Source organism: Amblyomma americanum, chromosome 4 (genome assembly GCF_052857255.1).
Source record: "Amblyomma americanum isolate KBUSLIRL-KWMA chromosome 4, ASM5285725v1, whole genome shotgun sequence".
NCBI lineage: Eukaryota > Metazoa > Arthropoda > Arachnida > Ixodida > Ixodidae > Amblyomma > Amblyomma americanum.
The window spans coordinates 96,821,435-96,892,371 of record NC_135500.1 but is presented as its reverse complement, the minus strand read 5'-3'; the positions used below and the strand labels follow the sequence as shown (position 1 = coordinate 96,892,371).

The window sequence follows — 70,937 nt, the reverse complement described above, 5'->3', positions numbered from 1 at the left end:
CGCAAACACAGCAAGTGGCGTTGCGTTTTCAACATTTTGTACCTCAACTGCAGGCAGTCCGGCCGAATCAGAACAGCTTCTGTACTCTCTCCGTTTTTAAAGTGCGCTTACGTCGCACAGAACACGCGCTTTTTAGTATTTTGCGGTCGCCGCGGATACGGTCGCCGCGGCCGGGATGGAACCCGCGACGTTGGGACCAGCAGCCGAATGCCAAAGGCTCTCAGCCACCGTGGCGGGTTTGTTGAACTATAGGATCCATGTTTGCACCCTGAAAATGAATTTTTAGAAGTCATTTATTTTCTTAGGATGTAAACCATGCAGGCGCGTGTCATCGATTCGTTAACGTGCAATATCCTAATTGTTGCAGGCTTCACCGGAGCTGAACCACAGACATCATCTCTGCGCGTACGAGCGTAAGTATTTTGTGCTTGATTGGTTGGTTTATATGGGTTTAGCGTCCCAAAGCAACTCAGGCTATGAGAGACGCCGTAGTGAAGGGCTCCAGAAATTTCCACCACCTGGGTTTTTTTAACGTGCACTCACATCGCACAGTGCACGGGCCTCTAGAATTTCGCCTCCATCGAAATTCGACCGCCGCGGCCGGGATCGAACCCGCGTCTTTCGGGCCGGCAGCCGAGCGCCATAACCACTCAGCCACCGCGGCGGCTGTTTTGTGCTTGAATGACGGTCGCTAAGAAAAGACGTGGAGAGGGCGTTAGTCCTGGCCAGGTCTCTTCTTTGATGCCCTCGTTCGCGCTATAATTTGGTCGTGAATTTCGAGTACGTTCACATAACCAGCTTTCATGCCCTCTAGTCAACCTTGTTATGTTGGGTTTATTTTCGTCATCTGTGGCTTGCCACGCGTTAACGGGTCCCGTCCAATCTTTGCAGCCTCACGATGGCAGCGCGCCCGGCGTTCATTGCCGGTGCCGCCTACACGGCCATATTCGGGAACGTCGCCAGCTTGAGCACCGTGCCCGCGCGCAACACGGTCCTCGTCACCCTTGGCTGGTAATGGACTATACCACTTGCTTTACATGGATGCGAAAGCGAGAGAGAATATTTTGGAAGAGCTCAAAAGGGTAAAATTCTAGCTCCACTGCTGGTTGGTGGTGGTTGTCGACTAAGTGGAATAAGATCGGTTGTAAGCATTGCATAAATCTGGCAGAGCTTTAGTAGCGCGACAGGAAGACACACTGCATGCCTCCGCGGCGACTGCGTACAAGCACTGTGCGGCCTGTAAACAAGAAAATCACACTTGATGCCAGCAGCGCAGAAGAAATAGTGCGAACAAAATAATTCTGTCGGTGTCTCACCACACGAGAAATCCTGCAGGGAATCGGAGCTGCAAAAAAATAATAATAAAAGCAGCAGGAAATATGTGCCCAACCATGCAGTCTAAAGAGAGACTGTTTATGCGTTATTTCTAGTCATAACATTAAAAAATGAAAATACTAAAAAGGGAATAGCAACTGCCCGTTTCATGGCACAAGCCACAAATTTTAGGTGAGTCTGGTCATAGTGCTTCTCTGAACCACTGAAGTTCTCAAGCGGCGGTGAGAAATATTTTTTGCCGGCGGGTTAGCATTGCTAAGCACTGAATAGTCTGCGAAAGCACGCTTTTTGTTGTTGTCGTCGTTGTTGTGACTGAAAGAAGAATGAAAAGGAAAGAGCACAGGGCTCTCCACTGGCTCAAGCTGAGCCACAATCGCTGCCACGTGGAGACAGATACGAGAGTTGAAAGAGATGTGTGAGGAAATATTTAAAGAAAGGACGCTTGTCGCAACAACCGCGCCATCTGAAAAGATCACGGTTTAGCAACAGATACACCCGGTGACAAGGAGCCCTCGCCACATTGGTGAGAGCTCCTAGATCCCAGACCCGGGTCAGGAAGCCACCCATCACACCTCTCCCAACCACGCTTTTTTAATCTGTACAACACCGCCACGTACCTGAAAACGTGATTAACATGTCCACTGACTGCGCCTTTAGTTTACTTAAAATCATCGAAGCCTGTACCATTCTCCTGCAACTTCTGTACTGCATAAGACAGTATTTTGATTTGTATAGTAATTCGCAATGGTGCGCATATTTGTAACGTGCGACGAGAATGCCAGCGGGCTATTGTTAAATGCCGCGTTTGCGCAAGAATGTTGTCAACGCCAACGTGTTTAGCTCCAGTGCTGTGATTGTGACAACGCATGCAGCACACATTTCTGTCACTACCGCCACATACAGCTCAAAGTGCGAATCGGGTCCACTGCCCCAGGGAGTCAGTTATGCGCGTTTCCTTTGCTTTCGCTACTGTCTCACAGGCTTCACGTCCACCTGTGCATTTTGCAGGCTAGGAGGCAAATAGCGCTTTCTGCGCATGTATGGAAGTTTATCAATACGACGACGTGTAATGCACAGCACGAAAGTGTGGCAGTTTAACACGAAACGTTATCGGCTGCGGCGGTAGCATAGTGCTCTCGCGCAGTGGCCAGCGAAGCAGATCTGTTTGTGCCTCCGCGCGTTCGAAACTCAGTCGTGGCAATATTTATTTAATTTCTGCAGGTATCTGAGAGGCTTCTGACAAATATCGCCTCTTTCAGGACTGCTAGTGAAGTAGTGCTTTCGCACCGAAAGACGCGGCCCCCATACATCAGCGAATCGTTAGAGTGAGAGGAATGGACTGAAATGAGCGTAGTTAAGCGCGAAGAGACGAAGTATCCCTGCAAGCGAAATACAGACGGCACTACAATATGAATGAACGCGGCGTTCATGCATGCATTTTGCATGCATGCCTTAGGTTAGATTTGGCTAGGCGAAGTCGCATATAATGAGAGTAAAGGCCGCGGTTGCTGCCTCAACCATGGGGTGGATCGATGAACCAAGTTGCGAAGGAACAGGTGTAGGCAGTCGAAAGAGGACGTTGGGAAGAGCAGGTACCACCAGCCACATTAAAAAAAAGTATGTCTTAAAAGCGCGGTCGGCTATGCATACCGAGTCCATATATGTAAAGCGTAGGTGAGATAAACTCGTAAGGATCAACTGGGGAGCCGCATACTTTATCCACGTCCACAGCCGTGACAAAGACTGCCCGGTGAACTGGTGGAGCTGGTTCTTGGTTTCCTTGCCCGTGGCTCTGGTCTGCTGCATCGTGTGTTGGACTTCTATCTACTGCGCCAGCCTCGTCAGCTGGTGAGCGCCTGCTTCAGTTTCATCCTGAGTCCGGCAGAACTACGGCCCCTCATAGTACCGTATGTACATGGGCAACTACCTCGCAATTTATTGGGTACAGTTATACGTGATACCTATGGACTACTACTCCGAGGTAAAACAGGCAGCATGTCGATGTACTGAACCGTTATTAAAAGCTGTGGCATCGCATATGTGGGAAAGTGTGGCAAAAGTGTTGTATGGCAATGCACACTGTGAGTCGCCTACTTTGGAACGAAATAGTCTTGCGCACTGTGTTGCATGCGGGACAGTGACTCGCCTCCCAGCCGGCACCTGTCATTGTGGTAACATGTCAACATCTTTCTGTAGCCAGTGAGAACCGTAGGATTAGGTAAAAGAAATCTGGCTGCTGTCAGTTTGGTATATCCCAGTCTTCGGAAGGGCTTAGCATTTTAGCCTTCCAATGGTCGCACGCATAAGAGGCATAGGCATTTCGAACACCAGGAGAAATTTAGTTAACGCTTTGAGTTATCGGAGATTAATTCGTTACATCACCATAATCGAAGAAAATCCTGGGTCCGCACCACAGGCAGTCCCAGATCGAGCAAGCTTCGCGTTCTTATGGTACCCCACCCTATACTATATAGTATTTATTTATTTATTGGAAATACCTGCAGCGCCCGAAGGCATTATTGCAGGGGGGATGAGGATACATAACAGAAGAACAGGCCAGAAAAAAAAGAGGAAGAAAAAAAAAGCAATACAACAAGGCATGACACAGCAAGTACAAAATGAATGAAATATGAAACAACAAAAAGACATGACGAAAAAAAAGCCAACTGACCAAATGATGCTGGACCAACAAGAACGAAGACCGCGTGATTAAGAAAGCCAAAAGAAAGCCAACTGCGCACTCATACATCCGACAGTAACGCGCGGAACATAGACTCGGAACGGCACTCAACAATTTCATGGGGCAGGCGATTCCAGTCATGAATGCTAGATGGGAAAAATGCGTTTTGATAAGTGTTAGTTTTGCATTTAATTTCTCTAATCTTCCACCCATGGTCAAGTCTGTTTGACCTGAAATGCGGTGGAAGCAAATAATTTTCTTTATCTATTTTTATTTTTTGGTGAAAGATTCTGTACAGCATTTCTAACCGGGAGTTGGTACGGCGTTTCCGTTACAGCTCCCATCCCAGCTTTAGTTTAATGTTAGTAACACTGCTGTTAAAATCATAATTACTTGAGACAAACCGAGCGGCAAAGTTCTGAATACGCTCAAGCATGTCTGTTAAATTTAAAATAGGCGGGTGCCAAACAACACAAGCATACTCCAATATTGGCCGAATATAGGTGGAATATAGAAGCTCTTTAACTTTTACTGGTGCCATTTTAAAATTTCTTCTTAGAAAATTTAGCATGCCATAAGCGTTAGCAGAAACGTGCTCGACGTGCTCATTCCAGGTGAGATTAGACGAAAAGCAAACGCCGAGGTATTTATAGTGAGTAACTCTAGAAAGTCGGGTAGAATCTAGTTTGTATTCAGCCAAGAAAGGATGATGCCTGCGCGTGAAAGAAATAAACTGACATTTTATTGGGTTCAGAAACATCTGCCACTTCAAACACCATTGCGGTACCCCTGAAGATACAGGAACATAATCAGACTGGGACCCATTAATCAATACACGTTGTTTGCGTCCCTGCAGGTAACATTGAAGCCAGTTTAGAAGGGAAGTTGGAATCTTGATCAAAGATAATTTACACAGTAGCAAATCATGAGGTACCAAATCAAACGCTTTCTTGAAATCTAAAAAAATGCAATCCGTTTGTAGACCCTTGTCAAATGATGAAAAAATATCATGGCCGTTTACCGTTGTACTACTCGTTGCACTGCTTGCGCTGTTTACCTAAGTGCCTTATCGAGTCGGTCATACAGAAAATTGCATAATGCTAGTCGCCAGCACATGCATTCTTGAGGCCTCGGCGATTATACCAGATGTTTCAGGGAAGACAAAGTAATTTTCAAAAATAAGCTTTTAGGGATAAAAATATGACTTTTGCGGTATAGTACTACCAGTGTTCGTGGACACTGGAAAGCCGGTTCATTATCTTAAGTAAAAAGCTGGTTAACGAACTTCTGATAATTATCTTTTAAACCATCACAGCTAGGCAACTGGCCGCAATTACTACTGAGATTTGTTTTTAGGATTTTTTTTAGAGTTTTTAGAAAATTTTGAAAATGCGAGTATCCTCGGCGCTGTGGCGCGACAAAATCTGAAAACATCGTGCCAAAATACATCCGCTTTCGAAAAGCATGCAGGCAAAACTACCTTTCCAGACACGTAACTGGTCAAAAAATCCTAATTTTGTCGGACCACAGCGCCAAGGGTAATCGCGTTTTCAAAATTCTAAAAACTGATATGCCTATTACTAACGCCCGGCTACAAACCTGTAATTGCAACCCGGCGTCTAATTTTTCTGGTTAAAAGTTAATTATTAAAAATTAGTTAACCAGCTTACTAAAGACGATTCACCGGGTTTCTTATCTATCTCTACCAACACTGGTAATACTGTGCTGAAAAAAAATTATTGTTAATCAAAAAACCTATTTTTGAGTATTACATAGTCTTCCCTGAAATACCTAGTGTATACCGTATACACTCGACTAAAGGCCACGGTCTAATATGGGCCGCTCTCCTAAACTTGGAAGCCGATGATTTGGGGACAAAAAAAAAATCTTCAAAGAGCAACGGTGTTTCGCATAGGCTTACATTTGCTCGCCTGGCACACTCCGCGGGGAGCTGCGATAGGACGATGGTTGCCCGCTGCATGCATCTTCTAGCATCCATTCGCTGTGCGGCTGTGTGCCGATTGAAACAGAATCCAGACGCCTGTGCTATAGGAGTGAATGGCAACTGCCAACCTCGAAGTGACGCCGACAAGATTGCTCAGAAAAGCACCACTTCAGCTCGGCTGCTCGTGGATTTTGAATTCATTGCGTGCGGCGTTAAAATTTTTTTAAAATCCCAGAAGTTTGGAATCCAGTGAACATAAACGAAGATTACTTCATTTGCGAGGAATGTAAGGAGCCGCACCCAGCAGTTTCGACAGCGATAACGACGACGAAACTTAAGCTATAGCACCAGATGGATGGTACATTAAAATAGTTTTCCCGAAATATATTTGCGAAATAGAACCGACAATTGCTGCTTTCTTGCAAAGGCCGCACCACGTCAAAATCGGGAGAAAAAAAAACTGCGGCCCATGGTGGAGTGTAGGTGCATAAATAAGAATTAGCATTCACCATTGATTGCGCTGACCGGATCGACCTTTTTAACGGAATCGAATACACAAAAGCACCCCGCATATCCTAAGAATAAATTGGGAATCGATAAACCACGGCTATAAGTACAGTTCTAAGAATTGGTTCTATCAATGCTTGGTATTTAAAACAAAACCTCGTAGAGCGAGCTTTACAATTGGTTGATCCTTTAAGAACAGCCTAATTGTTCAAGCTTTGCGCGACAATTTATGCACATATTCTGTATTCAGAATCAATGTGCAAACTTGCTACGTGCGCCACCAACCTTCTCCTTTCCTTTATATCCAGTGATGACGATGTCGACGAGCAAACACACGAAGACATGTCCAAGAGCGCCCGGGTTCGTCACCGCAACATGAAGAGGCACTCGTGAGTTTACTATACTATGACAACTCAAGAACGAAGCAGCAAATGCTCCTCAAAGGAGCCCCCCCCCCTCCCCCGCCAATGGAATCGACCGATTCTCATGATGTTATGGTTAATCCCTTCGTACCTGCTAGCGTGGCATCGCAGGGGGCGGCAGATGAAAGGGGATCATCATCATCTTTTTTTTTTACCAGCCTGACTAAACCCTCTGCAGGGCAATTAAAGGCCTCTCCCATGTCTATCCAGTTAACCCTGTCCTTTGCCAGCTGCGGCCACCGTATGCCCCCAAACTTCTTAATCGCATCCGCCCACCTAACTTTCTGCCGCCCCCTACTACACCTGCCTTCTCTTGGAATCCACTCCGTTACCCTTAAGGAACAGCGGTTATCTTGCCTTCGCATTACATGCCTTGCCCAAGCCCATTTCATTCTTTCTATTTCGACTATAGATGTCACTAACCCGTGTTTGTTTCCTCACCCACTCTGCCCGCTTCCTATCTCTTAACGTTACACCTATCAATTTTCTTTCCATAGCTCGCTGCATTGTCCTTAATTTAAGCTGAACCCTTCTCGTTAGCCTCCACGTTTCCGCCCCATTGATGAGTACCGGTAAGATACAGCTGTTGTATACTTTTCTGTTAAAGGATCAACCATGGCTAAATGAAATTAGCCACAGCGTTAGGAAAATAGGTTGACGCTATTGGCTGGAGGGACTCTTTTCAGGGAGATCTGCCTCTTGGTTTTTGAGTTGTATCCGACTTTGGTTCTTTATTACCATGTACACAATAAAACTGAAAGCCGAACTGAAATGCGCAGTGTCCGCGAGGCCCTGGCGTTCTACTGGCTGATGGGGATCCCTGTCGCTTCCAGTGCTTACAGCGCACAGCATCCTGGATGGTGGGTACATTCAATGAGTCTTGCATCAAACATCTGCCCAGACGAGAAATAGCTTGGTGGGCACCGGTACCAGCGGCCGATGCTAGTATGGTATAAAGATTAAAATGTGGATGCCATGAGGTCTGCAGAGCTGACATGTTTTCCAGGTAAGCGCACCGCTGCGTTAACTAGATGCCTTCGCGTTCGCATGCGCGCAGGCGCCTGGAGGTCCCCCTGTTAAGCCTCGCTGTGCTGGTTCTGAGCGTCGCGCCCGGGTCTCTGCGGCGACGTTGCTGGTCGCATCGCATGCTTAACTGGCAGTCCCTCTGCTCGCGCATGCCGTGGAGCATCATCCTGATGCTGGGCTCCGTCTTGGCTCTCTCGAGGACAGTGGAGGTACGTGTCTTTTGGCTAAAGTAGACCTGGTTACTGCTGACGTATAGTAGAGAGGTAGATCCCACTCTGACAACGGGACTGTACAGAAGAGGAGGCCGCTTTCGCCGAGAGTGAAGGACTTTTCATTAAAAGTCATTTTACCTCCATTTTTCCAAGTAAAAAAAGTTGATATGCATTGCAAATACATCTCATAAATGCACTTCGTAGAGGTGTTCATAAATAGTTCGTATTACTGGCATGAATCAACAGACAGTCTAATGTGACTTGTGTGAGAGTTTAATTCAGGGGTAGGAAACCAGTTAGTTTCGGTTTCAGCCACTTGAGAGCATCTGGTTACAGGAGGAGAACTGTTTAAATAGGAATAATTCCTGCACATGCATGCAGAGAGAGATGCTTTCTCTATGTTTTCACATAGTACATGCACTTAAAACATTGCATCACTGTAATAAATGCCATGTAAAATAAAAAGCGGTGATGACCTAATTATCTCAATTATCTCAGGCACTGCGAAGCGAAGCTGCTCTGTTTTCGCCGGCGGCTGTTCGAATCCCTCTCGGGGGTGAAGTTTTCTGTGGCGGATACCGTTGCCATGACAACGATATGACGCTCTAATTGGCTTTCCTCCGGCCACTATGAAACTAATTGGCGCTGACATCTTGATTAGCTGGAAAATTGTACATATATAGGAAGTTTCCAACCCCTGTTTATAATGGACGTGGATCTGGTTAAAGCAGGAGTGACGCGATAGCCACAACTGACCGAGCTGAACTAGCTCAGTCGAACTGCAAAGTCAGTCTTTCGCCGCTCCGTTTCGCTGGGCGTTCCTTCTTCATCGTCGTCGCGCTTGACATGGCGCATGCACACAGCTGGTTGTTGTAGCTGTTGCGCGCCGCGCCGCCAGCAGCAGCAGCTGCCCCGCACCACGTGATCAACCCACGTGACCAACCACGTGATTAACAGCGCCGCCATGGAGCTGCAATATTTTTCTACATAATCTCTTCCCATGACCTCGCTCCTCTGCCAGCGATGGACGAGCTGCCGCAGAGCATCCCTGCAAAAATTCCTCATTTTGAGAATTCAGCAAGAGCTCCACTTAAGTTATCACCTGCTCATCGTTCCAGAAATTTTTCCCACGCAGTCAGCTTTTCATGCGATCGAATAGGAAGAAGTCACTTGGTGCGAGGTCAGGAGAATACAGGGATGGGGTAAAATTTCATAGGCTAAGGAGGCCTCGTTTATCACCGTCACCGGTTTTGAGTGATCCGGTGCATTGTCATCGAGAACACGGACACATTTCGTGAGCGCGCGGCTACCTTCGTCATGTGCTGTTGTTGTTGTGAACGGTGTTGTGCACTGAGCCTCCGAAATTTCAACAGTTATCCGCCTGCCAGCGAGCACTAGAGCCTCCACCCTCCACTTGCGCTGCAATTCGAGGTTCACCATCCAGCGTCGCTCGGCCACTCCATTCTTCGTCGTCCAGGCGTGTATGACGGCATTGAAGCCAGTGTCATAAGCTGGGGAATTGTTACGGTACACCGCCACAGGCCCACGGCATGAATCTTCTTGGCATCGCGTCCCTTCAAATACAGAAACCTTATCACTGCATGTGTTTCAACTTTCCGGATGGATTGTGCCATTTTTGTTTTGATGCCCTAGCGATGTTGGGTCGTACTATATAAAACACAAGTTCCGCTAAAACTAGAGACGTGCGCTCGGTATGATACCTATCGTGTACGCCTGTTATAAATTATTTCTACCCATAATACGAAATTAATAAGTTGCCCTCGTATTTCACCTCACTAGCACACAGATATCTGAGCATGAAACACTTACTGTTAGGGATCGGGAGCCCGTGCAAGTGTGAGTTGGTGGCCTAAAAATAAATTCTTCAGTGAGTGAACCACGTAGGTATACCTTCTAAGGTAGTACTTTCTAAGATACGTGGCACCAATAAATGCAATCTCCTCGAACTTGCACTCGGCGCGCGTACTGGCGGAGTAGGACTACCGACTAGTGGAGCATGGCCTGGCCAAGCTGGACGACCAGTTCTGGGCGCAGCGGTCCACCAAGTCCAGCCAGTTCATCCTGGTCAGCGTGGCGGCTGTCCTCTCAGAGCTGCTTGTCGGCGAATCCGTCGCTCGATCCATGGCGACCACAGCGGTTCGTGTGGTAAGCCTACCACTGCTCCACTCTGTTTTGTGCTCGTCGAAATGCAGCGTTTATGCCGTGTAACTAAACTCCGCGGCACTGAGGCTGCAGCATAATCCGCGCTAACGCACTGCGGCTAACGGCTCAACGGCTGGCTTCACAGAACGACTCCCACTTTCACGAGGAGGACCGGGCAGCGGTCAATGCTGTCGCTTGTACGAATAGTCCTTGCCATGCAATTGTCTTCGTCACCCATGCTTTATGTTACGCGAGAGAAAAGAACAATGCGAATAAGTGTGTGAGCGCTCCTGGAGTGGATGGCCGCACACGTGACGGAAGCTCGGCAAGAGTACTTCGCTTGCAGATGACAATGGCTCCCTCTGTTTTCTTGTTATATTGTACCGTGCTGCGAGAGGACATGTAAATATTGGGAATTTATTGGCAAAGACCGGTCCTGTAAACGACCAGAGTAAAACCATCCATTTGGCCGATTATCTGTGCTGCTTGGGTAGCTGTCGGCAGTGCAGTCGCTCCCTTGCGGCTTGTGTTCCTCATGCGAATAGATGTGTTAAAATGGTCTTTTCTACACTACCACTGACACAACGGCATCTCTTGCAGATATTGTAAAGGAGATCAAACCGAATATGCGGCCACTTTTTGGAACGTTAGGAGCACATCTAATGGGCCCAATATTTAAAATGTATTGGCAAAGGCCGGTCCTACGAAGGAGGAGAGTGAAACCATGCTATTCCAATACTGGGCCGATTACCTGCGCAGCTTGGGCTATGGCAACTAGTTGTCACTTTAATCTGGCATCTCTTCGTCCTATTCGATCTCTTTTCCCATCTGTGTCTTCACTGTCGTCGTTGCTCGCCTATCAACGCTCCATTGCCATACACTGTGCTGTGTGTTAGGCCTTATGTGCTGCAAATGATGACTTCATGATATGTCCGGTGAAGCATCGCGCATGCTTCTTTCATTTTCTTTGCTTTATGATGCTTTATGAGGCTCTCTTCAGGTGTTTTTTTTTAACACATTTAGCCTGGACGTCTTCAATTTTGTATTTCATACAACGAACTAAAGAAAAAAAATTATATGTTCTGGAGTTCTATGTTCTGGAACAAGTGAGGTAAAAACATACGAAATGTGTGAAATTGCCATAGGAATGATTAAAGGGAGAACCATATAGGCGTTGGAGCCCGCGTTCAAAGGCGACAGTGTCAGACCCGGCGACAGTCATACGTTGTCCGCGTAGCATTTTTGAGAAAGCAAGTTTTGCGAACCCAGCAAAACACCTTGTCATTGTTGAAGAAGCTTAAAAGCGAAATGTCGAATTTTACCGTGAAATGCTGTTTTTAACATCAAATGTTACCAATTTTCTGGGATTCACTGCTGTTTACGCGTTTCCTTCTTTCTATGCTTAAAATATGCACTATAGTGTGTGCTTTGCTGTACAGTCTCGGGTCGAAATATGGACAGCTGTAGGTTCCAACTTCTCCCTAGCAACTTTCGTCCTTTCCCTTCGTTATTTTTCGGCTACTTGTTAAATGTGTGGCACAGAACAAACATTCTCATTTTACACTGCAACCGCAATACTAGGCACGCAGGAATAAGTGAGTGCAAGCAATATTTGTGCCCCCGGAACGAAAGAAGCTTTTGGCGCGTTCGAATTACGCAGGCCGTGGTGACAGAGACCCCGGTGTCGTTCTACGTGGTGCCGGTCAGCCTCGCAGCGTCCATCAACGTCATACTGCCTGTGTCCCTGCCACTGATCGTCATGCGAGAGTACGCCCATGCCAATAGTGCCCAGATGGTGAGTATGCGCCGAGGACAGCACGAGAGAAGTGCTTTCTTTTCCCAGGTGGCAACCGTTGCGCTTCTTTTTCACTGCGACAATTTTGTGTGTTCGATTCACGGAAAGAGTATGGTTTGGCGTCATACGCTGCTTATAGCAGAGATTGAGGCACAAGTTTCCTCTCTTTCTGCCCAAGCCACAGACTATGCGTGTCTGCGTTAGGGGTTACAATTAGCTCAGATTCAGATTCACGGTTTACGGGGCTTAAGGTTACAAAGTTACTCAAGCTGTGAAGGACGCCGGAAACTTTCGACCTCCTGGAGTTCTTTAACGTGCACTGACATCGCACAGCACACTGGTCTCTAGCGTTTCGCCTCAATCGAAATGGGACAGCCGTAGCCAGGATCGAAACCCTAGTCTTTCAGGTCAGCAGCCGAGCACCATAACCGCTGAGCCACTGCGGCGGCGGATTCAGATTAAGTTATACGTAAAGAAAAGGCGAGGTTGTGAAGCGTCACTGTGGGTTATTGACTCCTCAAGCACGCCGCGGTGGAAGGGATTAAGAAAGAGGTGAAAAATGAAAAGTTTTTTTTTTTTTAATTCACACTGTAAGCGCTGACTATCTCTGAATTTCGAGATTTGAGCCACAATGGTAAATGTTGTAAGCTTTTATTTTTCATGGTGGGTGAACAGCGCAACAAAGGCGGGACAAAGGCAAGGCAAGCGCTGACTAGCAACTGAGTTTATTGAAGAACGAAAAGCGGTAATATATAGTGAACGTAAACAATAAGATGTAAAAAAACATAACATAAGATAACATAAAATAAGAGAAAACCAGAAAAAGATGGGCCGGCTCCTGGGACAGTTTCGCTGCAAAAAATGCAAATGCGAACCACTGTACAAGAAGACAGCAGTGCTGTTCTACCATAAGAACAAGGTGACCCGAGAAATCATAGAAGCATATCACATTCATAATCTAGGAGAAAAGTGCATCAGCAATCCTTCTGTGACGTAAGTGACAAGGAAATTCATTATCTGGACTTGCACACGACATAGGTTGTTTACCCTCTTTTGTCGTTTTTTTTACATTTTATTGTTTACGTTCACTATATATTACCAATTTTCGTTCTTCATTAAACTCAGTTGCTAGTCAGCGCTTGTCTTGCCTTTGTCCCGCTTTTGTTGCGCTGTTCACCCACCATGAATGCTTACCAACTCGCCCAAATCTCAGTTTTATTTTTCACCCATATTTCTTTTTCAAACGCATTCGTTGCGGCCCCACGCCTTAATCGAGAATGTGTAATCAATGGGGTGAGCGGAAAATAAGATGTCCGAATAATCGTTTTCTCGTGCTTTAGAGCGCTCGGATGACTGCCTGCACACGTTTAAAGTCGGTAAGGGACACGCTTTCATGTTGCGCTGATTATTCTAGAGATTTTATAGATATAATTCGTCACGGTCCGAGATACTGTCACTCAGAAATGAGAGCACACTCGAGACCTTTCGAGGATTTATCACACGATGCCTGCCACTTCTGCTGGCGGTCGCACTCACCCCCTTCAATCAGCATTCATAAGAGTGTTTGACGGTGGCGGTATAGTGTCAAGCGCAGCTGGAAGTTATCCGTCAATATCCGTTTTCTGCGCTCTCGTCCCTCTGCCTATGCGATGGGTGTTAGACTGAGGCGTTATTCCGGCGATTTAACTCGCGAGCGGCTAAGAATTTGGGCGCGTTTTCAGTTGCACATTTTATTTTTTACTTGACAAGTAAAAGAACTTGGAAAACTTGGAAAAGAACTTGGGGAGGACGGGCACTATCAAGTTCTTTCCGTGTCCTCGTAGTAAAAGTGTAGCGCTGGATTACATTTAAAGTAAAAAAAATGCATAACCAACTATCCCCACAACGTGTTTTGTTTAGCGAATTTTCAGTTACGCACAGCACAGCGTCCCCAAGGCTCGAAACTAGGAGAAGATCCCGTCCACAACTATTGTCCTAAGAAAAAGCAAGGCGGATAGCTTCAGTCCCTGGGCCTCAGCCAGTGTAACAGTTAGTGCTCCAGCTAATACTTCGTTCCCCCGAAGATGAGAGCAAGGCACTGTTTTCATTTGCCATATAGCGTAATGACAACCACTACCTTTACTAAACCTGACTCTGCCTTGCGCCTTGTTCGCCAGGTGGCGTACGGCGTCTTCATCAAGTGCGTCGCCGTGACGGCCATATTCCTCTCCATGAACACCATCGGCCTCGTCGTCTTCCAAGGAGAGCAGCTGCCAAAGCAACCGGCAATGGGAACCTTACACAATACCACAGACATGGACAGCGCAGGACTTTGACCCCCCCTTGGGTGTTACCTGCATTGTATATTTCCTTCATATTTTTTTTACCTCATTTCTTGATAGCTTCAGCTTACCGCTTTCACGTTTGAAGATGTGAACTTCGGTGAACTCAGTTAGGCGAAAGATAATGTATCAATAAGTGCAAGTTTGGTTTCTGTTACCGAATGTTCGCAGTCGTTTCAAAGCCGCGTTGCTATAGTGCATAACATATTCTCTTAGTGCGTAGCTGCTGCTACAGACTGTTTTGTTGTCCTACAATGTCTGATTATCACATCTGCGCTTGGATGCTAGTGCTTTTCGGCGCTCTCTTCGCGTTTGTAAATTGGGAAATATGCCATGCGCAGGTACGAAGAGTGCGACGATTGCAGACCTTCTGCGCTGTTATTCTGAAGCTTTTGCTGACTGTTATTTGGTGTGCATTTTATGGACGGCTAACAGCTAGTGCACAGGACTGTCTTGCACCCAACGATCACAAGATGGTGGAGTGCATAGCACATGCTACCGGCATGTACTTTTTGGAGCACTCCTTTAATGCAGTGTCTCGACAGATTTTTATTTGCTATGTAAGATGTCGTGTTGCGTATTGTCAGTGTTACGCATGAAGCAACAGCCTCGCAATCTGCTGCGCCAAGATAATTCATGTAGTCACGCCAAGTTGGTGCTGCTATCTGCACCGGCCTCTGTGATGGCTCCTGGCTGCTTTTTCTTATCTCACTACCGAAGCTGTTGACTTTTTCTCAGGGGCGAATCACTAGCTTTTCTTGAGGTTACAGTTGTGTTTTCCTTTGGGCACTGCTGCAAGTCACTCGCCAAAGCGCTCGTGCAAGCAACGTGATGATCAATTCAGAGGCCTAAATTTTATTCTCAAGAAGAGAGCCTTCGTGGAATTACGATTCATTCGTGATAGCCGCTCGCATCTGGACGTTCCGAGCAAACTTATACACTGTACACCTTTGTACATCTCAGAGGCGGCTGCGTCATTTTCATAACTAAAATGTAAACCCGACATTAAGAGTAAAACACCAGAGCCGTAGCAATAAATGTGGCTATCGATCGAAGTTCCGTTTTCTGCGGCAAATCGCGCAGGTAAAGGCACATGACACCAAGTGGGCTAAGATTATATTTGCTGGTTTTCTCGCAGTACGTAACAAACTGTTTCTTATATTCTGGGCCGTTATGCCAATACACAACGGCTTTCTTGCTAAGCGTTATGGTGCACCCCGACACACTAAACACGAATATGCCTATATGGGAGTAAAAAAGGGGACTAAGCTGTCCTATAGCGGATCTCCTTTTATAAAAAAGGAGTGCGCTAGTGGACAGCTTACTCCCTTTTTTACTTCTTTTTGTTTAGAGTGGACGGCACTCCAAGCCCGCTTTCCAGATTTGTCCGTGCGCCTCTGACGAAGCACGCAGGACCACGACCACATCGGTCTGCTGTCGCTGCGTTGGGTGCTCTCGAAACGGCTGATCAAGAACGGCGTAGCACAGTGGGGAGTGCAGCAAAGTTCCGCGACCTGTTCAGAGCTTTCTAGTGCTCTGAATGTGACAGCGCGTGGAGTTCTAAGGCCTCCGACACTGCGCATCGAACATCGCTGTCATGCGCACACAGTTTTCCTGCATAACACCCGTATTTCTGACATCACTTAGCTGGTGCTCTAAGGATAGACTCACATGCGAGAGCGCATAATGTCTGAATGTTAATCTCGACGTTATTTCCTTTGCTCTGCACGGAAGTGAAAATCGCTCGATAGGTTTCACGCAGGACTTTCTCATGTTTGGAAGAGAAATGAACACGCCGACAGACATGATTCTGATCATGGGGTCGGATGGCAACCTCGTAGTCACCGAAGATGACTACACCCAGCGATTGCGCGAACGTTTGGCGAATGTGATTAAGGAGGCGAACCGCAGCCGCGAGAAGTCTAGGGCAGGTGAGAATGCTAGCTATGGCTACGCGCACAGGGACGTGGACTTTCAGGTGGGAGCCACGGTTTTAAGCGCAATCACGCATTCAACAACGCAAGCGCGGCATTTGGGGCCGGTCTTACGCACGAATGGATGGTACCCTTTGAGTTTGCTGAGCCGAGGTCTGGCATAATCAGTGGACCCGTTCACGTGGAAGAGCTGAAACAATACTTTAAAATGCAAATTGTTGCGGAAGCGGTAACTACGCACGCGCATGATAGTGTAGAGGCGAGTGAATCTGGTTTGGTGTGGTTTATGGGTGTTTAACATCCCAAAGCGACTCAGGCTATGAGGGACGCCGTAGTGAAGGGCTCCGGAAATATCGACCACGTGGGGTTCTTTAACATGCACTAGCATCACCTCTAGAATTTCGCCCGCCGCGGTCGGGATCGAGCCCGCGTTTTTCGGGCTAACAGTTGAGCGCCATAACCACTCAGCCACCGCGGCGGCTCGCGAGTGAATCTCTGAGGAGTGCGCATATAGGCATCGCTGTAATACACGCGGCAAGTAAATCGCTGAAAGAAAAATACCGCCCATATGAGATCACGCAAACCACGGCTTCGGAGACATCGCGGCGGCTGCGTATTTATGGAGGAAAAACGCTAAGGCGCCCGTGTGCTGTGCGATGTCAGTGCACGTTAAAGATCCCCAGGTGGTCGAAATTACTCCGGAATCCTCCACTACGCACCTCTTTTTTCCTTTCTTCTTTTTCTCCCTCCTTTATCCCTTCCCTTACGGTGTGGTTCAAGTGTTCAACGATACATGAGACAGATACTGCGCCATTTCCTTTCCCCCAAAAACCAATTATTATCGCTGGATTATGGCAATAGGTGGTTTCCCAATGTAGGGGAACTCTCGTAGGACCATGACAGCGCAGCTCTTATCAGGCACTTAGCCTGCGTTTAAAAAATGAATATTTGCCTGTGTAGTTACGAGCCACGCTGTTTGTTAAAAAAAAAACATCGCGTGAGCACACGTGACTAACCGTCATAATTCAAGCAGGAAGAGTTTTTTTTCTTCTGTCTCTGATTTCATGCGTGTACGGTGATATAGCTTCTCTATATGTTCTCTATGGAGAGGGAGAGAGAGGACAGTTCCATTCGAAATTCATTTCATTCTTATGGCCTTCAATGTTTTACGCTTCAGAGGCACATGTGGAATTTGAATCAAACCTGCTTGCTAAGATATATAAACAACTCACAAACTACTATTCTAAATTACTTTAATGGAATACTATAAGACACCAGAGAAATTAAGGACTAATAATTCTACAGAGACTAGTCCTTTGGGGAATTGCTGCGTCCCCACAATCACTGCTCAGAGGTGAATTTAAATGGGATCATTAGCAGTAGTTTGTCATTCCAAGTACAACAGTTCGTAGCAAGTATCAAGAGCTGCAGTTTGTCCCATTTTGTAGATCAGTGTGTGGGATGTACGGCCATGTGTTGATTGGGACAAGGCCTGCAGAAAAATAAGACGTGCCCCTTGCGTTGGCACGTGACAGTAAGACGGACGGAGAACAGCATCCCTCGAGCGTCGTCCTCGCGGGTATGGGACATGTGTGAAGGGACAAACATCAACGTGTCCTTTAGCGAGTTTCCCGCGGTCGCAGCGGTCGCATTTCGATGTGGGCTGAATAAAAAAAAGAGCGCACGTATGCTGTGCGACATCAATACCAATATGGTGGAAATTAATCCGGAGCCCTATACTTTGGTGCCTCTCAGAGACCTTGCGCAGCTTCATGACGTGAAACCCTATGTACCATACCATACTATACCATACCATACCACACCACACCGTACCGTACCACACCACACCGTACCGTACCATACCATACCGTAGCGTACCACACTGTACCGTACCATACCATACCATAGCGTACCACACCGTACCACACCATACCGTACCATACCGTAGCGTACCACACTGTACCATACCAAACCAAACCATACCGTAGCGTACCACACCGTACCACACCATACCGTACTATACCATACCATACCGTAGTGTACCGTACCACACCATACCATACCGTACCGTGCCACACCGTATCGTTCCATACCATACCATACCGTAGCGTACCACACCACACCATACCATACCGTACCATACCGTATCATACCATACCGTAGCGTACCACACCGTACCATACCATACCGTAGCGTACCACACCGTACCGTACTGTACCACACCATACCATACCATTACAATACCTTATTATTCCATATGCTGCCATGCAGCAGAGAGTTCTCTCTATTGCTGGCACCAGAAAACTCAAGCAGTGAGAATGCAGGATGCACTACAAAACATCAGAAGAAATTTGTCGAATGCAAAGAAAGTGTTGTCTGTAGTATACCGGGTGCCTAGCCGTGACATGCTTGAAATGCTACATCGGCCAAAATGGCCGACGCTATAATGAGCAGCAGGGAGAACATGGTCGCAAGGAACGCCAATGCACTGAAGGATCCATCTCATCTCATTGTATTGCCGTTCTGGCAGCAAAGGGTGTAGGCGAGAATTTGGTCGTTGCAGAACTTTGTATTCGCACAGGAGAATATCTCACATGTGAGATTACTGAATTAAAGAGAGATTCATCGTTATGCCCATGATTGCATGAGCGGTCCATAGCATATAACAAAGACTTGAATATCTTGGGAGTCGATGTTGTATGACGAAGGGCGCGTTTGGTCAGCGCAACGTGTGGTTTTTGTTTTTCCGTACCGTTCTCCTGATTGCGAGTGCAGGCATGTAACACGCGATCAGAATAAAGTTCAGTTGAAGTAGCGCCTGTGTGGGTGTTATTGTCGTCATGCAGTGTCGAAAGCACATTGTCGGCGCGCATAAAACAGCTCATAAACGTCGATACCAGCCACGTGTCGTAAGACGCCCTGGTGACTAGCGGTCCACTAATTCGATGGAGCGACAATTTGCAGTGCACCTGGCACATGACGAAAGTGCACACCAATGCTGGAGATAGGTTCTTACAACCTTAGGTAACACGGCGATAGTTTCTTTAAACAACAGAATGCGATTACTGTACCGCATGGCTCGAATACACCGAAGTAAACGTCATGTCTTTGTGCTATATAAGGGTGCATCACATATAGCGAGGTGACGCCGAATTGTACGGAAAATCGTATCCATCGCCGATTTCGATTCGTTCGTGCAACCAGCCATTCGTGGACGCCTCGTAGGAGCGGAGTAGGCTTAACTCGCGCTATCTTGGTGTTAGAGGACCTGCCACACAGTTCTAGAAACGCCCCGGTGCGCTGCCTTCGGACTGTTTAGGGCCCCGTTTGTCATCGCCCACGGAATCCTTAGCGCCATCCGCTTTGCCTTTCGGTTTGGCCGACTTCCCGGCTTCGCTGCGTCCGGTTGCCTTGGATCTGCCCGTAGCTTTTGAATCCGGTGGCGCCGTACGCGTGGCGGCACCGTCTTGCGCCGGTTCCTCGCGCCCTTCGACCGCTGCAGAAGCGCGGTGCAACGGTTCGTAGCTCGCGTAGCCCGGGTAGACAGAGAAGAAATCGGAGTACCCCGGAGCGAACGTGCCAGTGTAGCCGTAGTAAGGCACCGGAGTAACCGGCGCGTACGGAGCCGGGTATGGAACCGGCTGGAACGGCATTTGAGGAGACCAGTAGGAACCCTGGCCCAACTGGTACGGCGTGAAGACAGCGTAAGGATTCGCCAACGACGGGGCCCCGGGTTGAGGCAGGAGTGCCGAGCCCGCATATGGAGGAGGCATGGCACCGCCATATGGGGGCATGAATGGCGCAGCCCAGGGATACGGGCCTTCGGGTAAGAAGTACTCATCCATCTCTCCGTCCAGGTATCATTCGTAGTCGTTTCCTTGCGAAGAGTAGGGCGGCGAAGCCGGGGAGTTCAGCGAAGGAGGCGCCCAGCGTACCTGGGATCTGCTCACTCGGGTACTGCTGGATGCTTCGCCGCGACGCGCCGATCGCTCGCTCGAACTTTGCGCGGTTGCTTCCGTAGATCTCCGGCTCCCCGGCTGGTTGTCCTCAAGCGTCGTAGCGTCGACTTGCCTGCGACGCGGTTCCCCATCTGGCTTGGATGCAGTGGCGGTGGATCCTACGGCGCCTGGTGGTTTGGATGTCTTAGCGGGAGGCTTAGGCTCCTTGCTGGGCTTTTCCTCTTTACCGCGCGGTGCTTTGGTGGCGTTGGCGACGCCATTGCTTATCGAAAGCCGTTCAATGGAGAGGGAGGGTATGCCCGGCGCGTCCGCCATCTTCGACGTGCCCTGCAGTTGATGTGACCCAAGTGTTAGCCGTTTGTCGTCCTGCATTGGTGACATTGTGTACCCTCTTAGAAACAATCTCAGGAAGTGTCAACATGTGGTCTATCTGTCAGTCCGCCTCACTTTCAGTCCTATCACCGAAAGAAGGTGAACTTGGCGACGAGCGGGCTCTCCTTCATGATACCCGACATCAGTTATTTAGCTGAAAAATCTGGTAGGAAGACATACCGCGACGCATTGATGATGCGTTCGTAGTCCCGATTAGCTGCCAGCTTAGCCGCTACCTCACTGTTCCTGCAGGAGCATAAGCAGGAACGCTAAATAATGATACATCCTGCGAGTAGTGCGTTCTTAGTTGCAGTTATCCACCAATACTGCAGCAAGCGCCTAAGTGGTCTGTGCAGCTGGCATATTGTCCCATTTAATGCAAACGTAGGCTACATGTAGCCGTAAGCTGTTTGATCTGCCGAAAGAAGCTCTGTTATACCCACGCCTAATAATAGTCGTGTTGGATACCTACGTAGGGCACAACGTTTCTGAACCACTTTGAAAATCATGGCAAACCAAAACGCTGTTCGCCCAATATAGCTACGGCACTCACCTTCGGAACCAAAGGTTCGGTGGACTCTTCTTCTGCCTTCGCTTGTCCCTTGTTCTCATTGCGTGCGTTGATAATTCTGGCGCTGCTGGTTCGGATTACGTTCGGCAAGTTTCCGCGGATGACGACGCCATGCTCTTTGTACCAGGCCGCGGTGCTGTCATCCACCACCAGGAGGCGCGTCTCGTTGGGCCAAGATTTGATGCGTTCCACGACGTCCCGATGGCTAGCGCCCTCCATGTTAGCTCCGTTCACCTACGCGACCCAATAGGAAGCACGAAACGCTAAGAAGCAGAAAAGTACTTTGAAAATATATCGAGAAAAGGTGGCTAAAATCACCATTTAAGAACATAAAATCACGAAAAAAATGGAGTAGTGCATGTACCTACAAGACTGCGTGAGTCACCATTGCAAGAGCAGTCACTAAATCAGCGCGTTATAAGTCATGTAAGAAGGCACTCAAGTGTCGGTAACGTGCACTCTGTGATATACAGGTCCATTATCGTGATAGCAGCAGAGTAACAATGGTTCAGCATCGTGGTTGACGACACCACTGTGCGTTACTCGAGTTATGCATGCACGGTATTGTTACCAAAGGGAAACGGTGCACGCATCAGCATTGTACACAGGGGCTTCAGTTTTGGTCTCACTCACCCACCGACCATCTTGAAGTTAAGCAAGAAAACCAGGATGCTCAGGATGCATGGCACAATGGCTAGCGTGTGGAGATACTCCAAAGGAAGGACAAAAACAGTAGGCGACACTGAAGCTCCACTTTAATGGTATGACGCGACAGTGTTAATGGGTTGATTGGTCATTCTCTACTTGACATTTATAGATCCCCGGGAGTCATACCACTCCTGACGCAGTGGTCCAGCGGTTAAGCAATGCGCCACTGCCCTGCGATGGCAGGTGCTGCATGATGGGGCTTGTGAGACTCAGGTTGCTCTTCACGAGCCACCTCTCGTGACCAATCATTAATACAACCGCTATCTGCCACGGTGGGCAATTTGCGCATAGTCCGGTGGGCAGATTCTGATAACGTCCCAAGGTCACGTAACCTAGCCGCCCACCTGCCACCTAAGTTGCTTCGCTGGGGATTTTTCGTGGAGCTTTCGCTCACGACCAAAGACGCCGAAGACGACGCTTTCTGCGACACGGTACCCTTGACGCCATCGCGTTAAAGCTACGTTCGCAGGGAACCGTAAAAAAATGACAATGAAATTGACCCGTGCCACCAAAGGAAGGACAAAACTTATTGTGGGACGATAAAAAAGAACGAAAAATAAAGTGTCCCTGCCCGTGCGTCTAAGTATAAAGGGCTTCCAAAGGAAGGACAAAAAGTATGGTGGGGCAGCCAAGAAAGAATGTAAACCAATAGGCCCCTGCCTGCGCCACTACGTATAACAGGCTTCTAAAAGGAAGGACAGTATCACTTGCCACTGTCCGCACGTCTTTTATGCGTGAGATCTGTCCGGGATTGGCCGCATCGCACCAGCTAGCCGGTTACAATAGCCAATGCGGACATCGTGACTGGCATGTGCCCTGTACACTTGGGTCATGAACTCCGCCAGTACGGCATCGCTAAGGCGAGTGTCAATCGTATGTCCAGAGCTTACGCATGAAGTCACGCAGCCCTCGGATCGAGCCCGTAAACTCGACCGGCTGGAGGACGCTCATGGGTGTTTCTTAAGTCATACTCAGACAATCTCTTGACAGACACTGGAGACACACACAAAAAGAATTGGTGACATGGTCAAGAATCTTGCTCGTAGAAACAAAATGCGCGAATAGAGGGAGATAAAGAGAAAAATGGAAGGCAGGGAGGTTAATTAGGAGAGTGTTTCGGTTGGCTACCCTGCGCTGAGGTAATGAAAGAGTGGGCGTAAAAGGGAAGAGGGAAAGGGGTTCACGAGCAAGGATACCAGGCATGGACACTGGCGCTGCAAAGCCGCAATCCGCTGTAGCAGCAAGATGCCGGCCTCAAGAAACGAGAGTGCTCTGCACGCCTTGTGAGCCGCCGATTGGTGCTGCCTAGGCAGGACGAGGACCAGATAGGGAAGTGGCAAGCGCAGAGTCATAGGTATATCTGCACCCTTGCCTCACCTAATATGCTCGTGTTTTGTCATCTAGGCAGACACATGCAGCCTGCCGTACAGCAGACAAGTATACTTAATGCGCACCTTAAAATCGTGCAAATCTTTTTAACTTGCCCAATGAGGACACATAATGGCCAAGGGGCGCTAACTTCCGTTCTCTGCTCTAGTCCTGCCTCACGTCGTGTCCTCTGTCTATCTGCAGAGTGTTTTTTTCAGGCGAGATTGTTTGTATAGGCTTGAGGTAGTGCCCGCTTCACCCAAGCACTTTCATCACGTCATTATCATCATCACTACAACTATGTGTACTGCAGGAGTGAGGCGTTCGTCATGTATACGGGCCTAAAATTAAACAATGACACACCCTGACATACTCTAACCGACAATCCCCTCTCACCTCGACGATGCGGTCCTTGACTCGAAGACCTGCGGCTTCAGCCTGGCTTCCCTCTTCGACATCGATCACGGTGGGCAGCTGCCGCCGGTTGTCCGCCAACAGTGTGAAGCCGTACCCGTCGAAGTCGGGCCGCCTTACTATGTGGCAGAGCCGAGGTGTGGGAGCGTCCGCCGTAAGTGCCGCCTTGTCCTTATCCTTCCGAAGCGACGTCCCCGAAACGTCCAGACGCGACTCTGACCTATCTGAGTCCCGGCGCTTTTCGGTGCCGCCAGAGCCGCCCCTTTCCTTCGTACCCGAAGGGGCAGCCGAATTTAAGCTTACATTAGAATCTGAGCCCCGGGCGCTCTTTGCTGCCGCGGAGCCGCCCTTATCATTCTGCAAATGAAAGAAGAAAAAGACCCCTACTTACAAGCTCCAAGCAAACTTTAAGCGATAACTCAATGTTCTAGTGTGTTCCACAAATCGTTATGAGGTTACTGGGGCACACTTCCGTAACGTTTCACACATAAATGGTAAAAACCTTTAGGAACGACAAAAAATTCTTTAAAAAAATACAGATTTCATAATGCATGACCTTCCGTAGTGGTTAAATGGCAACAACACTGGGTTGCTGTGCACGAAGTAGAGCAATCTAATCTCTCTTGGCACGCACTGGCGTACACAGCTAGTCTACATCACAGCGTACACTGGCGGAAAGTCTCCGTCATACTGATAAAACCTGTGGGCCCCAAGTCCCTTCATCTTGAAAGTTACACGAGCCTACTGTGTCCAGCCGATACTGCGGTCTGTAAAGCCGAACGTTCGACACGAGCGTTTGAAGTCACTTGCTGCTTTTTCACGTTGTTAGGGTTGGTTTAGTTTATCAGTTTAACGTGCCAAAGCGACTCAGGCTATTAAAGAAACCGTAGTGAAGGGCTCCGGAAATTTCGACTACATGGAGTTCTTCAACCCCAGGTGGTCGAAATTTCCGGAGCTTCTTCACGTTGTTCCTTCTTCAATACTTCAATGCTTCGGATTTCACCCATGCACATCAAGGCGCAGTGCACACACGAAATTTCGTATACAACGCCAGAAATTATCGTTTTTTTTTCTATTTATATAAGAAAAAGCCAAAATTGTTTTCCACGTGTACTTCTTCGTCCTTGGTGTTTGCGGGCTTGCACAGTCGCAGTCTTGTAAATGCAACTTATGGAACGGAGGACATCCTTTAGGTAGGTGGGTTGACTGTATCGATGGGTGCGTGACTTGGGACCCAAAAGAATCCGTAGAATGCCCAGGATAGCCGCAAGAATACAATACACTGCTTACATGGCTCGATTCGGTAGTCCTGTATTCTGGTTCGGTGCAGATTCTTTCTGTTTGGGCGATGAATGAGCGAAACGACTGTGAAATGATCCGTTGTAACTTCACTACTACGTCGTGCTACTTTGAGCTAGACTCATCTATTCTGCGTAATATGTGTCGCCTGCAAGGTTTTCCAGCATCTCCACTCCAACTTGATTTGCACATTTTGCACTGCGCAAGCAGAATATCGTTTTTTTTTTTTGTTGTATTGTGTCTCTAAGTCGATATCAGCGATGTGTCGCTTCTGTTGAAAGAATGAGTACAACTTGCAGTGTGAAAGCGACATGAACACACGGATGGCATGGTTGAAGAACTTCACGAAGAAATAAACCGAACTTGCGGCTAAACAGCGTGACAGCGAGAATTATTGACGTCATGTCAAATTGGCAACAATAAGACGCCGTCAAAAAATCCCCTGAGGCTTTTCTGACTAGACAGCAGACACCAAGCATTCACTTTAAGCAATTCGCTAATGAGCACTGTGGATCGTCACCCGAGACCAACAACTACAGTTTGAGATCAGTCTGTATGAATTTTTCTCCTGTTTGGATCTGCACAAAACTCTGGCCAAACCCCCCCCGTGAGTATGTGCGTCAGAGGCAACAAACAACAACTAAAGCCCCAGTGAAAAGTAGCGCTTGGTCCTCCAAGAACCGTTTATCATACGCCGAGACCCAGTGAAGCCAAGCACTCCAGAGAAAGAGGAAGGGTGGGAACGGAAATAACGGGAGGTAAAGGGAGCGTTATAATACGAATGCATGATGTGTTGTGTATCTGTCTTGATCTCCGGACAGTTGAGACAGTGGGCACGCCATCCGGAGTTGCGGACAATTACAGCGGTGAGAGTAGTATTATGTGAACAATGCGGAGGATGTGTTATTGTTCCGTATTGAGGCGCAGCTACAGAATGTGCTGTATTCTGTTATGTTCTTCCAATTTTCGGCTGTTTGCTCTTTACATGTTACGGCTTATTCCACTAGAACTGTCGAAGTTCGATTGCGCTGCTGCCATGGAGCCAGTATTTCCAGCTTGAGCGCAGAGTGTTCGCAAAATGATAACACTGCACGCCGGCATTGCGGTCTTACTACTATCAGTATACACATGTTCGCTCTCTCTTTTGGGGTAGGCCGGCATTATGCCCGTAGCATTTACCAGCCTCTTCCTTTCCGTTTTTCGATTACATTGTGCATGGCTTCATGTCTTCAGACCGAATACCAGTAATAATACTGAGAGGGGGTTAGAGGTCGTGATGGTAGGCGTTCCAAATGCATTACAGTAACACTCACATACGAGGCCTCCCTGCTGCAGACTTACTATAACGACATCATGTTAGGTTGCGTCAGTCCCCTGTAACCTCACCTTATCGGAGCGAGGCACAGCAGGGGTCATCCCGAACAACAGAGCAGCTCGCAAAGCATTACAATGGCACTCTTTTTCTTCTCCGCTTCATCTTGCTTTTCTTCTTCTGCATCCTGCGATCGCAACTGTACGCACCTGTCAGCAATAAACTGCAAAACATTACGGGGTTTGAGTTCAGATATGGAATCGACAAAGCGACATTTATCCCGAGTACATCAGCGAAACCGTGTTAGCTCGTGGCAGAGACGTACGCCAACATACAGACTCCGTGCTTCATAAGTACACCTTATTCTTCTTGGAAGCAAAGCGTGATCTGAATAACCCGGCCTACTACGGCGGACAGCGTGTCACGTCTCTTCACATTTACAAGGTCCGGATGTTAAAAGTGGCCGTTCATGTATTAATACTAGCTCAGTCTAGCTGCCAAAATGCGACAAAGAGCCCGGCGAGAAAGCCGTACCTATATGAAATGTTACTATAGCAGCAGCGGAGAAGCAGCAATTCACGAACAACTTTACATTCTAAACAATAAATAAAATAACTTGTCCCACCATGGTCCTTTTCGACTTGTGCGCCATGCTCCACCAGCTTTTAATCCCTTATTGTGCTGCTTGATTCTTCTGTTAGGGTCCACTGTGAATCCAATATAAGTGTGCCCCTTGTACTTGGGATTCGTGCAGTAGAGCAAGTAGCAGCCGTAGAACTGCTCGACTTCCATGACCGGCAGACATATACACGTTTCCCTGAACACGACATAAGAGATACTTCAAGTGATCGGTAGTCCCTCCTAAGGTTTCTTAATAGCTAACCGTATGAGTGGACTATTGTTACACTTGCATTTCGACCGCAACGTCCGTTTAGCGCTCTACGGGTACGCTTGTATTTAAATTCGATCTTACCGCCATGGATGGCATGGATGTGTTAAAAGTGGATGGATGATAGGAGCATTAGGAGCGTCTTCCTTGAAACTGGGCAGTAGTGGGGGTTCAGTTCTCTTGCGATATCAGTAATATTGCCGACAAAAAAAAGAACATCAAATATCACTTCATTTTAATAAATGCTAACTCCATTATTGTGTAGATCATTTGAAGATTAGATCATTTGAAGACTTTTGTGCGACCCTCTGATCATGTACATTTAGTAGCATGCAGCTTATAATCAGGAACTTTTGTAAACAAATAAAACTATTCATATTTTTTTAAATATGCGGATTGTCTCAATAAATTTGCATTGCACATACATTTGGTGTCAGTTTCGTTTTTCTGGGTCATAGTGAACGTTCCTGTTTCATATGAAGTCGCCAAAAACAGAGTGCTGTGCTGTACGCGTAAATAGGGGTGTTTTCCGAAGCTTACCAAACCAGAATTAGTACCGTCAGAACAACTGAAATAGACTTAAAAATGACCCAGTGATCACAAAGCCATTCGAGCACTCGCCGAAGAAGCTCCGCTGTTCGAAATTGAGACGGCTTGAGCCATTAACTTGCAATCTTACTCATGAAGCACCGCACGCAAAAAAAAATAGTTAATCTAGCTGCGTGATTTTGAAGGCAACGACTGGCGTAAGCATTGCTAGAGCGTATACTATTACACTACCATCGTGTGCAATGGCGCCCGTGTGCGATGTCAGTGCATGCTGAAGATCCCCAGGTGGTCGAAATTATACCAGAGTCCTTGTTATACAGATTAAGAGTGTCGTGCTCTACCGACTGATCTGGCTGGGCGGACGAAAATATTACAGATTATTAGAGAACTCTCCAGTACGGCGCCTCTTTCTGTCTTTCTTCGTTCACACCTCTCCTTCATCCCGACTCTCACGGCGCACATGAGGCGTCCACCCAGATGAGAGAGAGAGTAACTATACGTCCTCCTCTTTTCTCAAAACCATTTTTCATACGAGGAAAAATTGGGTGGCTTAGTGGTCAGGGCGCTCGGCTGCTGATCTGGAGTTCCCGTGTTCGAACCCGACCGCGGGGGCTGCGTTTTCATGGAGGCAAAACGCTAAGGCGCCCGTGTACTGTGCGATGTCAGTGCACGTTAAATATCCCCAGGTGGTCGAAATTATTCCGGAGCCCTCCACTACGGCACCTCTCTTCCTTTCTTCTTTCACACCCTCCTTTATCCCTTCCCTTACGGCGCGGTTCAGGTGTCCAACGATATATGAGACAGATACTGCGCCATTTCCTTTCCACAAAAACCAATTATTATTATTATTATTATTATTATTATTATTATTATTATTATTATTATTATTATTATTATTATTATTATTATTATTATTATTATTATTATTATTATTATTATTATTATAAAATTGGGAGGGTTTTAACGTGTGGGATTCAGTTCACCGTGTTCATATTGATGCACTTGAGAGAATTCCGTATTTTGCTCCCAGGCTCGTCTTGGGTAAGTACACTCGCCCTCTTAGTTACACTGTGTGAAAGAAAGACCTAGGCTGGGTGTCGTTTTGTTAACGTGTAAAAAAATCTACAATTGAGACTTTTTTATATTTACCGCAATCAAACGGGAATCTCGGCGTCTTCGTATCTTTATTTCCCCCATTATCTGTCTTCCCCAAAAAAGATCACAACTGTAAAGTACGACCTTACACCTCTAGGACTGATCTTTTAATAATAATTGGTTTTTGGGGAAAGGAAATGGCGCAGTATCTGTCTCATATATCGTTGGACACCTGAACCGCGCCGTAAGGGAAAGGATAAAGGAGGGAGTGAAAGAAGAAAGGAAGAAGGAGGTGCCGTAGTGGAGGGCTCCGGAATAATTTCGACCACCTGGGGATCTTTAACGTGCACTGACATCGCACAGCACACGGGCGCCTTAGCGTTTTTCCTCCATAAAAACGCAGCCGCCGCGGTCGGGTTCGAACCCGGGAACTCCGGATCAGTAGTCGAGATCCGGAGTTCCCGGTTTCAAACCCGACCATCAAAAAAATCTTTTTATTTTGTTCGGGCCATTGACAACCTTACCTGCGGATGTGGTGTGCCGCAACTCTGTGGAAGGATTTTACAAATCTCTTTCATGCCTCTGGCACAGCGGATTCTTTTTGAATAAATAACAAAGATTAGGATGTGCGAAAACACTTGAGGCACCACCGCTTAAAAGGCAACCGCATGCAAGACCAAGGTCAAAGTTCAAGGTCAAGGGCTAGAGGCTTCATACGTACCCCAGGTTTTTCAGCTTTGCAAGTGAAGTAGTGCTCTCGCACTAAAGAAAAGCAAAGCACGTCCGGAAGGACAGAGGCGTAGAGTGCATCGCCACATCCAGCCATTATATATATGAACCAGTTTTCTGAGGAACGGCCAGAGGCCGGGTCTCCCCCGTCACCCTATTTCTCCTCCGCTCCACCAAGGACCAACTCCGCCCGATCCAATTGATCTGGGTCCCTGCGCACTCATCCCATCCAGGGAACGAGGCTGCCCACAATCATGCCCGAGGATTCGTCGACCGGGATGTGTTGTCGCCCTTCCTGCGGACGGCGAGAGATCGTATGGTTACATTTCATGACATAACCATGCACTACCGCTTAGGTAGACTTCTATATCCCCCCACACATATTTCTCTAATCAAACCCCAAGAGGTTGCGGGGAGGTAACTCCAAACGAACACCTTCCCCAACCCTGCGATATATGCCCGCATATACCCTGGGGCCTACTGTCCCTCCTGTCAACTATGTGGCCAACATGCCACTCTGTCCCGCATACTCTGGGCTTGCCCCCAGGACTCCCCTCCGCGAGGTTTGCAGCTCTCGAATCCAGACCAGTGGGAGGCCGCATTGCTCGGTTCCGACTCGGACACACAGATCCGGGTTGTGACAAGAGCCCTAGAAGTCGCCGAACGCCACGGGCTCATGGCCACTTGATGGGGCTATAGCCCCTCACCAACTACTACCTTGGTCGACGAAAATAAAGTTTATCCTCCTCCTCGTTGAGGAACGGACATGACACAATAACTGTCTCACTTCTATACGTGGACACTTCAACCGCGCCGTGAGGGAAGGGAGGAAGGTGGGAGTGAAGGAATTAAGGCAGAGAGAGGAAGAGGTGCCGTAGTGGAGAACTCCGGGATCTTTAAAGTGCACTGACGTCGAGCACACGGGCACCTTTTGCGTTTCGCCTCCATCGAAACGTGGCCGCCGTGGTCGGGTTCGAACCCGGGTACTCGGCCGCAGTAGCCGAGCGCCCCAATCACTGAGCCACCACGGCGAGTTAGATGAAGGCGGCTTTCTTCAATTCATAATCTTTTCAGACAGAGCAAATGGGCTCGTGAAGTGTACTGCGACATTCTTTTTATAGACCCCAAACGGTTCGGTGCCTCCACTATATAGTGCCTTTTGCGCTATTTCTCTGACTCCTTCATCCCTTTCCTCATGCGCTGATGCTGTCCTAAAAAAGAAACAAAAAAAACCGCGGCGCCGTGCTTCAATGGAGGCGAAACGCAAAAGGTGCCCGTGTGCTGTACGATGTCAGTGCGCGGTAAAGATCCCCAGGTGGACGAAATTATTCCGGAGCCCTCCACTACGGCACCTCTTTGTTCTCTCACTCCCTCCTTTATTCCTTCGCTTACCGTTCACAGACCATGCTGTTTTGCGGCTGTCGTCCTTTTTTGGTGTCCACCGGCCTCGCTTTCATACCCCACAGGTATACCCCACAACTCCAAAACTAATTCTTCGGCGCTAAACAGTGTGTCCTCTATTCAAGCTGTTTTCGATGGCAGTTCCCCCAAAATGCAAAACTTTTACCGTCCCACATTCTAAATGAATTATTAGAAGATCATTTAAGAACCCTAAACCTACTATCGTTATGAAAGCAACCGGCGCCCCGCAATGCAACGAAAAGGCAGGTGTGGAAATATTCTGTCCGCGTCTATATAAGGTGGTCCTTTTCTCTGCGTCTTCCGGATTACACCCAAATTTTTTCAAGCAGCGTTTCTGGGAGTAGTGCTTGCTCTTCGCAAGCTACATATCTATCTTTATTTCCGCAGTGGCAGTCATTACTGATTCGTTATCTGTGCTCTTCCCTCGCTTCGCCTGTTCACTCCCCGCATATTAAGCACATTCTTATTTCTGATTCCTTCATATTTGAACCTTGTACATTTAATATGAGTTACCGGTCACGGAAGTACAATAAATCAGGCAAAGGAGTCCCTCGGCGTCCCCGTGTTACCCATCCTCCCAACTACAACGTATATCAGAACAGCTATAGGGTTCGGTGACGTGTGTTATTAGGCGTGCAAAACAGGCCTCTTACGCGCAAAACAGGCCTCTTTTGAATTTAACTTATTATCAGCAGCTGAGATTATCAACATCTTAGGATAATTGATTAGACAACAAAAGAAAAAAATCAAGGGGTGGGGTGCCCTTAAATCTCTTCACGTGCGGAAATGCGAAAGCATTTAGAGTACCGCACGCATCGGCATCCAAGAAGGAACTGACAGGGAGCTGCGCAATTTCGTGTAGACGTTTTTTCTGGTCTTTTGTGACGTCACCAGCTCGTCGATAACTTCTTGTTTAGACATGTTCCTATCATCTGACCAGTTGCGTCCCATCATATGACTGGTTGATTACGTCACCATAAGTTACTACCACTATGATTACTGTAACTAACTGTTGCTGTCACTAATTTATTACTGCCAGACACTATTTTATTATTAACTATCGGTTATTACATTGTTTAAATAAATATTACTTGTTAATGACCTAATTATTTCTACTTAGCATCACTCTTATCGTTGCTATCTCATGTACACATCGCGTAGTCTCGCCATCAACTGAAGCAAGCTTTCGCAATAAAACAGCCCCATGCCACCGGTGTGACCCGAACCCACCGGAGGCATGTGGTTGTTTTTTCTTCTGCAGTCTTATCAATTATCTTTAAGCCATAAAATAATATTACACTTTGTTTACAATTAACACCACAAATTGAAAAAAAAAAATCCCCCATGTTCCTTGGTTTCGGTAACTGTTGGCTTCCGTCACGTATGTCATAACGAGCACATCTTTTCCCTTCCGTTCTTCCCACCGAGAAGCGAGACAGTTACTGTTTTCTTTGCTGAAAAAAAAAAAAGCACCAATATCATTTAGGAACGTTCGTTCAGTGGGATAACTGGAGGCCTTGTACAAAGCACACCGTACAGAAGGCGATTTACATCAAGGAGCACTTCGTTAATTAGGGTCACTAATTAGCTTGTTCCACCAGATATGCTCCGCTGCGGTAGAGAGAGAGGAGGTGTCGCCTCGCGGGGTATATATATATATGCGCGCTTCGCCTCACCCTGACCCCTACCTGACCCCTAATATCTGATTTAATACCTGCTGCGGATCGTTGGACCCAAGATATTAAACTTATTTTTCGAATATGGCGGTGTGCTTTGCTTGAGGCACTCTGGCACGAGTCGGCCCGGCATTGCACAGCCTCCGGGATCAGCCCGGGGCATTAGCGCGCGCCATTAATTTCTATCTTTGCTCTCCTATCCTATAACTCTCCTACTTTCAGCAGCCCCGCCGCGGTGGCTCAGTGGTTAGGGCGTTCGACTACTGATCCGGAGTTCCCGGGTTCGAACCCGACCGCGGCGGCTGCGTTTTTATGGAGGAAAAACGCTAAGGCGCCCGTGTGCTGTGCGATGTCAGTGCACGTGAAAGATCCCCAGGTGGTCGAAATTATTCCGGAACCCTCCACTACGGCACCTATTCTTCCTTTCTTCTTTCACTCCCTCCTTTATCCCTTCCCTTACGGCGCGGTTCAGGTGTCCAAAGATATATGAGACAGATACTGCGCCATTTCCTTTCCCCAAAAAACCAATTATTATTATTACTACTTTCAGCACGCGGCAGCGAGAGAGAGAGAGAGAAAACTTTTATTTCTTTCCAAGAGGTTCGCGGGGATGAAGACTTCCTGGTCGTCTTGCTTGGGTGCTGGCGACTTGAGTCTTCAAGCAAGAGTGGGCCCTCAGTCCAGGGCTCCACTGAGTTGTGCCGCTTCAGTTGCGTGCTTTACCAAGGCCCTCTGGACCTCAAGCTCGCTGCTGAAGAGACAGCTCTCCCATTGCTCCGCACTCGGTGTTTGTTGATTGTGGAATGCTATGTTTCTCTTGCATTCCCAGGTGATGTGATAGAGTGTGGGCGTACTGCCGCACCAGGGGCAGTCTGGTCTGAATTGCGTTGGTGATATCTTGTTGTATGTGTGTAGGTTAGGGAAGGTGTTCGTCTGTAGCCTACGCCATCCTACAGCCTCTTCCCTATTTAGTGCTTTGTGTGGTGATGGATATCTCTTTCTGATTCCCCTATATAGTTGTAGGGTCTCTGTGTAGCCCCCCTCGCATATGAGTAGCCGTGACTCCGAGACGATCGATAAGCCTGCTCGGTAAGTGAGCCCTCGAGCTAGACTGTCCGCCCTTTCGTTTCCTGCTACGCCTGCGTGGGCTGGCACCCAGATTATATGTTGTATGGGTATTCTTTCAGCTGAGGCTGCCGCCTCGCTGATTATTCTGAGGGCAGTGCCGCTGATATTGCCCTTCGTATAGTTTCTGCATGTTTCTTTCGAGTCCGTTAGGATATTTAGGGAGCGACCTTTTCTGTAGCCTTCGGCTATCGCTAGCGCGACGGCAATTTCTTCGGCCTCTGCTATCCCTGACACCCCTACTGAAGCGCAGGTGATAGTTTCCCCTGTACCGTTGACCACCGCTACCGCGGCTGTGCGTTTCTCTGCTCTTGCGTACATAGAAGCGTCTGTGTATAGTGTGCTTTCGGATTGGCCTAGCCTTCTGTTTATCTGTTCGGCCCTGGCTCTCCGCCTTTCTTCGTGTAGGTTGGGATCCATATTGTTAGGTAAGGGTCCCACGTTGAAAGTTCTTCTGAGGTCGTCTGGAACTTCTGTGTATCTGTCAGCCAGACCACTTGCGTTCCGACCTAGCCTTTTTAGGAGCGCCCTTCCTGTGGGGGAGCCCCTGAGCCTCGTCAATTGCGCACCCATTTGAGCCTCTGCTAGCTCGTCAAAGGTGTTGCTGACTCCGAGCTGGAGTAATTTTTCATTTGACGTGTTCCTGGGTAGGTGCAGAGCGATCTTGTAGGCCTTCCTTAGTATACAGTCGGCTTGCTCTCTTTCCGCTTTTGTTGTTGCGTGGTAGGGCAGCGAGAATGTGACCCTGCTGACGATTAGGCTGTTTACGAGTCTTAGGGTGTCGTCTTCCTTCATTCCGTATCTTCTTTGGGATACTCGGCTGATCATTCTTCCTACTTGTTCCGTGGCTTTCCTGAGCAGGGTGATGGTGTGGCTGCATTTGCGGCTACTCTGTAGCCACATGCCCAGAATGCGGATTATGTTTTTCTCCGGGATCGGTTGTCCCTCGAGGACGACGTCCAGTGGGGCTTGGGTAGGGTGTCTCCCTATTCTGATGAGCTCCGATTTTTCGGTCGAGCATTTCAGGCCCCTCTCCTTCACGTAGTCTTCTACGCAGGTGGCGGCTTCCTGTAGTCGGTCTTGTTTTTCTCCTAGCGATCCTTGGGTGATCCACACGGTTATGTCGTCGGCGTACATGGCGTGTTGGATACCCGGGATCTCTTTGAGCTTTCTTGCCAGTCTTATCATTGACATGTTGAAGAGCACCGGCGATATGACTGAGCCTTGGGGTGTTCCTTTGCAGGGTGTGGCGAAGACGTCACTTCGCAGCTCGGCTAGCCCTACGGTCGCTGTTCGGTTGCTTAGGAAGGCCCTGATGTAGTTATGGGCTCTCCTTCCGCAGTTCGTGTCGTTTATGCCTTCCATGATGGCGGCGTGGCTTACGTTGTCAAAGGCTCCTTTGATGTCGAGGGCCATCACAACGTTTTCTCCGCTTCTCGGCATTTTTTCAAGTACTTCCTCCTTTAGCTGGAGGAGTACGTCTTGCGTGGACAGGTGGGCTCGAAACCCGTACATGCTATCAGGGTAGAGTTGGTTTCTCTCCAGGTGTGACTGAATTCTCTTCGTTATTATTCGTTCGTACATCTTGCCTAGGCACGATGTGAGGGATATCGGCCTGAGGTTTTCCACTTGTAGTTTTTTACCGGGCTTCGGAATCATCACCACGACCGCGTGTTTCCATTCGGCGGGTACTGTTCCTTCCTGCCATAGTTTATTGAGGTACGCGGTGAGCTGGTCAATAGCTCCGTCGCTTAAGTTTCTGATCAGTGAATTGCGGATTCTGTCTGCTCCTGCTGCCGTGTTTCTTGTTGCCGACCTGATCGCATCGACCACCTCTTCCCTGGTTATGGGCCTGTCCATGACGGGGTTCTCTTCGCCTTGATATTCCTCTTTGTAACACTCGACCTGGTCGTTGCCGTAGCATTTGACCCGGACCTCCTCCAGTAGTTGTTTATCTGTACCGGTGTATTGGTGCACCAGCCTTCGTATTGCTTTGCCGCTCTCCGACTTGTTTTTGCTTGGGTCCATGAGGGACTTGAGGATCTGCCACGTTCTGGCCGTGCTCAGGGTGCCGTTCAGCGCGTTGCTAAACTGCTGCCATCCTTGTCTGGCCAGTTGCGTCGCATACTCCTCCGCCTGCTTGGTGATTTCAGCTATCTTGGTCTTGAGCTTCCTGTTCAGCTTTTGTCTTTTCCACCGTGCGGTGAGTCCGCGTCTCGCCTCCCATAGCTTGAGGAGTCGCTTATCCACCTCCGGGGCGTGTTCGGTTCGGTCCACTTCTTTGGTGTAGAGTTCCTGGACCTCCTTGAGCTGTTGGCTCCACTCCCCCACAGATACAATGTCGCCTCCTTGCATCTGTCTACAGTGGGCCCTGAAGGCGTCCCAGTCGACGAGACGGGTGTTGCCTATTTTTCGTTTTGTGTCTTTGGCTGTGATGCTGGTTTTCAGTATATAGTGGTCGCTTCCTAGGTTTTCGAGTAGGTTTTCCCACTCGACCTGTCTGGCGCCCCTCACAAAAGTCAGGTCGGGGCAAGTGTCTGGGCTGACGCTGTTACCCTGTCTGGTTGGTTGGGTTTCGTCAGTTAGGAGATCGCAATCCGTTTGCTCTGCAGCGTCGCTGATTGTTCTTCCTTTTTTATCGTCTTTGCTGTAACCCCATTTTGGGTGCTTGGCGTTGAAATCGCCTGCTATTATTAGGGTGTTGTTGCCCGCTAGTTTTCTAGCCTCTGTAAAAAGCCTGCTAAAGTCCCCATCCTTCTGCTTAGGCGGGCTGTATAGGTTGATAATAAAGGTGCTCTTGGATTGTGCTTTCTTTTTAGGTATAATCTCTGTGATCGTGTGGTCGATCCGAGTGTCCGTTATTTCGTCGTGTGCTGTGGCTACCAATTTCTTGCTTACGAGGGTCGCCGTACGGCGAGCTTCCTGACACGTATAGCCCCTCAGCGAAGGTGTGCAGTTGGTTTCCTGTAATATAATTACGTCTGGCGGGGTTCCTTTGGCATAAATGTACTGCTGCAGGAGGCCTTGTTTTTGCCTGTACCCCCTGCAGTTCCATTGCCATATCTCTAATTGTTAGAGGCGTTCTGCCATGATGGTGTACTAGGGTTGGAGTTGAGGGTTTCTGCGCCGAACCTGCGTTCGTTATATAGGCGTTCTCTAGCGTCGTTAGTCGTTCTCTGCGCGTTCTGATTCTTAATGTGTGTTCTAACGTTTTGCTCTAGAAGGGCAAATTTCTGCTGCATAAATTGCATCTGCTCTTGCGTCTGTTTCTGCATGTTCATTATGAGAGCCTCGAGCTGCCCATCTTGTGGCTGTGTTGCTTCCACCATTGGGGGTGGTGGGGTCTGAGTTTTGGGCTGTGTCTGCCCTGTCCTGATTTCGCGGAGTTCTTTAAGGACCTCGCTCAGCTGCTTTCTGAGTTGGCCTAGTTCCTGTCTGAGGGCTTTGTTCTCTTCCATTAACTGTTTCTCGCGAGTGGATTGTGTGTTTGTGTTTGAGTGCGGAGCAAAGAGCGTTTTGGGAGGGCCGTCTCCCCAGCTCACCTTGACACCGCCGGTCTTCTTTTTCTTCTGTTGCTCTTGTCCTTGCTTCTGCTCCTGTTGCTGTTGTCCCAGGGGCGGGAAGGACTCGTCCCGCTCGGATCCTCGACTCCGGCTCCGGTTGCGGCTGCGTCCGCGGCTGCCGCTGCGCCCGGATTCCTGGCTCTCGTCTCGGAACCACCGCGGCCTTCTTCTGCGGCTGCGGTCCCGGCTCTTGCGTTGCTGCTGCAGGGGGCCCCACCGCAGCTCGCACGCTGATTTGAGTCGTTGTTTGCAGTCCCTCGTGCCCGTGATGTGGTCGCCGTCACACACTAGGCACTTGGGTGTACACTGGTGGTCCGTCGTTGGGTTCTGAAGTCCGCATTGTCTGCAGACCTTGGCGTTCGGGTTTGGGCAGACGTCCATGCGATGCCCCTGTTGGCCGCAGGTGTAGCATACCTGCCTTGTTGGCCTGTACGGGTGGCACCGGTATTCGCTGCTGTGGTAGATGACAAACTTCGGAAGAGTAGGGCCGTCGAAAGTGATGAGGGCCGTGCTTGAATTTCCAAGCATTCTTGCCGTTATGACTCTGACGCCCTGGGTGCGAAGTCGTATGTGGGCCTTGAGTTCCTCGGATGTGGTTTTCGGTGCTGGGCCGTGAATAACTCCCCGTAGCGTTCCCTCCGGGGCCGCCGCGTGTGTGTTCACTGCAAAGCTTTTGCCTCCAAAGTTGATCTGCCTGATGTGCAGAACCTTCTTGGCTGCGTCTTCGTTAGCTGTGCTCACGATTATGATGTTCGAGCCGTGGCGAAGTCGGACGAGAAGATCTTCTTCCTTGCATCCTCTTCCGGTGGCCGCAACCACCGCTTCCACCACTTTGTATTGCGGTAGATCCTTGACTGCGAGTCCCCTCGGCCGGAGGACTATCTTGATGTCGTCTTTCGGGAGAGGAGGCAGTCGCAGCCTCGGCCCTCCCTCCCATTGTTTCTTCTCCGGTGCGCCAGCTGCGCTTCTTCCCGCTTCGTCGGAAGATGGCGACCTTCCTGCGCCGTTTCCCGCCAAAATTTGCGGTTTGTCGCCGCCATTTTGGCGTCTCTTCGATTTCTTTGACTGGACGACCGCCCAGCCTTCTGCTTTGTCTGCGTCCATTCCGTTAACTTGTGGTTAACTCGGGCGGTTCCGTAAAAAATCCTGGTTGTCTTGTGATTGTGGGTTGTTCCTGACTCGAAGTTTTCGTTCGGGACATCGCTCCGATGCGTCTTCACCGCGGGCCGAGGCCGGGAAGGCCGTGGAGCCCCGAGCTCGTGCTAAGCCTCGTTAGGCTTAACGCCTGGCCGACCACGTGGGAACTTCAAAGTCCGATAAAATCCTAAAAAATGGACCCACCGGCTTGGAAGTGGTATCCTCGTGGTCCGCTTCACTTTCGGCGTCGGTTCCAGCAAGAATTTCGGAGATCCGTAGGGATTAACCGGGTCAGAGGACCCAAAAATCGCGGAGCGCATGTGAGGCACGTCCGTGCTCTTCGACGATCGCAGCGCCCTCTCCGCGGCAGCGAGCGTGGTTCGGCTTGAGCCAGTAGGCAGGCCCGTGCACTTTCCTTTTCTTTCCTCCTATCAGCAGCAGCAGCAGCAGTGTATTGTAGTCGTTATGGAGAGCGCGAAAGAGACGCGACAACGACAGAACGAAGCGAGGTAGAGACAACGCGCTTAAGAGACGCCAGAAGAACGCGCCGCACGACTCGAGAAGCGTCGTAACGAAGGTGCGGCTAGAAGAAGTGTCACGTCCCGGAGTGACTCTTCAACGTCGGAAGAGACCGGTTTGAGTTCTCGAGAGCGTCGGATTGAGACGCTGCGTATAGACGACGTGCCGAGGAAACGAAGCTTTCGCAATTCAACTAGGGTTAACCAGAGCTAAACCACAGCCAATTTTTTTTGTCCATTTGATTGGAGGAAGCTGACATAACTCTCTTCACGTGGAAGATTCTTCAACGCGTGAAGCAGGGACGATTTGCTGTTCTGCTCATAGTCTTGTTCAGTTTTAGCGGCTTTAATTTGCTGACCTGGGGCGCGTCTACAGAAAAGCGTTTCATTCCCGTGTGAAACCGCACTCTAAGAAAAAAGGGTGTGAGAAAGGGGTAAAAAGGACTTTTACCCCATTTAGAGGACTCTAGGAATAACTTTGCACCCGTTAAAAGCACGCTACTGATCACTTACCCCCTTTTAGAAAACTTATACCCTACTTACGCTCTCTACCAGTGTTGATAACTGCGCGTCCTTTCTTGCCCCCAAAACAGCGGGGTGATTATACCTTGCTCGCATGGCGCGATGGGGCGCTCGTGGAGAATTTTGTGTGAAGTGCCTCGATGCGCATGCCGACTTCATAGAGGGGCGGGAAAGAATTTATATAATGGTCGTTTTCTCTTGTGTGGCAAAAACATCAAGTAGAAAGATTAAGCTTAGCAGTCTACGCTTAAAACGGAATTCAAAAGCTTACAACTTTTTTCCATATAGATTGTTTCTTGTACGACTGAAAACATTCCATGCTTTAATTTGACATGATGCGGCGATCAGCTCCAACGCTCACGTTCTATGCGCATTTAATCTGTGTCCGTTTCCAGCAGTGCGTATTTCCTCCTCGCGCTCAGCTGCACGTAATGGCAAGATCGGCGGGCCCTGATTTAGTGTCATGATTAAACTTGCACCATAAGCTCACTCTCGTCTGTAGGACATTCGTGCTTTACATAATACTTCATTTTATGTTACGAGTGATAACGCAAATGCAATTTGCCCTTGACAGCCTTGCTGTTAACAGGGCTGGGGGTGAGCCCAAGGTAATCTTTTACAAAGGAGCAGAAATAGGGAAATGCTGAGTGGCGCATACACAGATGAACCTACTGATTTGTGGGAAGGAGTCTTGGGTCCTCTGACGCTTTCTCCTCCTCCCTGGCAATGGAATTTTTTGTTTATTTCTCAACTAAATTTGAAAATGACTTTTGAATGCTATACGCCAAGAGAAAAACAGAAAGCAGAAAACGTGCTTGTCATAAATAATTATGGTGTAATCAATAAAAGAGTGCTCAAACTTTGTTAAAGCTCACATTTCTCATGCACACTCGCAAATTCCTGTAGCAAGGGCTGGACAGGAAAGGGGAAAAGGAAGGCGCCTTTGGCCTCGTGTCACTGCAGCAATTAGTCCAAAAAGTTTTTTGTCGCGAGTCCCCTTCTCCAGATTTTTAATCCGCTTTGTGCTGCTTCATTCTTTCGGCGAAGTTCCTGGTCTCGCCGATGTACGACGCCGAGCGCTATTGTGCTCCAGCGCAGAAAGCTCTTGAATCATCATTCAGACGCGAGGCAATGTTAACACTCCCTAGGAATACTTGTCCCCTCTTACATACAGGGTCTACGTTCAGTGACTCGGCGGATGACTAACCGAAGGCGGGATAGAGCAGCGGACGCGCAGCTCGGTAGCCACGCTAACCCCTCACCGTGCTGTCCTTGCTGCCTATGCACAGCGCTGACTTCCTGCTCACAGGAGTACACTCAAGGGTTTGAAGTTATCCCGCATTAGAAGCTTTTCGACTGATTTGCTAATGCGAGCGCAAGTGAGCGTGAATCCTAGACACACGTGTGAACACTGCAAGAGCGTTGTGAAACTTATTTTTTATTAAGTATGCTTTTTGACTGAGTAAATTTCACTACGTTCAGGCCAGCGCACAAATTTGTGTCCCACATCTTGTGGACCATCTCTACATGCACATTTTATCGATTATATATGGGTGTGTGTGTCTAAGGCTCCGTAAATATGAGTAAACTTAGTACCTGTATTTTTAGTGTACACTGGCTTGATTTGCTCTCCTGTGACCACTACAAGCTTACATTTGCTTGATTTTGATATCTGGCGCATTGTCTTGGCCGTTATTTAATAATAACGCTTGGAAGATCTTTCAAAGTATGGATGGTTCATGGTTTATGAGGGTTTAACATCCCAAAGCGACTCAGGCTGTGAAGGATGCCGTAGTGAAGTGCTCCGGAAATTGCGACCACCTGGGGATCTTTAACGTCCGCTGACAGCGCACAGTACACGGGCCTCTGGAACTTCGCATCCACACAAATTCGACCGCCGCGGCCGGGATCGAACCAGCGTCTTTCGGGTCAACAGCTGAGCGCCATAACGACTGAGCCACCACGGCGGCTTTAAAGTATGGAAGATATGACGATACGTACCAGAGTTGTACGTAACGCATTACATGTAATTGATTACTTGTAATCAGCTGCAGTTTCTTGCAATTTTGTGATTAATTTGTTACTTTTTTTTTCAAACGGCAAAGTTCCAGGCAATTCAATTACTTTTTCTGTAGTTGATTACAGGTAATCAGTTCCTTTTTTCCAAAAAAAAAGCTGGAGCCGAAGGTACTGCTTTCCTGACGGCAAGCAGTTTTCTTTGTGACCGAGCGACAACAGACCGGTTGCCGAAAAGCATCGCGCACGATCATGTCCGCACCACAACCGGGTCAACGCCGTCTTCTGTGGGAGTTCTCCTCCCGAGAGGTATCACGTGACCGCTCTGTAGCCCCCCCCCCCCCTCTCTTGTAAGATGGCGCCGCAGCTTACCTCTCATTACACCCAAAATCGACGCAAGGTGTTCTAAATGTGATCAGTGCGGCCGCTAATCGCTTCGCGAGTAAACGTAGGAACGTTTTTGACCGCAGCTTCGAAAAACAATTGCCCTCGGAAATTAACAGCGTAGAACAAATCATTGAAAACTAAACATTTTGACAGATTTGTCTGTCTGGTTGAGTTTGAAGACTTGTAATAAACTGCACATCTCCAAACAAAAATTTAAATTTTTGGTTGGAACATTCCGAGGACTCCGACCATAGAATCAACTTCGAAGAAACCCGCATCCTGGGAACCGAAACAAATTACCACAAAAGGCTCCTTCTGGAATCCTGGCACATTCAAACCACCCCGAACATCAACCGCACAAAAGGAAACCTGCCCCCAGTATATGCCCAGGGACTTCGCTCTTCAACTCAAATAAAAAAAGTCGCCATTGACCGCCTCTCCACAGTGCGACAACGTGACTAACAGCCTTAACACCCTCTCTCCCTCCACCATGCCTTTCGCATCACCGCTGTCATTCCTTTGACCCCCTCCTCCCCTCCATACTTAAAAGACACTAGCTACAGCCCTCAGTCACCCCTGATGAAGGAGGCGAGTCAGCCTGGAAACGTTGGGTTAAAATTAAAATTTTTGGTTGGAGATGTGCAGTTTATTAAAAGAACAAATCATCAAGCAAGCTGCTGCAGTTCACTGCAGTCTGAGTAAATTTTTGTCATGGAACTATAAATGTTGGGAGGAAAGTAACGGAAGAGTAACAGCCTAGTTTTCAGTAATTGTTACGTTAGTTTCCTGAGGCTGTAATTCACCCCGGTATTCATATACATTTCTGATGGAGTCCTTTCAATTGTACTCGGTTACTTATTTTCTGTAAGGTGTTGAAGAATGATATATAATGGAGCTGTGTCAACTTTTAGTTTTCTTTCTAGCAATAGTATAGTAGCGATTGTCGCACATGTAAGAATTAGCAGAAACAGAATCCGAAAACAGGCTTTTTCCGCTTAAGTGCGTGCACTTGCTCATTTTTTAACTTATACGCAATATTTCAAATAACTTATATTAAAGCACGCTTGCACCACCTTCATAGTGGCTGCCATTTTAGAGACGAGAAGCGCAGAGCATATGTACATTCGCGATATTTCCTACCGCACACTTTTTTTAGTATTCAGCCGTCAAGAAAACAGGCGATTTTCTGTTTGGACAGTTAACCAAGGAATTTTTTACATATGCGCAGAAGCAAGCACCCGGCCGGGAAGGGCCGCTGCACGTGCACAACAAGCGTACCTAAAGCCGGTAGTATGTCTCCGGTATGCTAAATCCCTCTACCAAGAACGCATACGCGAGGGACACGCGGAATCCGGTCCGGGGAACAAAAAGAAGAGAAGAAAAAATCTGCCCGCAGGAGGAGGGAAGCGCGACCTGTCATGGCACTGCCTGATACTGGCAGCTGCTCCAGGGCGCAGTTTGCACTTCGCGTCTCTGGACAGAGTTTGTCATGCTATCTGCTGTCCGACTCTGTACCTGTGGTGTGCAGTCGCTGAGCGAATAACGCGTTTCGATAGCCTGCCAACAGGCTAACTTTGCGATGACGCCGTATCAGTCCTGGTAAGTACGGTCAACTGTTTATCTGCTTGTATTTTGTAGAGGGCGGGGTGGCGGTGGGAAATTACGCTCATGTACACTTTTAGTAAAACAACTCAATTTCGCCCTCGCCAGTTCGTGGATCTTAGAAGAGATATTAATTGTCATGGTCCAAATTGTGAAATGCACCCTTATATCCCCAGCAATAAGTTGTGGATACGAAGCAATTAGCTGTTTTCGGCACAGTCGCCTTTTTTGAACTCTTGGCGGTGGGTGTACGCTTCCAAATGCATGCGACCTCAAGCATGAGTGCAGCTAATGTGGCCTTTGAGCTTCAGAAAGTGAGTCCTACTTTCTTTCAGAACCTTGATGATTGCTCTGAGTGGTTGAAGTTTAAAAATTGATTGAACTGGAGTACAAACCTTTTTTTATGATGAGGCCCAAAGCCATATTGCATCTTTTTTCCAGATGCAGCTGAGTGGCGCGGTCAGGATTTTTTCTTCTTTTTAATGCAGAAAAAGAGCCTGTTTTTTCCCCCGAACTCGAGCATTAGCTCCATGCTGCTATGGTCCTGTTTAATCTTCACCAAACATTTTTCTATCGCTATTTCAAGTCACTTAATCCTGACGAGAGTTGACAACTTGCAAAATAGGCCATTTGCAGAAATGTGTAAGTCAGCTTCTCCGCAAGGCTTTTTTTCCAACCAAAAGGTCTCGTTCCCGGACGACACTCGCATTTTTTTGTGGAAACGAAAAGAGTGAAGTTCCCTCTTCTGAGTAAGCTCGGGAATGTCGCCAGTTTACTTCAAAGTGGCCTGGAGAGAGCCATCAAGAGTACAATTGTACTCATGCAGTCAACCATCGGTTGCACTGCAGTAGAGGCTAGGCAGGAAATAGAAGGGAATGGGCCTTTGTTCCTGTGCGCCGGAAGTAGTGAGCTACCTCACGCTAAACTTTCTAAAACTTTTCTACTGAACAACACCGTCGCGCTAACTTCCCTTCCCCCTCCCCCGCGCACTCCTAGCCAGTACAAGGAACAACCCACTCCCCACTGCTTTGTGACGAAGGACGGTATCCCTCCTTTTTCTGCCTACACTCTGCTGCAGGCAGTGGGCGGCCATCCGGAGTTTTCATTCGCTCGAAGAATGTGAGTGTGTCCTCTGGGTTCGAGACATTTACCGGTCTTCGTTATCACTTCCTGTTCTTGCCACGAAAGGGGAGATGGGTTAGTCGGTCCCGAAATAGATTAAGGGGAATCCAACCTTTTTCAGAAAATGCGAGACTGCTGTCTGCAAACGAGTACTTTTGGTCGGAAGACATCCTTTTGAAGAAGCTGACTTATATAATATTCCAAGTTGTTGCAGAAAGAAACGCACTATCTCAGTGCACATACGCTTTTGTTGCGCGCAGGCGGCAAAAATTCAGCCACAATTTTGCTAGCTAGCGCCAAAAGCATAACTGGACAACAGCTGAACAAGAGCTCACTTCAGGTCATTTCTGTTTGCAAAAAAAAAATGTTCCATGGTCATACACTGACTCTAACTAAATGGTAGCACCACTGCATGCACGAAAGCAACGGGGTGAGTGAAGACGCCCTGCTTATCATTTTACAAGCGTCAAATATACTGCGCAACGGTTTCTTATGTCTTGTAGATTTCATCTGCATAATCGGGCCCCTTTGAATCAACGCCGAAAGAACGCTGTAATTAAAAAAAACTAGGCCATTTACGGAAGTGGGAGCTGCGCTCTATACTTCCACTGCATGTGAGATATGTGTACTGCACACCAAATGTAGGAGCCTTCTAGTTTGGTCTAGCTGGTGGGGCATGCATGTTCTTCAATCAGCGCCATGAACGATTATGCAATGATTTTGTATCCAGAGCTTGTGTTGTTCATTCTTTTACTTATTTCTTGGCCTGTACAGCATGCTCGCTTGGAAAACACCGCACATAAGCCTTCGCGCTTCAGACCAATTTGTGGCAGATCAAATTTTGATCTCATGATTTCAATTTATGCGTTAATTGTGTGTACTGCCCCTCATGTTTCAAGGATTTCTTTTTGTCACACAGGTTCGCTTGGAGAATGGATGCCATCATGACGTTGACAGAAGACGGCTGAGTTATGCTGCCATTTTAAATTCCATAAGAAATAAACCCTGTCGTGCATACTGGTGTACAATCACTGGAGTCCGAAACTGCACTCTGAAGTGCAGCACGGCGCGCCACAATCTTATCGCACTAACACGAACATAACCAGGAATGTGGGAGAGAAATACATCTGTGAACTTGATGGCAGTGAGGTGCTTATCATGCCTTTTCAGCAAGCAGCTTTGTTCTGTAGGTGTATTGTAATGCTGCGTTTGGTTTTGATGTGTGTAACACATTAATGTTGATGCACCATTACCGACACCTACAAAGTGAAGGGGTTTGCTTTATAGGCCCAAAAACTATCTTACTTTAATAACAATGGATGCCTAGTATCAAAGCGAAAGCGCCTGTGCCCTACATTCGAGAAGTTGTAACAATACACTGTAATATGGGATACATTCCTCTGGACGGTAACGTTACCCGTCCAAAAGAGACGTAAGGATGCACCTAAAAGAGCAAAACACACACTTTCAGAGCAATGTTATGCCCACTGACGTGGTGCAAAGTTGCACCATAGAAGCGTTGTAAAAAAACTCATTAAGTAACAATAGCCCCTGCGAGGGTAAGCTTACGCTTACGTTACCCTTCTTAACAGGGCGTAAAGGTGCACCTAAAAGAGGAACCCATATGCTCTTGCAGAGCAATGTTACGCTCATTGATAAGGTGCAAAGTTGCTCTGTAGGAGGGTTGTAATAAGCTCATTAGACAGGATTAACTGTAGCCCTTGCGAGTATAAGTTTGTGCCCTGGGATTGAGCATAAGCTTATACCCCTGTCACACGGGCATTTCGAGGGCCCTCGAACCGATAGTCTATCGACTCAAAGGCGATCGAGCGCTGCCACACGGGCAGTTTCAATGGTGATCGAGTCAATAGCCTATCGAGTCAACGGAGTAGCGCAGAACTCCATCGAGATTTCGAGGGCCTTCGAGCCTTCGAGCGCTGCCCAAGGTTGCTAGCGTTGCTTCGAGCGTCGCCAAACGCACTTTCGTACACGACACATTCACGGTGCAAAAACACGAACAAACATTATCGCATAAAATTTAATGCAAGCAGTCTGTAAAATTATTTTAAAATTATATTAGACTGGTATTAAGCGCATTAATTTTGCGTTGCAGTCTTTGCGTTGCTTGCGTACTTAATGTTGACAACATGGCGGCACCCTGCCCGCCCGCTTCACAGCGATAACAGCTTCGTCGCTAATCCCTCAAAGCAATATCGTGTTCTAAGCTGTTGTATTAGCCTTCGATTTGTCCATTCTTACCCTCGCATAAGGTTTCCAGAGACAAATAGCTCTTGCTTTTCAGATATCATGGCGATTTCCCAGGTCTTAAGCCTGACGAAGCAGCGCTCCGACAAAGTTGGACTGGCTTGGTTTTGGCTTGTCTTGTATTAGAGTGGCTACAGCAGTGTAAGCATATGTCCGTCGCGTACGTGCAATTAAAAGGGTTTTGAACGACTTTCGCGTATGCCTGTATTTCAGCATTTAGTATACATTTATCAAATATTTTTGTTATTTTTGCAAAATCCAAAGTAGCGATTGTGGCGCCACACATCCGTGGTGTAAGACACGAGAACCATTTCAAAGGCCATTGAGATTTGCCGTGTAGCAGCGGCGAGTTCGATGGCGATTGAGAATCTCGAAGACCCTCGACTCGAGGGTGATTGAAACTGGCCGTGTGACAGGGGTATAAGTCTGAGTGGGCGCAAACATGCACCAGAAAGTGAAGCATATGTTTACACTTTCATGGCCTAAGCGTTAGGCCCGTTTCACATGCTGCGACTGGACCGAAAATATCCGCTGTAGTCGGTGAGGCCGCAGTGCGATTTTCGGTCCCTGCTTTCACATGCGACACTGACACAACGAATTCGGTCGGAAGAACCGGCAAGGTTCCTTGGTGTTTGCATAGGCAACCTATTATTAAACGCGACAGAAATGTCACACGGAATGTGTTGATGATTTTATAACCTGCGTATTTTTAGATGCAGGGCATTATTTCGTATGTTTTGATTAGGATAAACAGTTTTGCTTCCACCGCGGTAACAGTTCCCACGTGACTGCACGTCGCACACCGTCTCGGCGCTTCCCAATGGTCAGTCGCAGAGCGAACACACCGACGCTGCGACTGAATTGCAACCGGACGGAACTCGATCGCAAGCCGTCTGCGACTAGACCGACGGCCCTCCCCAGTCGCAGACCGACAGAATTCGCATTGTCGCAGGCGAAAATCGCATGCATGTGAAACGGGCCTCAGTCTTTCTGAGGAGGGGTAACGTTAGTCATCAAAGGGTTATACTTACACTTGGCCAGACGGAATAACGTTACCCCGATAACAGCCTAAACATTACACTGTGCGCACTTAGGCCCCCGACGAAGGTGTAACGTTACACCAAAACGGGGTCGCCACAGCGTCAGTGGCTTTACCCCCTCAAAGGACTAAGACCACTCCTTTTTTTCTTAGAGTGCGAGGACCAAGTTTCGCGTCACGTACACAGCTGTTAAACGGCGATAGTATAAAATAATATTCGCTATTGCGAGAGCTTACTCTAATAATAATGGTGGTCTGTTTGTCTGTCTGTTGTTGCCAGGAAGAAAGAAATGAAAGTGCACAAGCCTGCTCACTGGCTCAAGCCGGGCCACAATCGCTACCACGTGCACATAGTAGGAGAGTTGAAAGATGGGATAAAAAGACAGGATAGTAAAGACGCGCTAAAGACAAGGCCGATCCCGGAGGTAGTGCAGTACCGGGTCAACCGGTGGCGGGAGTGAAGCATCCTTCAAACTCTCCGCCACATTTCCAAAAATAAGTCCAATGGACCCGTAACAGATACTCTACGGGGTCCGGACTTTCTATTCCTATAATGGTGAGCGAATGTCATGAATACTGCTATTCATTGTGTTGCATACTCCCCTTTTCCTAGCCATATACTTCCGAAGCAACTGCAGCGCCATGCGCATGCTATTTTATGAATTATTCTTATTTAAGCCTCCTGGTCGTTTAAGGGCTAATGTGTTTAAACAATAAATATCTTAAAATTAGGATGAAGTAACGAATAAGTTAAATACAAGCTACACATACCAACCTGTAAGTGGTTAGGGCGCTCGGCTACTGATTTGGAGTACCCGGATTCGAACCCGGCCGCGGCGGCCGCGTTTCGATGGAGGCGAAATGCAAAGGCGCTCGTGTGCTGTGCGATGTCAGTGCACGTTACAGATCCCCAGGAGGTAGATATTATTCCGGAGCCCTCCACTACGGGACCTCTTTCTTCTTTTCACTCCCACCTTCCTCCTTTCATTACGGGGCGCGTTCGAATGTCCATCGATATGTGAGACAATTGCTTCGCCATTTGCTTTCCTCAAAAACCACTTTTCAATTTTTTTTCGCAAGTTGGCCACAGGTGGCTACGTATACGTGTCGCTTCAAGGCGCTTCGTATTTTGGCAGTTTTAGTGCTCTCCTATTGCTTCAGCCTATTTTGTAGTCACGTGATCGAACGGTGAGCGCATGCTCTGCGATCGCTGAGTTCGAGACTCTCTTTTCTTCCCAGACAGTGGTCGATCGGGAGGTCAGAACTGCACCTTGCTCACTTCCCGCGCTAAAGGCCAAGGAGTGTCTCGCTGAAGTCGGCGGCGCAGGGCTCCGACGCGTCGAGAAGGCAGAGCGAGTAGCAGGTTTTTTCGTTCGAGGTCGTTCAACAGACGGCACCATGGCTACCGGACCAGGAGCAGCACCGGACCTCGTCAGGTGCCGTAACTTGGCCGTGTTACTAGAGGCGCTGGAGTCGCGCGACAACGATGGCGACGTGCAGTACGCTTTCTACTGGCCCAGCTGCGAGCGCCTGGATCTCCTTCGCTGGGTTCTGGTCTCGATCGATCCATCGGGAGCCACAGAACGCTACCTGTGCTCCACAGGGGACGTAGTGGAGGTGCGGGAGCGCGTCCTGGGCGTGCTAACGCAGATAAAGCACTTCAGTTCCGAGCACTATGCCGAGTTCGTTTACGGTTTGGCGCTGCCTGCGGTTCAGAAGCCCCTGTGGATTCACCTGATGAAGACGGCAGAGTGGGCGCAAAACGAGCTGCTGCAGCAACAGCCGGAGCGTTAGTCGCAGCAGTGGTTGTCCCTGATCGCCGCGCAGATCTCGCGTGGAGAAAAGGTAGACTGGGCGACTCGACAGTACACCACGCACTGAGTGCTGGACTGGACTGCACACCGTGCGACGCTTGCCAGGCCTTCGATCGTCGAGCTGTGAGTTACGCCGTAACAACGCTCCGCGCCCGTGTGTCTGTGTGTGCATGTGTTTGGTCCAGGTCTGCACTGCGTGCATGCATGTCTGCTGGTAGAAGCAGTGAGGAGAACTTTCGGCCCATCTGAGAAAACGTGCGGCGTACGAGATGATCCTGCGTTTGTAGCGAGCACACTACTGCCTCTTGCATGTTCCGCAAGGCGAAAAAATAAAAAGTGTGAAAATGAGCCTGCCTCATCATTTAACAGCTCCGTCGCTGTGTGAGAGCAAGCCCGCTGAGGGCACCTTGCCCTGGCACTCAAGTAACGTCGCACTGAGTTGAATGACGGGTGAATTTGAGTATAGATCGCAACTGGCCCTTTATTTATCCCAAAACTCCTTTGCAGAAAAAAAAACTGCAGGCACACTTTGTGGGCCGAAAGTGTGCATGGCGAAAGCCAACCTGATTACTGTGTCACCTCGACTGCTTGTCACTGTGTTACTCTGCTACTTCAACTGTTCTCATGCACCTGTCGGCGCGGATGTCGTCACTGTTCCTATACACAACTGTGCGTACGCCGCGAGCCACAGCTGCCACTGGGGCGGGCGGCGCGACTGACGTCACTGTTGCTATGCGCACATGCGCATGCGCCGTCTGCTGATGGGGGTGAGAGGAGGATGCGCGCCGGTGAGGAATAGGGTAGCAGCTGGCACTGCGACAAGATGAGCCGGACGGACCAAGATGAGCCGGACGGACACCATCACCTCGAGTATGAGCGCTTAAAGGCTATCGCCTTAAAAGCGCTCCCTGTTCGTCGATATATCACTGGCTGTACTACCGCGTGTGCATGTGTGCTCGAATCAGGGGAATAAGCAACAGCGCGAGCGCTCCCATGTTTGTGTAGTACCTTGAGTGCTCTGAAACAGCTCGCAAGAGTACAGAGCCCGCGTTTTTACTCAGCTGTTGTGAGTGGTGGCATCTGGGGATTTGCATCCCGAAGCCACATAGTGCTACTAGTGGCTCAGCTGTGAAAACAATGTAAAACTCGGGTATTTTTAGATATTCTGTTTGTTCATTCTCTTGCGCCGTTGGCATTGGTTGATGGCACCAATGTACGATACTGGAGCCAGCGAATTACAATGTTAGTTGAGCTGTAAATCATGACGTCACAAGTCGCAATTGCCAACGGAACATGAAAATTTCTGTGGAGGATGTATCCGGAGCAGTATAGGAATACATGTCCGTGGTGCGGGGCAACCCCCACGATGTATCATATCACATGGGAATGCATACACAATGTAGCTTTCTGAGGTAACAAACAGCCAAATGTGGAGCAGTGGGAGGACCGGCTTAACAGCAGCCAGATCAAGGTCCAAAGGGACCTAGTGAGCCACGCATGCCGGATGGCCAGGGACGGTGGTGCCTTGGACTAGGGGCGCCAACCACGCTCAGCCTGGAAGACATCGGCAATCTTCGGGCAAGCAGCAAGACTCCTTTATTAGAGCAATAAAGTTTATTCACTCACTCACTCACTGTGGAGGACACGAGGAGCGCAGTAAATGACATTTCTTGTTGGACGATGGAACCACCCTAAAGGAAGGGAGTGAAAGAAGGAGCAGGGCTCCGGATATATCTCAACAACCAGGGATTCTTTATTCACTGACGACCCGCCGCGTTAGCTCAGGGGTTAGGGCGCTCTGCTACTGGTTCAGAGTACCCGGGTTCGAACCCGACCGCGGCAGCCGCGTTTCGATGGAGGCGAAACGCAAAGGCGCCCGTGTGCTGTGCGATGTACCCAGGTGGTCGAAATTATTTAAGCGAAAGCTTTGCTGGCCGCGAACGTGCGATTTCGCCGCGGCGGTTTCTCCGAGGAGGCACATGACGTCACAACGTGCGCCTCGCCGCGCCTTTCCTCAAAATCCAATTTTCAGTTTTCTCTTTCTTCTTTCCCTCCCTCCTTTATCTCCTCCTTTACGGCGCGGTTCAGGTGTCCACCAGAGATATGCGAGACGGTTACTGTGCGATTTCCTTTCCTCAAAAACCAAACAAAACAAGTGAGCCGACGGCGTTCATAGAGTTCATTGGCGTTGACAACTTTGCAAAGGCCGTTCATTTTCACGAAAGGAAAGGCGCACAACCGGCTCCGTGGGTCAGTCGAGACCTCAATCTCGCTTTCATGTATGTGGCGTTGGTGTCCAAATGCAAAAGCGTGCTTTCATTGCGTTCCGCACACTGGATAGGCAGCGCGCCCTCCCTGCCACCCTGGGAGGTGGCATGCAGTTAATGGGTGATCCCGAGAGATTGATCACCAAATGAACGCTGCGGCCTAGCTATTGCTGCAGTGCCGCATGTCAGCCACAACGCTGTCAGCGCTAACGCATTCAGGCCACACTTCTCACCACCTCCACATGTATCAAAGCACGAATGAGGCGTCCGCATAACCAGGGAGCCAGTTATGCGCCCTTCCTTTCCTCAAAGCCATCGCCGTCTAGAACATTGTCAACGCCAATGCCAATGAACACAGCGAACGCCGACATCTTTCGCTTTGTATATCCTGGATTAGCTGAACTAACCCACATTCATTTTCCCGGAGCCCTCCACTACGGCACCTCTTTCTTCCTTTCTTCTCTCATTCCCTCCTTTATCCCTTCCCTTGCGGCGCGGTTCAGGTGTCAGCCGAGATGTTAAGGCGGAACCGCATGGCGCGTTTTCCGCGAGCGAAAAACGCGACGCGCGGTGGACGCCCGCGTTGCCGTCAACGCGCGAGCACCCGCACGAAAAAAGGGGAGCGGCGCCTTCGCGGCGCGTTTTCCGGGTTGCCAGACAACGTAACTCCCAACGACATGAATTGTCCCTGCTACCGCATATGTAATATGCCCTTAAACTTACACAACACTGCAATAGAAATAATCTTAGTGTAATTACACAACGACATTTTTTTTTCGAAGTATATTTATCAAGCTTAATTTCAAGCAGGAAGAGTGTGTGCGAAACTGCGACTATGTACTTTCTGCATGCCAAGAGGCCGCTGCTTGTTTACAACTCGACATAGAAAATGGAGAGTCGGGCGCTTACTACAGAGCAGAAGAGGCAAGGCACCCTGCGCATCTAACTCCCGCGCGACGCGCGCGCCACTGGCGGCGGCGCGCGCGTCCCTGTCAGGAAGGCAGGGGCAGTCTGACAGCTCGCGCTGTGTTGCGCGCGCCGTCGCGAAGCAGTTGTGCGCCTCCTTTCCGAGCACAAAATGGCTAATAACAACAGCATGACACATTGCTGTGTAGTAGGATGCAGTAATACGTATCTGAATTCGCCTGGGACAAGGTTTTATGGATTCCCGACGCGACACTGGGAGACGGAACGGCGTGAGCGCTGGATTCGGCTTATTCGTCGCCAAAAGTAAGTTTGAGCTCCTTTTCTTGTTCTCATACCATGCTGTAGACATAGGGACTCGTTGCAGTTTTACAGTGCAGGAAAAATCAAGTTTTTTGGCACTGTCTTGATGCACTTTCGTGAACTTATATGACGATAGATAAAAAGCGCCGCAGCATCGTTCCTTGCAAACGTGTAGCGGAGTATCATGTATATTTGTTGTTATTTTTGAACTATGCAGCGAAGATGGTACGGATTGGATGCCTTCGAGGAAATCAAAAATGTGCAGCAGGCATTTTGTAAGCAATGCTAAATCGAATGAAGAAGGGCACCCATCCTACGACCCAAGCATCTTTCCATCAGCGTACAAAAAAGCAAGCACAAGAGGTTCGTCCGGGCGTCATGACAGGTATGCTGACAAATGTATCAACTTCGGGTTCATTAATGTGTACTTGTGTTTTCGGGGCTAGATATTTTCTCCAAGAACGCGTAATTGGCCTGAAAAACGACAGCAGGCACATGGGTGCATGCAGGTGCGCTTGTAAAACTATCATACGTGTTCGCCACAATCTCGAACGTCTCCATTCCTGTCGTCTTGCTGCACATCTCTTAGACCATTTTAAATGTACTACGCTGCTGTATTTATTCCCCGTTCAGAGCGGCTTGTCACAATACTTTTTTTTTTTGCTCCGCCTGGTCGAGAGCTTAGTTGTTTTAATACATTGTGCTGGCGGCGGTGAGCGAAACGTCTGTTCGTTTGACGACTGACCTTGATTTCTTTTCTTTTTGCACTTCCGCTTAGTTTTGTTGCATAATATTTGCAGGCGAAAGGAAAGAGAGAGCAGAAAGCATGATCAGCAGATCGACGATGATCCTCGCCCACTGAATGCAGTTTCACCTGACGCCAACTCTCCACTGAGTGGCGGTGACGAAACTACGTCACAAAAGAAGTTTGCCGATGTACGTAGGTTTTCCTTCAAAGCAGCATTGAGCGTTTGCAAAACTGTGAGAGGTAGCTTATTTGCGCAGCGAAAACCACTTCACCATGGCAGCCAAGCCGGTTCCGGGGACAGAAAATAGGGTGCAGTGCTGTAGACACACATAATTCCTGCACATTTCTGCAATTTGTTGCTTTCGCGATAAAGGTAGTTAAGTGCAGCTCTACCAAGCCATTCCTTAGCAGGTACAACTCACTCTCCCCGCGCTGCAATCGCGAAGGAAGGGTGCGCCAAGGCAATTCATGTCAATGCATACACAGCGTACGGCTTAGACAGATGTCTTAGCGCTGCACCCAACTTCTCTTTCTAGGATAGGCAGCGTCTTCATGGTAGAGTTTTTGCTACGCAGGGAAGTTGACTCACGGAATCTTGAAAAGGATCAGTATGCAAGCAATCCGGAAAATGTTAACAGCAGCCGCTGACCTGCTACTTTTTTTTTGTATTTCGTGCATTGCAGGCATGCACGATGACCGACATGGAGCCCGAATGCCTTTCCGGGGAATTTACGTTCATCTCGACAACATCAAATTGCAACGCAAGTTGCTATGTGCACCACAGGACTTCCACCACCGCTGAACGCGGAACCTCATGTGATTCAGCTCAATTGTGCGACAAAAACGTGGTCCCTGTGCGGAAACAGCCGTACTTTGGAGGTTTTAGGGCACTCCATGGTAATTAGGCTGCGCTGCAATCCTTCACTGCGGTGTCATTTCAGCTTTTTTCGTTGCTCCTAAGTGTTCTTCCGCCAGGAACGCAAAGGTTAAGGGAGCTTTCCGTTGAGGACAAGCTTCTTTTGTTTTTGATGAAACTGAAACATGGCTTGCCGTTTTCGTTTCTCGCTTCACTGTTTTGCGTGCACAGCACAACGGCGTCCAGGGTATTCAAGTCTGTTCTTGTGAACATAAAAGTAGCAACGAAAGACTGGATCTATTGGCCGTCACGACTAGCAGTGCAGCGCACAATGCCGCCGAGCTTCAAAAGGCACTACGATACGTGCAGGGCTATTATAGATTGTACTGAAATAGAAACCGAAATGCCGCCAGATGTGGAGACACGCAACCTGTGGTTTTCCCACTACAAGGGCAGGTACACCCTGAAGTATTTAATCTGCATCGCGCCGAATGGTGCAATAACTTTCGTATCAGAAGGGTACGGCGGAAGGACTTCGGACGCGACCATCACAGTGGACGGCAAGCTGTTATCCCTTCTAGAGCCTGGCGATGTCATTCTAGCGGACAAAGGCTTTCCGGGAATTCGCACTGACGTTGGGGTGCAACAGGCGACACTTGTGATGCCACCATTTGCGACGAATGCCCAGTTTACGGAGTCAGAAGTCGATGCGACGTATGAGACAGCGTCTGTCCGCATTCATGTGGAAAGAGTTATCCAAAGGCTGAAAACGTTCAATATACTTTCCCAAAGAATTCCTCATGAACTGACTGGGTATGTCGATGATATTGTTCATGTGGTCGCTGTGATAACAAACCTAAAGCCAGGAATTTTTGCAAGGAACGAATGCAATGTCTCATAAGACCCTCTGTTTATTACACTTCTCGGTATGTACATATTGCACAGCTCTGTTTTTGACTCTTTGGTAAATAAACAAATCATGAAAAAACTGAGTATATTTCATGAAAGGATTACTGCACCATTACGTGTTGTAGTATTCTTTCAAGCATGTCAGGTACTTTGCGAAGTAAAACTCCCGGAGCACCGGAATCGCTTCGGCGAGGTATTCTTCATCCCGGGAAATTTTAATCGTCAGGGAATCAGCTTCCGTGTAGACGTAAAACCAGCACTGTTGAAGCTCCACGGCGTACAGGGAGATCTGTATTTGAGCGTAGTAAGTGTGCTTTTTTCGCAGCTCCAGAGCATCGTTCTTTTGCAAATATGGCAAAAGTGGATCTGTTGTCAGCGTCTGACCTCTGCGACTGAAGGGGCACTTTATCTCCAAAAGCACAGCCTCGTTCTCGTGCGTCCTGCATTTCAGAACAGAATAATCAAATGCAGCAATGGAAGTTATTGATGTTCTGGCAAAATAGCAAAAAGGTGATATCTTGCACAAAAATTATTATATACTTACAGAAAGATTCCGTCCGGAGAGCACGCTAACCACGACTCCTTGCGTGAAACAACCAGGCCGAACAATGAAACTTCAACGCCGTGTTCATTCTCAAATGCTCGGCGGGCTTTGGGCTCCATCGCGATGCCGTATCGCACGGTTGGCCCTCCGAAGTCTTGCTCGAAAATGAGGGACCTCGCTCTTCTGTCAATATTTTCTGGCCGACAGCAAAGTACTCTGTAGGCCTGAAAAGAAAGCAAATAGCGCACTTCATAAATTTAGCAGGGTTCATTAAATGTAGACATTTTTACACGGAGTTGTATGATACGCTCGGTAAAGAGGAATAATTCATTCCAATTGTCTGGCTTGAAACAGCAAAAGAAAATTAGAGCTTAGAATAAATATTTTGCAGCCAAAACGATATTTCTGCGCCAAGGGCAAGTTTACTCACATTATCACAATTTTGTTTGCTCACAGCGAACTGCGATTTCCAACCTTTTACTCTGGTATGCGAAAGTTCTTTTATTTCGTAGTGAGTCCTCCGAATCCCCTTTTTTTGTGGTTTTTTTTTCCACCATTGGTGGCCGGCGGGTTTTACTTGGAATTTAAGGCCCTCGGCGGAGCTCGTTCGGCTCCGCAGCTGCCATTCCAAGGATTGTGCCACTGCGGGGCCCACCCTTCGCGACGGCCAACACGCGCGCGCGGTTTCTGGTCTAACAATGGTCAAACCCGTGCGGAAGGCGTTTGCTTGACTCTTACATTACCTCCTAGACAGGTTTTTAACTCATGGCACATTCAACAGACGCCGAGGAATGTTAATGGATCTCTGGGAACCCTTCCCTCTTCTTGCACCTGCGATTTCCGGTCATTGACTTTTCAACTCGTCCGAGCTCACACCTGAGGAAGCCCAAATTTTGCGCAGCAAAGAATCGCTTACCTTTGTTAAAGTTATGCGCGGAATCCTAGCTCGCTTCCACTGCGCCTTGTCGTCCAGCGTCTTTTTGGACAGTGAAGGCACGTTTTCAGGGGCAACAGCAACATGTTCCTCATAAATCTTTGCCTCCCCATCTGAAAGACTGGGTGATAATTTAGTACATTAATCACATATCCTAATGTCGAAGAATCAGGGCACTTGTCCTAACTGTGTAGAAATTAAACAAACCTTGCAGTGAAATTCCGCTTTTTTAGCACAAGCTTTCCGCAAGAATCCTGCATGAAGTAGCTGGGGTACTCCTTTTCTGAACAATCCCAGTCAAAACGTTTTACGTTGCCGGCAGGAGTTTCAGTGCGCACAGGCGCTTCACCACAGCTTTCATCCTCTTCTGCTTGTAAAAGCTCGTTTATTGGACATTTGATATCCCCAAAATATTGACGCACGTGTTGCAGCGATAACGACCTAGCAGTTGCTGAAAAAATTAAAAAAATATGAGCGGCAGATTACACAGCGGGTACATCATTTCAAGGAATAGTTTCAACAGGGAATTTCATATCGAAAACCGAAGGTGCTGCAAACGAGAATGTTATCAAGTCAGGTTTGCGCCGTTCGCTCAAAAACTGCAGTTTTCTAGTCACCTTCAATGTTATGCCGCTTGGCCGTCTTCGAAAGTTTAGGGTAAACCTTCTTAAATGTAGGAACACCCCAGGCTTGCGGTTGGCTCGTTTTAGAGAGCGTTTCACACTGCTCCAAATACACGGCAACGGCAGCAGCGTGTTTGCATTTGCCTGCGACGCCTGCCTCGCAACTGCAGCTCGCGGCAACAAGCTGTCTACTGGAAGATAGCTACATAAAAAAAAATAAAGTAAGATCGCAGCGCTAACAGACATTAGATAGAAATATTTCTTACCGTTAATTTGATGGTTTTCGGTGGCGCAGTGATGCTCGTCTGCGCAATGCACCGGGCTGCTACTTCGCTCCCGTCGCACGACACCACCTCTTTCACGTTGTGTACGTGTCCTGCTTCAAAAAGCTTCGTGCCTTTCTTGATGTTAGCTCCTGTAAAGAATTTTTCCGCATCGTGAATAGCGCGAAATCCCGCCTCTACAATAAGCGGCACGCCGCTGGCAGACGCCATCCCTTCGAAGTCGCGAGGCGAGCCTTCCTGACAGGGACGAGGAACTGGCCGCGAGGGGCGCTGAACGCAGCGTCGACGGTGGCGGTGCCTGGCGGGTGCAGGGTGCCTTTACTGTCGAATGTGGGCGAGTAATTCTCACTATCCAAGCGGCTTTGCCTCCCCAAATCTCTCGCGGCGCACAGAAGAAGGCAGCTGGTCGGCCCGACGATTAAGTATCGCTGTTTAGTTATTGCGGCGATAAACTCATCCCCATGGCATAAAGTGGAGATGTGCTACTACCGGCGCATTTCGCGAGTGACTTTGGGAATTGGATCCTTTTAAAGACTTTGTATCCATTAAACAATTTTGAAGACTTGGTTAACTTTCGATGTTTACAGCCTTCAATTTATAGTTCATTAATAGTCTTTTAAGTGAACTTTATCCTGGTCAAAATGTCCGCCTTGGGGCACAATCCACCTGCACGGACCACGACGATGCATCTTTTACGGCTTTTAAAAGAAAAATCTGTATACATTAGAAAAAAAAAGCTCGCGCTATTTGCTGCAGCCAACACGATGTTAATGAACGTCCGTCACGTCTGCAGCTTGGCAGTGTTCATAACAAGGCACAAAACAAAGAAAAAATTCAATATACACGCAAAAATTTTTGAAAAGAGTATGATAGAAGCAAGAACGCGAATTCAGCTTCTCATAACGAGATGAAGGGTAAATGCTTACCCATGTATTCTCTCAAGTGAGGCTATCTGTTTAGTTATTTTTTGTTAAAAGATTTCAAGAGTGAGTTAAGAATGAATTCTCACAAGCGAGACACTATCCTAAAATCGGGTCGCAAACACTCACTGATAGCAGTGCATTCACAAGGAATCACCGTTCGAAGTCTTTACTTTATTGTTATGGTGTCGCCGCCGGCAACTAATACAGCAAACGGTTTCATCACTTTTGCAGGAGCATAATAGTATGAATGCAAGCATGCAAATACTCAGAGAGTAGTTCTACCATCCTTCCGTTCTGCAACCAAGCGTGCTAACGACTATGCTACTTCCTGCCAACACATATGTAGTTCTGCTTGTCTAGGACGCTGGAGAGTGTTTGCAGAAGGGCGTCGAATCAGTTGGATGCCTCCCAAATGCCCTGCAGTGTCTCCAGCCTTTAAGATTCACAAGCAATTGTGTACCTTATTATCATCTTAACCCAACATCAGTGACACAAGCAGCAACACCGCGCTAAAGGCTTTCGCCTCACCGCACTTTAGTTCAACAAAGTGCCCCCTGAATTTTTTTTTTCTGGTTCCAACGTGATAATTGTTTGCAGCCTGAGACTGCGATGCAAATGTTACATTTGCGCAGGTAAGAGGCGTATTACGCTCCGCGTATTCTGTATAGCAACGTTGTGTCCATTTTCTGGCGGTTACGTTGCTGCATGTCCCAATTTTATCCACAGATTCCCTTCTGAAACTATGCTGCAAATGTACAAACTGCATGCAGTGGGAGACCGAGACAAGCAACCATAGAGGGATATAAAGTCGGAACCCGACGCATGGCGTTGCAGCGCTTCTAATATTGTCACAGCACTGAAGTCAGTGTTCTGAATAACTGTCCGGCCCGATTATGATGTACAAGAGCGGTAGTACACAAAACATGGTGAGGGCGGTTAGTTTTTTTCTTTTGCTTCGGGCTAGCCTGGTTTGGTTTATTGGGTTTTAACGTCCCAAAGCGACTCAGGCTATGAGGGACGCCGTAGTGAAAGACTCCGGAAATTTCGACCACCTGGGGTTCTTGAACGTGCACTGACATCGCACAGTACACGAGCCTCTAGAATTTCGCCTCCATCGAAATTCGACCGCCGCGGCCGGGATCGAACCCGCGTCTTTCGGGCGAGCAGCCGAGCGCCATAACCACTTAGACACCGCGGCGACTCTTCGGGCTAGGATAATTTAACAAACAAGCGCAAACAATGGTACATGGATTTGTTTGATAACTACGTAACAGAACCAAGAAACAATCCTACTAATGCTCTGTGCAGCTTGTTGGGAGAGCAGTGGTGGTGGTTTCAATGTACATGCGGGATTACCCTTACTGTGGTCTGTCGGCAGTTGCTCCATCTGAGCCCCTTAATTTAAACAATGTGTTTCTACCACTGTCCCGCAAAGCCATTGTGCCGCTCAGTTCATGAACGCTGAGGGTACACGATGAGAGAGACGGTGTCCAAGAGAACGTTCAGTCTCCACAGATTGCACAGGAGTGTCTCCCTACGGTCACAAAAAAAAAAAACCTGGAGTGCGCCGCTATTCGTGGTTTCACCAGTTGATGTTAGATACGCTAATTTCTGGACCCGAAGTCCTGTATTTATTTATTTACTTATTTACCCAATACTGCAGACCTCTTGCTTGGTTGCAAGCAGGAAGGGCACAAAGATATAACATGCAAGGGCAATAAGTCAGTAATAAAAACATGCACGACAAATAAAACAAGAATATCTCTATACAGTACCTAAAATACAGCATCAAAGGCCTTCAGTAAGTCAAAGCGGATATCACTCTCTCAGGGAGAGCATTGCAGTCAGTAACCGTCCTCGGAAAAAAAAAAGAAAGAAAATTTATAACCGTTACTTTTCGCGAAATATAGCGCTGAACTATAGTCGTGCTGATGAGGAGTTCGACGTGTTTCTGAAAACTGTACATGGCATTACGCCGATAAAAGAGCTGGTTCACTGATCCGCCACAAAGATAGGCGACAGCAATTACACAACCAAGACGGCATCTTGCAACTAACACCCCAAATGATTGTTGAGATTGGCCTTTTGGACGCTTCCATTGCGTTCGCCCAAAAATTTCTTCTACAATTATCTGACATCCCTGCATTCGGCGCCCTTGATTTTTTTTATTTTTATACATATTAATTTGGCTTCTAATCACGAGCCTAAATCCAGGAGTTCACTAAGGTGGCACTTCGGGCTTGTTGTAATGCAGCGAAAAGATACGGCGCCGGTGAGACATGACACACTGTATCACTGCGTCCTGCTTCTGCTGGGATGTATCTCTTCTCTAGGTTACAATTCGTCAAAAAGAACCACGCGTTTTCACTCCACACAGCGTCCCTATCGAACGGCCTCAACAAGCCCTTCAGCCATCTTGCCTTTTCCGTCCCCTCTATCTCTTCTAACTGGACGCCTTTCTCAATATCCTGCTACTGAACATGCGTTCCTCAGGCGCAGCCAAGGCTTCACGCCGCATTGATAGTTTTTTTTCGCCCACAGAGCCCTACTTGCTCCTTCCTCCTCCTACAGTGTGGAATCCGAACAATGGTTAACCGCCCAACCCAATCCCGCAGCTGTGCGCCCTCCCGTCTGCCTGCGTGCGGCTATGCGAGGCAAGAAAGGGGAAAAGAAAAGAGAAAGAAGGAGTTCAGGGTGAAGCGGCCCGTGGTGGCAGTTTGCCGAACTAAACGGCCATGTCCCTGAAAGCTGGGCTTGTTTGCCAAAACATACATTGTCTAGAGGAACGCATCCTGCAGCCAATTCGCACTGAGCGGTTCCCACGTGACCTTCTGAGTTCACAAAGCCGCGCAGATTCTGCGACCCGCCTTGCGACTCCAACCTCGTCTTTGCCCCGAGTCCTCACTCCGGATGACGCCACCCTCTTTTTGATGAAGATGAATTTTTATGGCGCAAGGGCAGCTTTGGCCAAAGACCGCCATGGCACAAGGTACTTTTCATTTCACATGCTGGGGTCAAAGACCCATTTCCCAAGCATTTCACCCTAAAGAAGCCAAACACCAGGCAGGGGAAAGCTTGTACACATTGTATCACCGGTGGGTACCTGGCGGCACTGGGGATCGAACCCCGCACCTCCCGCATGCGAGGCGGGCGCTCATACCACTAGGCCACCGCTACGGTACCACGGTCATTTTAACAAAAACAAAAACACCGTCATTTTTTAAAAAAAAGGAGCACCTCCGACGCCGCATACGTGCTCTCATCCCTCCGTGTGCGGTGACCCACCCCCGCGATATTACCCCTGCAGGTAGGAGGTTGCGCTTCGAAAGATACGGGCCGGGGTTTATTTATTTTTTATTTATTTCTGTTACCCTCTTGACCCAGAAGGAATTATAGAGGGGAGTCCTTAACACCAGCCGTGACTTCCAGGTCAAAATTTATATCCCCGCCCCGGGTGTCCAGTGAAGATCCGAGATAGTGAGGCGGATATTCACCACCTGCTGCGGGTTTGCCCGGCGCTGAAGCCGACGAGAACTCGGCACCTGGCGGCAGCGGGTCTCTCTCCGAAAAATCCTGATTCACATACCGCTTGGACGTAGCGACATCATTGTTCAATCCTTGACTTCATTAGTTCAGCGAACCTTTTTTCTTTTATTTAAGCGTCCTCGTCATCCATCACTACAAACCTCTTTTATGCCCATAAGGCATCACTTAAAAAATGGTCACACTCACGGACACACATTATACCACCAAAGTCAAAAGAAACGCTAACAAGATAACGCGAGCGATAGGCGATAGGTCCTCGATAGGTGATTCAATCCGGGAAAGTTGTTACCACTACAAAAAAGCTGTTATCGTGCCTTAGAAGGCAAAATCAACTGCGCTATTTTTAAGTTTTCGAGAACAAACAATAAGTCATGCTCTGCGGGTTTCAATTTTCTACTCCCCGCAGGGGGGTGCCTGCAGCTTGCAGGCGTCGGTGAGTGGCGACACCGCGGGTTCCCGAGCATCCGCAGGGACATCCCCACAAGGGGATGATTGTGAACAGTGCATCACCACGGACCCGAGCACCCGCGCCTAGCCGTGCGTGGCACCGCCGTGTCCGGGGAAAATGGGATCCTGGTGGTTGAGCCGATGCCGAGTGTTTGGACCTTTAAGGCCCCTCGGCGGAGACAACACACCACTTTGGCCCCAGCTTCCTGTAGACGGCACCTCCAGTCTGACCAGACCGGGGGAAATCGGCAGTCGTCTTTTCCTATCCCCCCCTCCATCTTTCACTTTCTTCCTTCTTCCTTCTTTTCACTTTCCTATCTTCTTTCTCACAGCTTTCCTGTCTCCTTTTCCCTTCTTTGCTTTTTATCTCTTTCCTGGCGGCTAGAGTGAACCCTGTGTGAGTAACTACCCTGCGTTTCGTCATATTGGGTTATAGCAGTGGTGTACAGCTGGCGTGGTCAGGACTTGCGTGCAAGTTCCTGTCCCGTCCCCTCGCTGGGCTCCATGGTGGGCGGCTGGCACAGCGGCCGAAAAACACTATCTTTATGGCTTCCCATGAAACAAATGATCCCCCCCCCCCAAGAAAAAAAGGTGTGGACTGATGCAACTGCACAATTCTTTCAAAGAACAAATCAAATTTTCACGAGGTACCATGTGGTACATAGTGATACAGAAAAACTAGCCCGAATCATTTCACCGTTCATTGTCTCTAAGAGTCTGACTGATGCCCTAGGATTCGGACACAAGGTTACGAAGTTAGCCAACTGCGACATGCTCCTTGAGTTCAGGGATAATGTTCAATGCGCCAAACTCGAAAACATTTTGACCTTCGAAGACATTCCTCTCTCCACAGCGCCCACAGATCACTAAATACCGCGAAAGGTGTAATCTCCGACAACAATTTCCTGACTTTGACAAAAGAAGAAATTTGGAAGGCCTGAAAGACAGGAACATGACTGACGTCAAATGCTTAGTCCTGGCTTTCACCTCTAGCCAACTCCCAGAAATCATAAAAGTACGATACATGAAAATAACTGTCCGACCATACGTACCAAATCCCAGAACATGTTTCAAGTGTCAAAGATCAGGAAATTGGCTCCCACAGCTGTCGCGGCCGGCAAACCTGTGCCAAATGTGCATCAAAAGACCAAGAATGCGTGCAATACAACGCTGCACCGAAGAGCGCTGTGAAGGGGAACACCCTGCATATTAGAGATCGTGTCCATCCTGAAAGAAAGGGAAAAAGATAATCACTAATAAAACTGAGGAAAACAACATTTCAGGAAGCCAGGAAATCATTCACACAAACACAAGAAATGTTCATCTTCACTGGCGGCCGCCGCGGTGGCTCAGTGGTTATGGCGCTCGGCTGCTGGCCCGAGAGACGCGGGTTTGATCCCGGCCGCGGCGGTCGAATTTCGATGGTGGCGAAATTCTTGAGGCCCGTGTGCTGCACGATGTCAGTGCACGTTAAAGAACCCCAGGTGGACGAAATTTCCGGAGACCTTTACTACGGCGTCCCTCATAGCCTGAGTCGCTTTGGGATTTTAAACCCCCATAAACCAAACCATCATCTTCACTGGAAAAACAAATTTAGCCGATGTGGTGTGCGGGGCGGAGCACCACATTGGCCTACGGTGCCTGCCCAGGCCACACACCGTTAGCCTGGAGCAGGACAATCTGCGCCTCCGGCAGATGCAGCAAAGGCTGTCCTGCCATCTCTGACAAAGGGCTCGCCGGCTCCTGGGTCGGCAGCCCGCAAGGCTTCCCCAATCAGGAGAGGCCTACATCTCGTGCACCCGCAGGTCCTGAGATTTGATTTTTGACTACTCTCCCCACAACTCATTTATCATGACATTTTTAATTCATTGGAACTGTGGATTTTAAAAATACTGCGCTATAAAATATTTTCAGCTTATCTCCGGTAGCTCTATGTCTGCAAGAGACCAGCTTAGGACCTCTACAAAGAAAATGCGTTAAAGAGGCATAAAGTCTTTCGGTGTGACCGAGAACAAGCGAGTAGGCTGGCTGCAGGGGCTGCTATTGTGGTCCAGAGCGGTTTTGCAGCCCACGAAATAAATCTTAACACCAAATATGAAGCTGTAGCGGTCACAATCCTTAAAGATAAAACAATAACAATACGCTCGGTATATCTTCAGCCACACCTATCCGTAACAGTACATAACTTGGGGGCACTTTTTGAACAGCTGCCAGAGCCATATCGGTAGTGGGGGGTTTTCATGCACACTCCTCTTTTTGGTGTAAGGAGCAAACGGACACTAGAGGCCACACTTTAGAGGATTTTATTCTACGCAATAACTTGTGCCTACAGAATATGGGAAAGCCCAAGTACTGCTCTCCAAGCACTGGAAAAACGAGCTGCTTGGATTTATCTTCTAGTTCGCCATCTGTTTTCACCGATTTTAAGTGGGATATTATAATAACCCGTACGGAAGTGATCATTTGCCTCTTAGTATCAGCCTATCATCCTCACCATCAATTATCCCGACCAAACCTCGCCATTGGAAGTTGCATTTAGCCGACTGGGCACTTTTTCGAGAAAAATTGACTCTGGACAAAATTTCTACAGACGATCGCGGTATAGATAAACTAAATGAAATAGTCATAACCTGTATAATTAGTGCTGCACGGCTGTCTATTCCTCAATCCTCGAGACTGGTGCGAAAAAATCATAAAGTTTGATACACGCAGGAATGTAGAGAAGCGAGAAAGTAACAAAGCAAAGACTGGGTATTTTCTGTACATATCCAAAACATGAAAATGTTATAAATTTCAAAAAGGCGAGAGCACATGCATGGTATGTTCGGCGAAATTCTGAGAAAACATCATGGAACGCTTATGTGTATTTTGTGAACAGCTCGACGATGTCGAAACAAATGTGGGAGCAAGTTCAAAAACTAAATGGCAGCTGTTCACCCTTCACAGTTCCTTTTTGACAACACCTTGTACATCAAACAAGTATAGCAGAATACGCAGACATATTGGGGGAGCACTTTGCTGCGGTTTCAAGTTCTTCACACTATATACAATAATTATTAAAAAAAACAGACAGAAAACAGACTCCCAACAAGTGGAGGAGCAGCTGAAAACCGCAATAGTCTAATTACCTTCCACGAAATCAAAAAAGTACTATCTGCCGGCAAAAAAACTGCTCCAGGACATGACCTGATACACTATGAAATGCTTGCCCATATTTCCTAGCGTGCCATAGAGGCACTCTTGAATTTCTTTAATAAAATATTTATAGAAAGAAAAATACCTAAGGACTGGAAAAGAGCAGTCATAGTCCCATTCCTCAAACTTGGACTTGAAGTAGGGGCCCCGACCACTCGGCTCCTGCGAATTAATCACCTAAATAAAAGTTTTCCCCCGCTGAAACCTGGAAAGCCACCAACTTCCCCGAGTAGCTATAGGCCCTAACAAGCTGTCCCGCCAAATATTTTGAAAGTGTCATAAATATAAGATTAACTTTTGTCCTTGAAGTTCGAGAACTTCTTGACATCCATCAGTGCGGTTTCGAAAGAACATGCGTGAACATATCAGCCATATATTAAGTTAAACCTGAATTCCTACATTTGTCCTGATTTTTTCATAAATGTTGTCCAAATACTTGCTTACAACAGTGGAGCTTCACCGTAGACTTATTAATGGGCTGCTATGGGTAACACCTCGATGCCTCCTACGTGTTTGGCTACGTAGCTACCGTTGGCGCCAAAGAAGGATTATGGTGCCCATCGAGGTGTCGAGTTGACGCATTGGGCGATTCCACGCCGTTACGTTCTTCCGGCCAAAGGCCGGCAGCTACGCGATGAAAACCAGGCCTATTCGCAGAGAAAAAAGACGACGCTTTATTTCCAGCTCGGAAATATATAGAGAAGAGAAAAGAGAGAAAGAAGGAAAGAGGGACCATCGACGCATGCGAGGAGAGGCGCACATGGCCCCGATTGGGTTATCTGTAACATCCCTTTCCTCTAGTAGCCGTAGCGCTCCACTGGCTTTCTGCTCCTTGTGGACCGACGTAGGTCAGGAACAGGCCTTTCGGGAAGGTCGTGAGCCTCGTATTTCGGTGCCCCTAAGGTCGTAGGAGGCGATTCCTCGGGACTTGATATTTCTATGCTTCCGTGTGTGTCTGATTAACGTTTCCAGATCTGGTCGACATGGCTTCAAACGACACCGTCCTCAGTAGCCACAGGGTCAAAACGGGCACCACTCATCGATTTCCCTTTGCCTGGTGTCCACTTGTCTCCTATGCCGTAGTTGCGCACATAGACGGCATCTCCAGGGGCGAAGTACCAACTGGCGGAATCAGCCGCTGGATTCTTGCGCCTTTCGTGGCTCCTGGGAGGAAAACACACATCTAGTCTTGTACGCAAACGGTACCCAAGAGGACGTTCCGACGGTGAAAACCCTGAAGCCTGGTGCGAATTTCTGTACTTACAAAAAATTCTCACGAAAGCAGTTTCCAACTCCACACAAGGCATTCTCTTCCAAGCCTTCCTTGATAGTTCTCACGGCCCGTTAGGCGAGACCATTGCTTTGAGGGTGATAAGGCGGGGTTCGAATTTGCTGTATTTGTGCAGAGAAATGGAATCGAGCAAACTCTGAACCGATAAAGGGTGTACCGTTATCCGTAAATTTGGTGCGGGGCAATCCAAACCTGCTAAACAAGTTTCGCATACAATCGGCAGTGGCATTAGCGGTTGCTCTAGATACTGAAATGGCTTCTATCCAATCGCTGTGTGCGTCGACGATTACCAACAACATCTTGTTTGCAATGGGCCCTGCGTAGTCGGCATGCAGCCGTGACCACCTCTCTCGCGAAATCGGCCAGCTGACGGGGTTCCGTGCAGGTAGCATAGGCAGAGCCTGCACACAGCTTCGACAATCTGAGACCATTCTACAAATGTCTTGATCTATACCTGGCCACCAAAATTTAGCCCTCGCCCTTGCCTTCATGGTTAACGCACCCTGATGAGACTCGTGCAGAATCTTCAACTGTTTCTCACGCACCTCACTTGGTATCACCACACGATGGCCTCAGTACAACATCCCCTTTCCACAGACAACTCGTGTCGCCTTTTCCGGAATTCCGTCATTTCCCTGCTGTAACCTTCTACGACGGAGGGCCATCCGTCAGTCACAAACCTGCATATCGTTTGCAAAAACCCGTCAGCTGCTGCGAGTGCTTGAATCTCTTGGCGGGAAACCGCTGGCTGGTCCCATTCGTCTATGATAAGCACCATTTCCGACAGATCTTCAATTTCCGCTTGCGGCTCCTGCAGCGATTGAGGCAAACGGCTTAGGGCGTCAGAAGTTATCATCTGTTTGCCAGGTTTACAGATCAGCTTATACTGGTATGCCCCGAGCAAAAGCGCCCATTGCTGAATTCGGGCGGCAGCCATGACAGAAGTTTGACGATCCTGTCTGAGAAGGCCCAACCGGGGCGGTGGTCCGTTACTAGCTTGAAATCCCGTCCCAACAGGTAATCGCGGAACCGTGTCACGCCAAATACCTGTCGGAGAAGGCCCAACAGGGGCGGTGGTCCGTTACTAGCTTGAAATCCCGTCCCAACAGGTAATCGCGGAACCGTGTCACGCCAAATACCTGTCGGAGAAGGCCCAACAGGGGCGGTGGTCCGTTACTAGCTTGAAATCCCGTCCCAACAGGTAATCGCGGAACCGTGTCACGCCAAATACCTGTCGGAGAAGGCCCAACAGGGGCGGTGGTCCGTTACTAGCTTGAAATCCCGTCCCAACAGGTAATCGCGGAACCGTGTCACGCCAAATACCTGTCGGAGAAGGCCCAACAGGGGCGGTGGTCCGTTACTAGCTTGAAATCCCGTCCCAACAGGTAATCGCGGAACCGTGTCACGCCAAATACCTGTCGGAGAAGGCCCAACAGGGGCGGTGGTCCGTTACTAGCTTGAAATCCCGTCCCAACAGGTAATCGCGGAACCGTGTCACGCCAAATACCTGTCGGAGAAGGCCCAACAGGGGCGGTGGTCCGTTACTAGCTTGAAATCCCGTCCCAACAGGTAATCGCGGAACCGTGTCACGCCAAATACCTGTCGGAGAAGGCCCAACAGGGGCGGTGGTCCGTTACTAGCTTGAAATCCCGTCCCAACAGGTAATCGCGGAACCGTGTCACGCCTAATACCAGGGCTAAAGCTTCGCGCTCAGTTTGGGAGTATTCTCTCTCTGCTCAGATGAGCGTTCATGATCGGTAACCAATTGGCCTGTCTTCACCATTTGTTCGGGGAAAAGGGCAGCACCGACACCGTAAAGCGAAGCGTCGCATTACAACATCAACTCCAGCTGCGGATTAAAGTTCGATAGCACTGGGGCTGAACACAAAACATACTTGGCCCTCTGAAATGCCGCGTCTTCTTTTACGTGCCAAGACCATTTCGCACCATTTTCAAGAAGGCTGTACAAGGGTGCAAGCATAGTGGAAAGATTTGGCAATAACTTATTGTAATATGTAACCATTCCCACAAAAGATCGCAACTCGGCAACATTTCGTGGTGAAGAAGCTAGCCTGATTGCATCCACGTGCTTCTCGAGCGGGTGTAGTCCTTCGGCATCGATACGATGGCCAAGATATATGTCACTGATTGTTCACCAAATCAGCACTTATCGGAACGAAGCATGATACCGTTCTCGCGGACACGCTGTAGCGCAGCTTGCAGGTTTACGTTTTCAGCCTCGCGGTTCTCTGCTATCAGGACGTCATCTAGATAAGCGTGAGTCCCTTTTAGTCCGCGCAGCACAGATTCAATTTTCCGCTGGAATATCGCTAGAGCTGATGCGATACCAAACGGTAACCTGTTGTAGCAAAATAGCCCCCTTTGTGCGTTCGTCACTGCTAATTTCCGCGAGTCTTCATCTAGCTCGACCTGATTGTAAGCATCGCGAAGGTCTAAAATACTGAATTTTTTTCCTCCAGACAGATTTGCAAAAATGTCGTCTATGACAGGCAAGGGGTACTGCTCAACATCGCACACAGGGTTTAGTGTAACCTTGAAGTCCCCGCAAATGCGCACTAGCTGTTCCGTCCTTCTTCAAAACTGGCACGATGGGCGTTGCCCATTCGGAATGAGGGACTGCAGATATTATGCCAGCTGAGACTAATCGGTCAAGCTCCTTAGACACTTTATCACGAAGTGCAAAAGGAATTTTCCTTGCCTTGAAGAACTTGGGGTTTGCTCTAGCCTTGATGTGCATTCAAGCTGGCAAGCCTTTCATGAGACCAGTGCCCTCAGTGAAAAGGTCGGCGTGTTGCTGGAGCAGCGTCGGCACGTCCTCCTAGGCTTATTTTTACGCAGAAGCCATCGAATTCACGCTCAGCACCTGAATGCGTTAGTCTTATTTTTTTCAGCGGGTCCCGAATGCAAAGACTGGGGCCATTGCAGTCTATAACAGTCAGACTGCAGTGCACTGTTGTACCTTCATAAGGAACTGGCATTGTCAGCGCGCCGAGAAGCGGCAACTTTCCGAGATAGCATGAAAGCTGTACTTCCGCCTTTTGTAGATGCGGCAATCGATGAGAGTGCAATTTGTAAATGCTCTTGGGAAGGACACAAACAGGGGAGCCGGTAACGATGTCCATCATTATTTCGATGCCATTCCACGCAAACGATTTTCTGATGGGTGGTATGAGAGAGCGCGTGGTGGTCAAGGACTAGATTTGTGATGCGCTGCTATCACTATCTTCGGTTTCCGTCGCCTGAGCTGTTACTGCTAGCATTCTGCTTGTTTCATTTGCCATACACATTCTCGCTAAATGCCCTGGTAGT

General features: G+C 48.4%; 3 protein-coding genes and 1 pseudogene across 4 annotated transcripts in view; 2 read left to right on the top strand and 2 right to left on the bottom strand.

The window, feature by feature from the left end:
• Positions 1–14,400, top strand: part of LOC144129690 (uncharacterized) — a 22,006-nt gene extending 7,606 nt beyond the window's left edge. Inside the window, exons 7-15 of the mRNA XM_077663790.1 lie at positions 368–413; positions 892–1,011; positions 3,067–3,183; positions 6,776–6,856; positions 7,669–7,749; positions 7,947–8,124; positions 10,126–10,293; positions 11,951–12,085; positions 14,242–14,400. Coding sequence (XP_077519916.1) covers positions 368–413; positions 892–1,011; positions 3,067–3,183; positions 6,776–6,856; positions 7,669–7,749; positions 7,947–8,124; positions 10,126–10,293; positions 11,951–12,085; positions 14,242–14,400 — 1,085 coding nt within the window. The remainder of the gene's footprint in view (positions 1–367; positions 414–891; positions 1,012–3,066; positions 3,184–6,775; positions 6,857–7,668; positions 7,750–7,946; positions 8,125–10,125; positions 10,294–11,950; positions 12,086–14,241) is intronic.
• A 5,188-nt stretch (positions 14,401–19,588) lies between these two features.
• LOC144130270 (uncharacterized) lies at positions 19,589–26,496 on the bottom strand. Its single transcript, XM_077664230.1, has 4 exons — positions 26,418–26,496; positions 23,715–24,089; positions 21,225–21,476; positions 19,589–20,626 (listed from the first exon to the last, which is right to left on the bottom strand). Exons 1-4 carry the CDS (start codon positions 26,445–26,447, stop codon positions 20,201–20,203), a joined length of 1,083 nt encoding a protein of 360 aa, XP_077520356.1. The 5' UTR covers positions 26,448–26,496; the 3' UTR covers positions 19,589–20,200.
• A 26,694-nt stretch (positions 26,497–53,190) lies between these two features.
• Positions 53,191–55,812, top strand: LOC144130268 (uncharacterized; annotated as a pseudogene). The gene is made up of 4 exons (XR_013314042.1): positions 53,191–53,310; positions 53,525–53,692; positions 54,108–54,243; positions 54,739–55,812. The product of XR_013314042.1 is annotated as an uncharacterized LOC144130268 (transcript).
• Positions 55,813–55,932: 120 nt separating this feature from the next.
• Positions 55,933–57,412, bottom strand: LOC144130269 (uncharacterized). Its single transcript, XM_077664229.1, has 3 exons — positions 57,281–57,412; positions 56,365–56,588; positions 55,933–56,260 (listed from the first exon to the last, which is right to left on the bottom strand). The coding sequence occupies exons 2-3, from the start codon at positions 56,481–56,483 to the stop codon at positions 55,933–55,935; spliced, it is 447 nt and encodes a 148-aa protein (XP_077520355.1). The 5' UTR covers positions 56,484–56,588; positions 57,281–57,412.
• Between the last annotated feature and the right edge of the window lie 13,525 nt (positions 57,413–70,937).

Coding starts and splice junctions, on each gene's coding strand:
- LOC144130270 (XM_077664230.1), bottom strand. CDS start 26,447: ATGACCCCTGCTGTGCCTCGCTCCGATAAG. Junction 21,477..23,714: donor TCAAGGACCGCATCGTCGAG/GTGAGAGGGGAT, acceptor TGGGTCGCGTAG/GTGAACGGAGCTAACATGGA. Junction 20,627..21,224: donor CCGAACCTTTGGTTCCGAAG/GTGAGTGCCGTA, acceptor CATCAACTGCAG/GGCACGTCGAAGATGGCGGA.
- LOC144130269 (XM_077664229.1), bottom strand. CDS start 56,483: ATGGAGCCCAAAGCCCGCCGAGCATTTGAGAATGAACACGGCGTTGAA. Junction 56,261..56,364: donor TCTCCGGACGGAATCTTTCT/GTAAGTATATAA, acceptor TCTGAAATGCAG/GACGCACGAGAACGAGGCTG.